Here is a 72,089-nt window from a genome sequence, read left to right as displayed (position 1 = left end):
TTGTTGTTTTGCGATCGAATTGTCATCGATCGTGGTCATTTTCAATCTTGTCATTTTGCAATCTATTTTGTCATCGATTCTTATCCTCTTGTCAATTTTGTCATCTTGCGATTAATTTATCATCGATCATCGTCGTCTTCTCAATCGTGTCAATTTGGATCAATTAGTCATTGTTCCTCATCAATTGGCGCATTTGTCAATCAAATCATTTATCAATTCAAAGTCATGATCAAATTGAATCGACATTAATTATCTTTTTTCAAGACCTAATTGTCGTACTTGCATTTTTTATTCATCTTCTAGGGTTTCATGATTTAATCATTTAACCTTGTTTGTCATTTCTCTCTCTAGGATTAATAAATTATTTATTTATCCTAAGTTTTCTCATCACAATTAAATGTTCATTTAATTGGCTAATTATTCCTCTTTTTGTGAATTAATTAATAAATGACAAATTATTAATTAATTTACCTGATTTTCTTATTTTCCATCATTTCTAATTTTCTAATTTTCTAATTTCCTAATTTTCATCATTTCTAATTCTTAATTTCCACCTATTTTCTAATTTGTCAAATTTAATTTCCACCTAATTAATTTCTCTCTAGTCTTTCCCTATTTTTGTGCTTCGGTGGAAGCATGAATTTCTCATGCATCATACTATTGGCATAGTAAGATGTCATAAGCTTTTAGTTCTCTAACCTTTGGATTGGCAATATGTCATAATTCATGACATAGAAGGTGTCATAACCTTCTTCTTTCCACTCAATTGTGCAATTTTTGAAATCAATTGCCTTTAATATCAATGTCATGCTAAACCTGTCTTTTCTCCAATTTGTCTATAAATTGGATGAATTTATTCAATCCCAACTAATCACATTATCGAACTAATCAGATTATCGAATTTCTAATCACTTTGTAAAATCAATCATGCTTCGAGTACTCTTGCGCCACTATCTTGTCTACTTGCTTTCATCTCATGTGTATGCACTTGAAGGTGAGATCCACAAACAAAGGCTATTTGAAGAAGAAAGAAGGACAATGGAGCCGCATGAAGGAAGCATTTAGATCAACATTTGGTTTGCTTAATTTTTAGTTTTGAATGTTTCGCTTTTCATGTCTTTATTGAGTGTGTTTAGGATAGATCATTGCATTTGAGCTTTTGTGATTGGGCTAGATTAGTCTTGATATGCTTTGATGATTTCCACATTTCCTACATACATTAATTGGTGAACCCGATGTGAACTAACCCTCTAATCATGTCTTGAGTGCCTTTTGAGTTGATTTGCAGGCCAAAAACCCAAAAACAGGGTAATGAAGGCTTTTTGGGGAATTCTGCGCCTATGTGAGACAACCTGCGCCTATGTCAAGCAAACTGCACCTATGTCAAGCAAACTGCACCTATGTTAAAGACATTCTACGCCTGTGTCATGCATTCTGCGCCTATGTTATGCATTCTACGCCTGTGTAAAGTCCAGAAACAGAGGTAAAAAAAAGCAGTGTTTTACTTGAAAATTGTTTGTTTTGCATTATGTTTTCTGCTTTTTGGTTTTTGGTACTGATTCTCTATGCAGCACCTTGGCATACGCATGGCAAAGATAAAAAATGAAACTACTAACACGTTTATGCAGGTTTGATAGCCAAAGACTAAACATATCAAACTTCTGACTTGGGTTTTGCAAGTTGCCTTGGACTACAACTAAACTTTGTGTTTGCAAATAATATTTAGGCACTTAGTATGATTTCTAAATAGGATGGAATGAATTTATGTTTTCTTTGATTGTTGAGTTTGACATTGGAGTAGGAGAGTATGCTCTCATCCTTTTTAGGGTGATCAGAAATCTAGATCTTCGATACCATGCTCATTGTTTTGATTGTGTGTCACCTTTAGAGGGCCTGCCTTCCCGACCATTTGCTTTTGCAAGCAAGTGACAATTGTGAGAAGGGAACGACCCAAAGTGAGTACAGCTAGAATACCTTGGCATTCTAACTCACTATAAAAAAATACCTGATGGGCAAAAGCTTTGAAGGAAGGGTTACATGGGAATTGTAGTTACTTGGGAAGTGATGACCCTTGGACTCTTTCTCATATCAACATCTAAGTAGGGCCTCATGGTCTAAATCATGCTTGCACGACTACATTTGTTTGGTATCTTGGTGGGCTTAATGTCTCAATCACACTTGCGTGACACCAAGGAGTAACGCTTAACAAAAATCCTTACTAAACACCTTGTATTTAGAGGCCAAAAATCCTTCTAGTTGCTTGAGAAGGACAAGTTCAGATACTTGGAAGAGATACTAAGTTCACCATGGGGAGATTTCCATGGGGACTGATGCTTGGCTACCCTGAGAAGTGAGTGCCATGGAGGGGAGCCCGTGGGGTCAAGCATCTATGTATTCTCCTTGAATCCCATAATGAGTCTACCTCTCAAGTACCTAATGTCCTTTCATGGCACTTTGTGAATCAATCTTATTAGTCTCTTATCAAAATCATTATCAATCTTCAGTCTTTTTTTATCTTTTGTCCTATTTTGTTGTCAACCTTAGTTAATTGGCATTAATTTTTCCAATTATTAGCTACTCAATCATCACTATTAGGACCTAATTCATCATTAGTGTTGGTGTGTTAAATTATTCAAATCATTTCCCCTAGGTTGATTAATTAAATAATTATTCAACTGCTTTGTTAATATGTCCCTTTTTGAATGAATAAATTTATATTTATTTATTCATTCTCTTTGTGCATGTCACAATTTGTTAATATGAGGATCCGATTATTACTGAGAGGAGGGGTGAATCAGTAATAACAATAATCAGAAAAACTTCACCAAATATACAAACACTTCTCAAAAACCGGTAACCACTTAAACATATTTAACCATTCATTCACTTTAAGTTTTCATCAACATGCATAATAATAAAAGATCTCAAAACCACACATCAAGAATCAATCACCATATGAACACATAGATTTTTCACATGGAAACCCAAATGGGAAAAACCATGGTGGGAATTAGTACCCACAAAATATTTGCACTCTTTTGGAATGCGCTCTGTTAGAGGCCTAGCCTAGTTAAGAGCCTACAAATGCCCTGTTAAGAGAAGACCTTGTTAGGAGTCACCTGGTCAAGGGATTTACACCTTAGTCTTGTGAGGAGCTCTACCCTATTAAGAGTAATCTTGTTAGAGGATTTTCAACTCAAGTTAATGAACCACCTGGTGAAGGGATTTACAATAGCAGGCCTATTAGGACCTACCCGGTTAAGGGATTTTAACCGCTATAATTGTTAGGGAACAACAGGGTGAATGATCTGGTCTCAACACTTCATTTCTTGCTTGTAAAAATCCTTTTCAGCTCAAATCTGCTTCACACTTGTAGACACTACAAACTAGTTCGACACCACTCTTCTCTTCAACCACCGACACAAAAACCTTACAACAACTAGACCTAAATACACTTTATAATTAGGTCGGTTACCAAACCCTAAGTACATCAAGATTGAATGAATTTATAATTTGAACAACAAGGTAATCCACCAAAATACATTACAAATCATTTGAACAAATTTCAAGATAATATCCATCAATAAATCATCACTTCACATCAATCTGATCAACAATCAAACCCTTATTTAATTATTCAAGGCACTTCATTGTTTCTCGAGAAATCTGATCCTTGTACATGCCAAAAAATAATCTTATCATCACACATGGATTCTGACATATCATCACAAACTTATCAATATGATAAGGTCCACCACCAAATTGAAAATCATCATTGGTCAAAGATTTGTCACCGGTTTACAGTCTTCTTTACTGAAATCATAACTGTCAGATACAAACATGATTTTCAGTTATCCAAACTTGATGCGATCATAAACATAGACCCAAATCAATGCTAGAAACATACAATCCAAACCGTAAAACCCAATTCCAACTGCAACTCAAGATTCACCTTGTCCTTCACTCTTTTGCCAGTTGTGCAACTGGTTAGACTGGTTGACAACATAAACATGTAATAGTCATCTTCCTTCACCCAAACTGATCAAACTAGTTGAAATCAAGCAAGTTGACATAAATGAAAACACATATAACTAATATATCATCTTTACCAATACCGGTCATCATCATCTCATAATCTCCATCAGTTATGCAAACAATATCTCCTTTTGGCATTGATGACAATACCTAAAAATAAAAAATGATCATGCAACTCATCTTGTTGTACTGTACTTGATGGCAACACCAAAAAATCATCATGCTAACAATCTCCAAACTAGTCTTCTGCATTTCTTCTCCTGCTATCACATTTATTCTCCTCCTTGTTGCTATTCTTCTCTCCTGTTATTCTTCTTCTCCCCCTTTTTTTTTAACTTCTTCCCCTTTGAAACCAATGCCAAAGGTGCAAAGTGACAAATTCACCTACTATTGCAACTGGTTTCCTTCATCTCTACTACTTCCCCTGAGGAGTAGCCCTCTTCTCATCAATCTAAAGTGAAAGATATTCAATAAGTCCACTGGATTGATGCATCAACAATATCTTACTTGACCTTGTGTAGGGGTACAACCCCTAGCTTGCTTCTCAGACATTCAAAAGTTGCATTAGGTAATGGTTTAGTAAAAATATCAGCCAACTGCTCTTTACTTGAAACATGATCCATTCTAACCTTCTTTTCCCTCACTCTTTCCCTCAGAAAATGATACTTCAACTCAATGTGTTTTGTTCTTGCATGCAGTACATGGTTCTTAGATATGTTTATAACACTTGTGTTATCACAATATATGACTATCATCTTAGCCATATTCTCTTTAAAACCAACACATGTCTCATCCATATAGCTTGTGTACAATTCATAGATGCAACAATATATTATGCTTCTATTGTGGACTGTTTGTATTATGTTGTCATTGATGTCAACCGATATAGGATGTCTACTGGTATAAGAGATGCATGTGAAGCAGTCATTGATGCATACCAAATGTGATGTCTTTGATATCACCTAGTGTTGTGTCACCGGTAAGGGATAAAATGTCATTCAGTACAAAGACCATTGGAGTCACTGGTACATAAGTTAGTCCTTGGATTGTGTTAAAGATATGGATAGGTTACCATATAGTCCATCACCGGTAAGGAGAGTATGTCAACTGGTAAGTGATGTGTTGACATGGAGAAGATAAATCAACCAAGCAAGTGGTTGTCAACTGGAAAGCTTATGTCCAGTGTACAAGCAAGGTGTGCAAGGTGCTCAGATGTTGTTTGTGATAAAGAGGTGGAATGTTATATAAATCACATCAACACTAGAGGAGAAGGATGTACAGGTCACAGGTATGCTGTGTGGATGCAAAACAACAAGCCTCCCACTAGTAAGAGGAGATTATCTCCTATTATGCATGGAAGACATCATAGTCCATCAAGATAAGAGAGAAGAGTAAAAGGTAGGTGATTGAAGGTTAACACCAGATGAACAATTAAAACACTAAGATGCCTCAGGTACATGAAATCAGGGATGTGTACTAAATCAACTTGGAAGACATGATGAGTTACCAAGAGAGAGGAAGAGTAGAGAAGCGATGATTTTGTCACCTTGACAAACCGATTGAGATATGGTCTAGACTGATGATGGAGAAAGACACTACAATAGCTACAGATAGAGTGTGCAACTAGTATGCAGATGCCTCAGATGGAAATAGATTGAAGGCTAATGACATGGTGTCATCAAGGTGCCTACCGGTAAGTATGAGAACCGGTAAAAGAAAGAAAAGATGATAAGTAATGAGCTCCTATTTGATAAGAATGAGCATGTTATGACTAGGCATGTCTGGTGACAGGTTAAGGTGTTCTACCGGTAGATAAAAAATACATAGACATGATGGTTAACTGGTAAAGTGTGAGATACCAACAGGGTTAGTGAACCGACAGAAAAGAAAGACCAGTTGTGTGTTGATTGTCGGTGACCGAGTCTAGTCGACACAGAAATCTCTGCTGAGGTGGATTTCGATAAAGGATGCCACATGGAGTTGAAGTGACAAATATCGTAGAGGTCAATAAAGTGCCATGTTAGTGAGGTAGCTGGCGGTTGGTCAACATTAAATATTGACTACATTTTTCATGGATCAATTGTAGAGGGTTCATGGCTCGAGGCAGATTGAAGGAGCAGATTGGTGAGTTGATCAAAGAAGGATGATCCGATATTTGTGGTCACTTGTCAAAAGAAACAACTGAGACATGTTTATGGCATTTGTTAGATGTAGGTTGATATACAAGGTTGTGGTTTTTAAAAATAGTAGGCATGTTCTAGATGGCATGACAATGGCAGGATTGATTGATGAGTTATAGTTCATCAATCAAGGAGATGAGATCTTGAGAGATCTAAATGGATTTGGTTTGTCTCTGGGTTGAAGAAGAAACCCTAACTGCTTGAAATTTGATTTGGCTTTTGGAGGGAGAAAAAGTTGATAAATATGCAAGCTAAAATCACTGATGTGGGTCGTCAAATGTGAGACTATTGCTATTGTAGAAGAGTGCAAATCAATCAAGTGCTCATCGATAATTAGAAGAGAGACTGAGTGAGAAAGAGAATTAGGTTGAAAGGTTCAACCGATAGTCTGCAAATGAGACTGTGAGAGAAGTATACCGGTGGTGACTAAACCGTCAGAGTGCAGAGCCTGCAAGAGAGAGAGAGATGACAAAGAAGAAGATGAAGAGATTGAACTAGTGAAGGTGCAATAGAGAGTAAGTTGTATTTGGAGATAGGGGTGCAATGGAGAGGTGAGCAAAGAATCAGTAAAGGGATTTGCAAAAGAGTTACAAAATCCATTTGTCACAAGATTATTACTTTTGTATTTGATTATACTCATTATAGTCCACTGAGTTGGTGCTTGGTGTAGGGGTTGTAGCTCCTTGGTTTGGTGCCCTAAACATTGTAATTAGAGTCATTGTGAGGCTAGATTAGAGCAGTAGTCTCCAACAACATTTCTCACTGAGGTTTTTCCCATCTTGGGTTTTCCTTGTATATGCTGGTGTTATGTGATGTCCCTTTCATGTGTGATTGCATTTGTGTTGGTCTCCCCTCTAACCGGTAAGTTATCTTTCTATTAGATCTGATAACCGGTATACACACATAGGATAGTTAATGTAGAGGAAGTTTGGAAACCACTAATTCACCCCCCTCTCAGTGGTACATTGTGTCAAACAATTGGTATCAGAGTGTAGGTTTCTGGTTGATAAGCTTTCTCCAGCTTGGATAGATTCTGGTATTAGGACACACTAGTATGTTTAGTGTCAATCCCAGCATTGGTATTGATGGCTTAAATTATTCCATTTGGTGTTGTAGAATGGAAGTCTACTTATCCTCTCCAGGGTATGATGTGTGGATGTCTGTTGTAAATGGTTGCCCTAGTAAAGTCAGTCCTCCCACCGACTCACATGCAGAAAGAAGAATCTAGTGTAATAATGAAACAATGAAGGCTATACTCTGTGGGTTATCAAATGATATCTCCTCATAGGTGGACAGATGTAGATTGACAAAAATCGTATGGGACAGATTGAAGAAGCTCTATGGATTTGAGCCCACAACTGCAGAACCGGTTTGTGAAAGCAAGAAGGATAATAGAATAAACACATGTGTTGATGTTGGAGATAGATTGGTTAGCAGCTACAGTAGTGATGATGAGGAAACTCATCTCTTCATGGCATAAGAGTTAAATACTGAGAGATACACATAAGAAGGTGACAAGGTAGACAGATCTCACTAACAAGATGTGTTTGGCAACATTGATGAAAGTGATGGAGAAGATGAACCTGAGGTAGATCTTGAAGCTGAACTAGTAAGTGCACTTGAGGAGCTTAGTAGTTTAAGAAGAGAATACAAAATGTTCAAGAATGTTGCTATTGTGGAATAAAATTGGTTAATCAAAATCCTTGAAGAATCTAAGAAATGTATCTTAGAGTTGAAGACTCAACAAGAAGACACCAAGGACTATCGGTGTAAAGATCTAGCATCTGAGCTAGAAGTAAAAGATAAAGAATATCAGTAATTGGTCGAATAAATGGAGATTCTTCAAAATGGCCTTGAGAAATGTCAAGATAAACTCAACGTGAGAATCCGGTTTGATAGCAGTAGTAATGGGTTGGACAAAATGTTGAAAAAGAAAAAACATGCAAAGGACACTGAAGGATTAGGATGTGGTACTTGTGAATGTTCCAGAAGTAAGGAGACTTCCCACAAAGATATTCAATTTGTCTCCTCATATGGAAGTGGCAAGGATCATACCTTCACGGTTAGAAATTCTCCAAGGAAGAAGGTTGACCTAACTGCAACTGGTGAAGATATGATGCATGAGAAGACCGGTGTTGCAAGGATGAACAATGTAGATCAAAAAGGAAAAGGGAAGTTGAGAGAAGACAACTTAATTGGTAGCAAGAACATGAGAAGATAGGTTAGAATACCTCCAACCAGTAAGAGACAAGGAAATGCTGCTATCCACAAGATAAGACAAGTGTGGAAGAAGAGAGGATTAGATGAAGAACTATAGAGAGTGGACAACCCAGGATCCTTCCCCAGAGAAGAAGAAGTGGAGATGCCAAACCGGTAAGATCTCTTCATGTTTGGCAAAATAAATTTGTAAGTAATAAGTCCTCCTTCTCCTATTACTACTTTTTGTGTAATAGATATGGTCATAGAGCAAAAGATTGTAGAAAGGGATCTAGGAGAAAAAAATTAGGATCCCATAGAAACCATGCACATGAGCATAAAGTTGCAAAGTGTAGAAACATGCATGTCCCCTCTCCCGGTTATACATATAACTGCAATAGATCTAGTCATAGAAGTTATGCATGCAAGAAGAAGAACTCACAGTCCTATGGCAACCAGTGGAACAATCATGCTCAATATAGATGAAGTTATTAAAAATATGAGCACCAAAGACTTGCATGGAAGAAGATGAGAATTGTACCTACACATGCAAGGAATCCATGGAGACCTGTAGCTAGGCATAATGGCTTGATTAGAAAAAGAAGTACAAACTGGTATGCTAAAAGGTTCCCCAATAATGAGATTGGCATGGATACTATGTGGTACTATAGCACTAATTTCAGTTATGATGCAAAATCTAGAAAAACAAGGACCCGTCAGAAGAAGAAGGAAAGACCTATTTCCAAGACTGAAAATGGGAAGAATAATGAGACCAAGAAATGGAAGAAGAAGCAAGAGGATGCTACCATGGGCTGACACTATGCATTCAATGCACAGGTGATATCTCCTAAGGCTTAAAGGAGAAACAAGACCTTAGGGGGAGCAACATATCAATTAGATCATTCACCCCCTCAGTGAAGAAGGACACTTGAAAGAACAAGCTGCTACCGATATGAAAGATTGAAATGAGAAGATAAGTGTGTGTAGTGGTTATTTTGGTTACACACCTATAGATGAGAGATGGATCACCACTGCATGTATCAATGGATGAAAAATTTGCAATCAGGATTAGATGCATAGTGATACAAAATGTTAGGAGTAACAAGAAGGTGGTCTAGTAGTAATGATGGACCTGTACAGGAAACCGGTTTGTGCAGAAAGTTACTGACATGAATGCTAACAGGTACTTGTAGGTTATGTAAGTCAATGATATTCGGGATCATTTCACTAGTCCCGGTAGCATGGGATAAGGAGTTTATATCTTAGGTGGTGTTGATGAAGACCTGAATGACATATGTTGGCCTAATTGTTGTTTCATGAAGGCATGCGGGTTTTTGGGCTAACCGGTTTGATTTATGGCATGATGATGACATTGTATAGCATTGTAAAGATCCAAGATCATGTCATAAGCTATGGTGGATATAATGGAGCTGAAAGATCATCAGATGATCACATATGCACAAATCATCCAGTATATTGAGTTGATTAGAGCCCCAGTGTTGGATCTGACTAACAATATGGACCTGAGATGCATGACTTAGGGGGAGTTGATAGCCATGTTTTTTGATTAAGTATTAGACTTGCTGGACACAAAGGGTGTGCATGTGTCTATGGTTGTACCATTATGTTTGCATTTTTTATGGTATCCAAGATTATGAGATATCTCAATGCCTATTCATTTGAAATCACAAATGGATCACTAGGAAGGTTCCTTGCAAAGAGGAAAAGTTACTTGAACAAGAAAACATATAGTTGGTATTGGATTAGATACAACCGGTATCAGTGTTAGCTTCAATACTTATTAACAAATTGGGGTCAGAATGGCTTTTGCATATCAAGGGGAGATGATGTAGTCTAACTAACAAGTATGTTATATTCATTGACATGTACTTTCAATTGGTCTCAGAATTGTATATGCATTAGGGTTTAAGTTTGCATATACACTTGGTTGCTAAGCAATTGGTGTCAGTCGATAGTTGAGTTCTCCATTTCAAGTACTGATCTTTGAGAAGATGTAATAAGTGGTATCAAAAGAGGAGATTCATTCGATAAAGATAAAGGAAAAAGGGGAGAAAGATTTTTGTCAGTACCTGGTAGAATAAAGGAGGAGTGAAACCCTGAAAGTGCCCTTTTCCATTGTTGTCAAAGGGGCAAAAAGACTATGTAGTATACTGCATACTACATGTGTGAGAAACCATGGATCACACAAAAGGGGGAAAGAGATTATGTAGTATGCTAGATACTACTTGTGTTGACATCAATGCCAAAAGTGGAGATTGTTGGTATTGTGTTGTCATTGATGTCAACCGGTATAGGATGGCTACCAGTATAAGAGATGCATGTGCAACAATCATTGATGCATACCAGATATGATGTCTTTGATATCACCTAGTGTTGTAGGTCACCGGTAAGGGAGAAAATGTCATTCAGTACAAAGACCATTGAAGTCATTAGTACACAAGTTAGTGCTTGGCTTGTGTCAAAGATATGGAAAGATTACCATATAGTTTGTCACCGGTAAAAAGAGTATGTCAACTGGTAAGTGATGTGTTGACATGGAGAAGATAAATCAACCAAGCGAGTGGTTGTCAACCGTCAAGCTTATGTCCAGTGTACAAGAAGGGTGTGCAAGGTGCTTGGATGTTGTTTGTGATGAAGAGGCAAAATGTTATCTAAATCACATCAACACTGGAGGAGAAGGATGTATAGGTCACCGGTATGCTATGTGGATGCAAAACAATAGGACTCCCACCGGTAAGAGGAGATTATCTCCTATTGTGCATGGAAGGCATCATAGTCCATGGAGATAAGAGAGAAGAGTAAAAGGCAGGTGATTGAAGGCTCACACCAGATGAACATCTAAAACACTAAGATGCCTTAGGTACATGAAATCAGGGATGTGTACTGAATCATCCTGGAAGACATGATGAGTTACCGGGATAAAGGAAGAGTAGAGAAGTGATAAGTTTGTCACATTGACAAACTGGTTGAGATATGGTCTGGCTTGATGATGGAGAAAGGCACTACAGTAGCTGCAGAGAGAGTGTGCAACTGATATGCAGGTGCCTTAGATGGAAATAGATTGAAGGCTGATGACATGGTGTCATCAAGGTGCTTGTCGGTAAGTATGTGAATCAGTAAAAGAGAGCAAAGAGGCTAAGTAATGAGCTCCTATCTGATGATAATGAGCATTCTATGAATAGGCATGTCCGATGATCGGTTAAGGTGTTCTATCGGTAGATCAACAATACACAGACATGATGGTTAACCGATAAAGTGTGAGATATCAACAGGGTTAGTGAACTGACATAAAAGAATGACCGGTTGTGTGTTGATTGTCGGTGACTCAGTCTAGCCAACACAAAAATCTCTGCTAAGGTGGATATTGATAAAGGATGCTATGTGGAGTTGAAGTGGAAAATCTTGTAGAGGTCAGTGAAGTGCCGTGTCAGTGAGGTAGCTAGTGGTTGGTTGACATTAAATTTTGAGTACATTTTTCACAGATTAGTTGTAGAGGGTTCGCGGCTCTAGGAAGATTGAAGGAGCAGATTAGTTTGTTAATCAAGGAAGGATCCAATCTTTGTGATTACTTGTCAAAAGAATCAACTGAGACATTTATGGAATTTGTTAGATGTAGGTCAATATATAGGGCCATGGTTGCTAAAAATAGCAGGCTTTTTCTGGATGGCACAACAATGGCGAGATTGATTGATGAGTTACAGTTCATCAATCAAGGAGATCAGATCTTGAGAGATCTGAATGGATTTGGTTTGTCTCTAGGTCAAAGAAGAAACCCTAACTGCCTAAAATTTGATTTGGCTTTTGGTAGGAGAACAAGTTGATAAATATGCAAGCCAAAATCATTGATGTGGGTCATCAAATGAAAGCGTTGCTGCTACAGAAGAGTGCAAATCAGTCAAGTTCTCATTGATAATTAGAAGAGAGACTGAGTGAGAAAGAGAATTAGGTTGAAAGGTTCAACCAACAATAGTGGGACAACAAGTAGTCTGCAAATGAGATTGTGAGAGAAGTATGCTAGTGGTGACTAAACCGATAGAGTGCAGAGCCTACAAGAGAGAGAGTCGACAAAGCAAAAGAAGAGATTGAACTAGTGAAGGTGCAACAAAGAGTAAGTTGCATCTGGAGATAGGAGTGCAATAGAGAGGTTAGCAAAGAAACTGTAAAGGGATTTGAAAAAGAGTTACAAAATCCATTTGTAACAAGATTATTACTTTTGTATTTGAATATACTCATTGTATTCCACTGAGTTAGTGCTCGATGCAAGGGTTGTAGCTTCTTGGGTTGGTGCCCTAAATTAGGGGTTGGTACCCTAAACATTGTAATTAGAGAGTCATTGTGAGGCTGGATTGGAGCAGTAGTCTCCAACAACATTTCTCACTATTGTTTTTCCCATCTTGGGTTTTCCTTGTATATGTTGGTGTTATGTGATGTCCCTTTCATATGTGATTGCATTTGTGTTGGTCTCCCCTCTAACCAGTAAGTTAGCTTTCTGTTAGATCTGATAACTAGTATATACACATAGGATAGTTAAAGTAGAGGAAGTTTGGAAATAGCTAATTCACCCCCCTCTTAGTTGTACATTGTGTCTACCATGGACTAAGAGATACAACCCTATTTCTTACTGGTCCATGATACTAGTATTCCACCAAGAAAGAATGCTCCACCAATTGTGTTTTTCCATTCATCAAGATTTCCTTCCCAATCTGCATCCGTGAATACCTTCAAAGAAAAATTTCCCTTGCATGGATACCATAATCCATAATCAATTGTACCTCAAAGATATCTGAAAATTATTTCCACTGCTGTCATATGTGTCTCTCTAAGACTCTTCTGAAATATTGCAACTATCGCAACTACATGAGAAATATATGGTCTGCTATGAACAACATAATAAATTTTACCAATCATAGATCTATATTCTTTTTCATCATCTAGATTGGAATCATCTTCTTTTGATAATTTGCAACTTGTAATCATAAGGGTTCCAACTGGTTTTGAGTCTTCCATATCAAAGGTCTTTAATACTTCCTTCACATATTTAGACTGGCTGATAAAAATTCCACCTTCCAATTATTGGACTTGTAAGCCAATGAAAAAATTTATCTCACCTATCAGAGACATCTCAAATTCCTTCTTCATCTCATCAACAAAAGCTAAACTCATATCATCATCTCATCCAGAAATGATATCATCAACAAATACTTCTGCAATTAACAATTTGTCTCCATCAGTCTTCAAATAAATATTGTTGTCCTCACTAGTTCTTTGAAATCCTATCTTAATTAGATGTGAATGGAGTCTTTCAAACCATTCCCTTGGTTCTTGCTTCAACCCATATAAAGCTTTATGCGGTTTGCATACCATATCCTTATCTTCAGTCAATGCAAACCCATCCAGTTGTTCAATATAAACTTCTTCTTTGAGAATCCCATTTAGAAATGCAGATTTAACATCCATCTGGTAAACCTTAAATCCTTTGTATGCTACAAAAGAAAGAAGCATCCTAACTCCTTCAAGTTTAGCAACCAGTGCAAAGGTTTCTCCATAGTTTTCTCCTTCTTCTTGTGCATACCCTTTGCAAACAAGTCTTTCTTTGTTCCTCACTACGTCATAATCTTTAGTCCACTTGTTTCTAAACACACACTTAGTACCAATAATATTTTTATCAGCTAGTCTAGGTACAAGTGACCAAGTGTTGTTTTTCTCAATTTTATCTAGCTCCTCCTCCATTGAATTTATCCAACCATCATCCTTAAGACCTTCTTTCATAGTCTTTGGTTCAGCAGTGGAAATTATACACACTTTCTCTGATTTTTCTCTTAGTATGTACTCCAACATTTTGGTCACCAATTATTTGGTCTTCAGAGTGATTCAATATAACATATCTAGGTATAACCAGTTCTCATGTAGTAACCTCTTATTCATCTTCATTTTCTTCTTCTGATTGTTCTCCTTCCATTGGTTGAGCAATATTCTCTGCGCTGTTATGCCCATCATCATTCCGAATCTCCAGTTCAATAATCACCATTGTCTATTCATTATCAGCCTCAGGCTTGCTGGATTCATCAAATTTATCAGGGTATTCATAAATCCTCACATTAATACTCTCTACAATCTTCTTGGTTCTATTATTATAGCACTTAAATACCTTCCTCTTAGTTGCATAACCAAGAAAGATACCTTCATCACTTTTGGGATCAAATTTAATGGTATGGTCATCTCTTTTAATGTAGCACCCTGCCAAAAACTTTGAAATAACATAGATTAGGATTATGGCCATTCCATAATTCATAAGTTGTCTTATCACAACCTTTCTTTACCAATACCTAGTTTAGTGTGTAAACTTTAGTACTGACAACTTGTCTCCAAAACATCTTAGGCACATCTCCTTGTATCAGCATTGTTCTAGCAGTTTCAACAATTGTCTAATTCATTCTTTTACTAATTACATTATGTTGTGGTTTCCTAGGTGCAAACATTTATCTCTTGATGCCATTTTCATCACAGTATTTTACAAATTCATCATATGTGAACTCTCCACCTTGGTAAGATCTCAGACACTTTATAGTCTTATCGATTTCATTTTACACTAAGGCTTTGAAGGCCTTAAACTTGCTAAATGCTTTAGACTTTTCCTTCAAGAAAGTAACCCACAACATCCTAGAATGATCATTAGTAAACAACATGAAATACTTGTCACCTTGAAAACTTCTTGTCCTTATAGGACCACATAAATCAGTGTGCACTAAATCTAAGATATTCTCAGAAATATTTTTTTTCTCTTAAAAGAAGTAGTAGTCATCTTACCCAACTAACATTCTTTACAAATCATATTGTCTAGTTTCACAAGTTGTGGCATTCCTCTAACCATACTTGACTTACTGACCTTAACCAAGTTATCAAAATTCACATGAAAAAACCTTCTATTCCATAACCAACTATCTTCAACCTTAGCAACCAAACAATTGTTTACATTAGTATTTAGATGGAATAAGTTACCTTTAGTTTTCTTTCCGATAGCAATCAATTCTCCTTTATTTCCCAAAATATTGCACACTCCACTTTTAAACTCAAGATGATATCCTTTATCATTCAACTCTCCATCAACAAGTTACATTTTAAACCTTTTACCCAATAGACATCATCAACATTACGTGTACCATTCAAAGAGATAGAACCTTTACCTTTTACCTTACAAGGTGTATCATTACAAAATCTTACAACTCCACCATCAAATTCTTCAAGAGAAATAAATTTGTTCTTGTCACTGGTCATGTGGTGTCCACTATCAATAATCCATTCATCACTGCTATCAATGTGAGACACTAAAGCCTTTTTATCAGAGATATCTTCCTTCATAGCTACAGAAATAATCTCTTCATTATATTCATCTGTTGATTCCTCATTAGTCACTCCTTCATCTACTGCAACATAGCACCATTTCTTTCCTTTTTCTTTATACTTTCTGAATTTCTCCTTTTGATCACTATTAGGACAATGAGCTGCAATATGTCCTATCTTGTGCAAGAAAAACATTTTAGTGGAAGCTTTCCTTTATACTTACCAATTCCTCTAGGAAGTCTTCTAGCTAATAGAGCCTCAATATCTCCTATGTTGTCATCACCATCATGATGACTTGACTTGCATTAATGACTAAGACAAACATCTTTCCCTTTCCTAACTGGTGCATTAGACATAGATGCCTTGAAAGCTGATTCTACCCTAGGTACATTGTTACCAAAACTATTTAACTCAAAAGAAGTAAGTTTACCAATCAAAGAATCAATAGTCACCTTATCCTTACTAACTGATCTCAATTCTTGTATAGTAGAAAATCTAATAGCATAAGTAGGTAACAAAGTTCTCAGCATCTTACTCACCACAATATCTTCAGATATAGTTCTTCTAACACTTTTGATTCCATCGACAACCTCTTCTATCCATATTGGGTGATATTTTCACCTTCCATCATTCTCATATCATCAAAATTCCCTCTAAGTCTTTCTTCCTTAGCCTTTTGAACACATTCATCTCCACCATAGATTAATTTTAACTTTTCCCAAACTTCAAAGCCAGTTTCTAAACCATGGACATCAATATATTTAGAATCAGAAAGTGTACTTACAATGGATTCTAATTCTTGTATGTTCTCCTGCAGCTCTTTAAGTTGATCTACAGTTAGAGTATCGGTAGGAGATATGTACTTGTTAACCACATGCTGCTAGAATTGTGATCCCATTCCTTTGATACAAATCTTCATTCTATCACTCCATATCCTATAGCTGTCCTTTGTAAACTTGGGACCCTCCTTCTTCATCACCTCTGGATCTTTGCCTCAAGCGGTTAAGCTTCTACACAAAGAGGACCTAATGCTCTGATACCAATTGTTAATATGAGGATCTGATTATTAATGAGAGGGGTGTGAATCAGTTATAATAATAATAATAATAAAAACTTCACCAAATCTACAAACACTTCTCAAAAACTAGTACCGGTAACCACCTAAACAAATTTAACCATTCATTAAGTGTTCATCAACATGCATAATAATAAGAGATATAAAAAAACACATATCAAGAATCAATCACCATATGAACACATAGATTTTTCATGTGGAAAACCAAATGGGAAAAACCACAGTGGGAATTAGTACCCACAAAATATTTGCACTCTTTTGGAATGCGCCCTATTAGAGGCCTAGCCTGGTTAAGAGCCTACGAATGCCTGGTTAAGAGAAAACCCTATTAGGAATCACCTGGTCAAGGGATTCTTGTGAGGAGCTTTACCTTGTTAAGAGTAACCTAGTTAGAGGATTTTCAACTCAAGTTAATGAGCCACCCGGTGAAGGGGTTTCCAATATCGAGCCTATTAGGACCTACCCAGTTAATGGATTTTGACTGCTATAATTGTTAGAAAATAACTGGCTGCATGATCTGGTCTCAGAACTTCATTGCTTACTTGTATAGATCCTTTTCAGCTCAAATCTGCTTCACACTTGCAAACACCACAAACTCATTCGGCTACTCTCTTCTCTTCAACCACCGACACAAAAACCTTACAAAAACTAGACCTAAATAAACTTTATAATTAGGTTGGTTACCAAACCCTAAGTATATCAAGATTGAATGGACTTACAATTTGAGTGGCAAGGCAATCTGCCAAAATACATTACAAATCATTTGAATAAATTTCAAGACAATATCCTTTGATAAATCATCACCGCACATCGATCTGATCAATAATCAAACCCTTATTTCATTCTTCAAGGCACTTCACTATTTCTCATGCAATCTGATCTTTGTACACACCAAAAATCAATCTTATCATCACACACAGATTATGACACATTATCATAAACTTATCAACATGATAAGATCCACCACCAAATTGAAAATCATCACCGATCAAAGATTTGTTGGCGGTATACAATCTTCTTTACTGAAATCATAACTGTCAGATACAAACATGCTTTCTGGTCATCCAAACTTGATGCAATCATAAACACAGTCTCAAATCAATGTTATAAACATACAATCCAAACCAAAACACCCAATTCCAACTACAACTCAAGATTCAACTTCTCCTTCACTCTTCTACTAGTTGTACAACAGGTTAGACTGGTTGACAACATAAACATGTACCTGTCATCTTCCTTCACTCAAACTGATCAAATTGGTTGACATCAAGAAAGTTGACAGCAATGACAACACATATAATTGATATGTCATCTTTACCTATACCGGTCATCATCATCTCATTGTCTCCATCAGTTATGTCAACAACAATTAATGTTTTTATATATTAATTGAATAATTTAAGTTATGAGTGGAATTAATAATTTTAAATTATTAATTATGTTGGCAACAACAATGAAGGAAAATTGAGAGGGGGGAGGGGTGAATCAATTTTCACTGGATTAAACAATTCAACCTTAAATACAAATCAAATCTTCTGGAGTAATCACAAAGATAAGCAAAATAACAACACAACATAACAATGAATAGCCAAGTGGTCCACATACTCTTCCTCCTCATGACACAAAACACACCTATTGGGGAGATTAAAACTTGTAATCTTTAGGTTGTCTAGTATCAAAATTTTGTTTTGGAGAATAGTCCAGTAGAAGATATTGATCTTCAGAATAAGACTTGTTCCATTCTTGGAGCTACCATTGGTCTAATCCCTCTTTGAGAACTTTGTGTTAGCTCTCTCTTTCTCACATCCTATGGGGGATTTGGAAAGAAAGGAACAACTGCATCTTCAGGGAAACTTCTCTCCCCTAGGCTGTTATTTTTCAAAAAATTCAAAGGGCTATAGTGGAGAACCTCAGGACCATTGGAGAACCTTGAACTCCTGTCAATTGCTTGGAAGCTCACATCCTCAACTTCTGGAACCTAAAGAGTGCTGTTAGGATTGATACTAAACAAAGTAAGAGTTTTGAAGCTAAGTGGTACTCTCCCCCTCCTAGATGGTTCAAAATCAACTTTGATGGTGCTGCGAAAGGCAATCCTGGACCAGCGGGATGTGGTGCAATTCTCAAAGATGAAAATGGCATTTGTAAGGAAACTATTGCTATTCCCATAGGTTGCCAAACTAACCATATGGCGGAAGCTATAGATTCTCTCCAAGGCATTGTTCTGGCTAAAAGGTGGAAGTGTCGTTACCTTTGGATCGAGGGGGACTCTAATAATATTATTATCTGCCTTAAAGGAATTACCAAGCCCTCATGGACTATCAAGAATATTATTAAGGCTGCTAGGGATCTTATTAAAACCTTTGATAAATGTTTTATCTCTCACATTTATTGGGAAGCAAATGGCTCCACTGATTGGGTAGCTAACGTGGCGGTCACTCATAACAACATGATTACCTGGAAGGGTGAAGAGGAGCTTCTTAATGATGCCAAATTGATCATTTTCATGGATTGATATAACTACACCTCAAAGATTTTAAATGGATTATATAATGATTAATAACATGACTTGGAGGGCTAATGTTAATTATTATTGTGTTAGTACTAATAATGATAAGATGAATGCCACCCTCTCCCATGCTTTCTGGGTTTTTGGGGCCACATCTAGAGATTTCTTTCCATTAGCTGTCTGCAACTCTCACATTTTTGGTTTGAGCTATGAAATCATGGGAGGTAATAGGCGTCGCTATGAGCCTAGTAATTGTAAAGAACGAAAATCAAAGGAGGAAATCTGGAGTATCTTGTAGAAGGGTGGGCTAATGAAATACATGGAAAGAATCCATGGGAGGGATGCTAAAATAAGTAAGTTTTGCACCAAAATCTGGAGGAAGGGCATCCTGAAAATGGGAGATCAAACTATCACCATCGACAAAGACCTCATTGCTCAGGTGATGGGTCTCTGGAGGGAGGGAAGTAATTTCTATAGGGATAGAAAGCTTAACAAGGAGGCCATCAAGTGATACCCTGAAACTACTAAGGAGAAGAAGTGTCTGGTTAAGCTTAGGAAGACCTACTACCCTCCCAGGGACTTTGTAAGCCTTGGAGGGAGGTTCTATTTGCAATCATGTGCTACATCACTCTGGATGACAAATTTACCAGAATCTATGACTACCATTTTGTGTTGCTCAACCACTTCAAGTATGAAGACAAAGTTAACATGCCCTATTTCCTGATTTGCTCGATGAATGCCACTATCAAAGCCCACAAAGAGAACCCTAAGGGAGACATTTCTATGCACCAAGGTCTAATGGTTCTAATCTATGATCATATTAAAGCTAATCAAATCGCCCGCCTCCACCCTTCTATCTATGAATCTTAGGAGGAAGGGTCGGACTTTGAATTTTTAGTGGGTGAGGATTTTGTCGGTGATTCAAAAAGTGAGACTGAGGAGAGCCTGAAGGACTCTGAGGTTGAATTGGGTAAGAAAAGAAAACAAGAGAGCAGTAAGCCATCCTCTTCCAAGGGCAAGAAAAAAAGAAAAGAGAAGGTCTTCCAGATTCACTCTTCCTCCTCCTCGAAGGTCTCCGAGGACTTTGAAAAGGATGACTCTCCGTTCCCTTGGAAGAAGAAACCTAAATCTTCTTTTCAGAGTAGGAAAAAGAAGAAAAGGCAGGGCAATTCTAAGTCAGAGATAGAAGACAAAGAGAAGAGAAAGGATTCGGATGCAGACCAAAAAGTTGAGGAGATTATGGGGGATGGTTTCAGCCAGAGTGTTGGTGGTGATGCCGAATAGAATACTGGTGGTGAAGACCCCAAAACTGATCAGGCCAAGGTTGGTAAAAAACCCCCCCCTTCTAACCCTTCTATTGAGGGTTTGAAGGGGTTTGTTGACACCCTTGATTGGCTCATAAACAGTCACAAGAAAGATGTGGAGGAAAACAAGAACCCGAGTCATAGGATTCATATTCTGGAGACTATTAGCATTAGTGAAGGTAAATCCATGGCTGGGTATGTTGATGATTTGGTAAAGAATATTGTTAGAGATGAAGAGATTAGGGTCGCCTTCAACCCAAGGTTTGAGCAAGAGGAGAAGGCCCTGGAGGAAATAAAAATAATGACACTGTTAGGGACCAGAGAATGGTGGATGCTGAAAAATAGACTTAACAAAATTGATACCTGCCTTGGAAGCATTGCTGAACAAAGTTATAACATTCTGAAGGCCTTGGCTGACAACATCAAAATCCTGATTAGTAAGCTAGAGATTGAGAAGGGATCCCTGGAGCAAGAACCTAACATGGAGGGTGTGGAAGGTGTGCAAGGACCAAGAACAAGGACCTGAGGCAAGAAGAGGGAGAAAAAGCCAAATAAGGAAATCAAAGAGCTCAAAGTTGCTTTGGCGAATTATGACCTATTGGTCATCAAGGTTACTGAACTTCTTAAGCCTCTTTAGGTGTTACTAGCTATCTAGGTCTTTATTTTTGGTTTTTTCTGCTTTGCTGTTCCTAGTTTTTTGTTGTCCATTCAGGTTGCTGGCTATCCTACCAGTCTTTTGTATGTTGTCTTTATGCTAGTCTAGTTGATCTTTGCTAAACTATCTTTTGATCTTTTTGTAAAAGGTTTCAGGTCCTTAAAACCCATTTTTCTAATTAATCAGAACATCACAACAGATAACACCAAGATTTTGATGTGGAAAAACTGGTCAAGGGAAAAACCATGATGGGACCCTACCCACAATAAGATGATACCCTACAATAGTATGTGAAAATGTTACAATGGAGAATGTACATGCATTTGGGCACAATTCCTAGAGCTCATTTCTCAAAATACAATAACTTGGAAGGATACAACCCTCAGAGAAGGTTCACTACCTTACAAGGAAGTCCCACTGACTTACAAAAACATCTGGACAACAATCTAGAATTAGATGAACTGAAAGAATAACATCTACAAATGCCTGATAACAGTTTTGGTTGTACATTTATCTTCTCTACAATACTTCAAACTCTTCTCAAACACAACACTGAAGGATGTAATCATTGTTTGCACCTTTACAACTTTCTAATAATGCAAACACTTCACCACACTTGAAATTACATAAATAACACATCTATTTATACTGATCATCAACCTTGACAAGAAGGTCGGCTCAACTCAATAAAACTTAATTACAAAATCTCATCACACGATACAAAGATCAACCACCAGACCAATATTATGATATAAATGACATAACATGGACCCAAAACAAATGCTCAAACACACAAAACCACTGAAAATATCTCCAAGATCAACCGCAACACACTACACCACCAAATAGGTCTCATATCATGAAGAACACCACTGGATCAAGAAAATCACTAACACCACACACAATAATCAATGCAGACCATCAAATCAAATAAGAAATAATTAGGAAACACCAAGCATGTTATAATCATCTGTAACAACTGCACCAACACCACTTATCAAAACTTCATCAATTAACATCTACAACTCAGAAATACACAAACAACAACTGCCATGAGGAAATATAATTTGTGGAGCACCAAATCATGAACCATTTGACATAAAGATACAAATGAACATCAAAAATAATTTTCCAAAACCACATCTCAAGATCTGATCACACTAGAGCACACCAGAGGACATAACAAACTCTGCAAAACATTGATCAGAAGAACCAAACTACCAACTAGATCATAAGATATGATCATGGAAATATTTCAGATCACTAAAACCAATACATAATGATACATAAATACTAGAAATACTCCATTACTGAAATGTAAAACAAATAACTCAATCCAATCAATCTTTGCAACCACCGGAACGCCAGAACACATGAATATGTTGGCATCAATGACAACAACATATCCTAGCAGCAACAATATCCAACAATCTCTCCCTTTGGTATTGATGGAAACATATGAATGTGAAAAACAATCAATGAAAAGAAAGAAATCATCTCCAACAAACCCCCCCTAAGATCAAGCTCACTAACAATAGATAAGACAATTTTTCACATGCTTCCTCTCCCTGTTTGACGTCAATGACAAGGGTTCTCAAAATAGAAAACCAAACTCACCTAAAATACACAACCAATTCAATTGAACCACATACTGACAACTCCAACACAATAGCAACATCAACTCATCAATCCATACAAAAGAATAAGACTATGGACTCCATCAGATTGATGCAACTCAATGCATCTAGTTCTCATCAGGAGGGGTAGATACCCCAAGATTTTTTCTCAAGTAAACAAATGTATCTGCAGGCATAGGCTTAGTAAAAATATCTACAATTTGATCCTTTGTAGACACATACTCCAACTTCAATTCCTCTTCACTGACCTTTTCCCTTAAGAAATGATACTTGATTGATAAATGTTTTGTCTTTGAATGTTGCACTCAATTCTTGGACATATTAATAGCATTGAAATTATCACAATATATAATAGTAGGCTCATCATAAATAACTCTGATATCTTTCACCATCTACTTCATCCAAACTACTTAAGTACAATTACTAGCAAAAACAATGTATTCAACTTCAACAGTAGATAGGGAAACTGAATCTTGTTTCTTACTTGCCCATGAAACCAATTTCTTACCCAAAAAGAATACATCACCGGAGGTACTCTTCTGGTCATCAACATCACCTGCCCAATCAACATCTATATAAGCACATAACATAAAATTATCATTCTTTGGATACCACAAACCATAATTCACACTCCCCTTCATATCTGAATATCCTCTTCACAACAATTACATGACTCTCTTTCAGATTAGCTTGATATCTAGCAACCATGCACACAAAATGCATAATGTCTAGTCTAGTTTGAGTTAGATATAGAAGTCCACCAACCATGGATCTGTACAAGGTCTAGTTAGCTTTCAAAGATTCATCATTCTTAGACAATTTGCAGCCAGTCACCGTAAGAGTTCCAACTAGTTTGGAGTCATCTAACCTAAAATTCTTTAATAATTCCTTCACATATTTAGCTTGAGATATAAAATACCTTTTCCAGTATGTCAAATCAACAAACCTAAGAAGAATTTCATTTATCCTATCATAGAAATTTCAAATTCTCTCTGCATATCACTGACAAACTTTATACTCAAGTCATCATCTCCTCCAAAAAAAATGTCATAAACAAAAACTTCAACAATCAAAATGTTATCATTCTCAATCTTGAAATATAGATTACTACCAGTACTACCTTTACTAAATCCCAATTTCATCAAATACATATCTAATCTAGCATACCAATCTCTAGGGGCTTGTTTCAATCCATAAAGTGTTTTCTTCAGTTTACATACCATGTCTCCATCATCTGATAATGAAAATCCATCAGGTTGCTCAATGAAGACTTCTTCCTCAAGATCACCATTTAGAAAGGCAAACTTAACATCCATCTGATATAATTTAAAGTCTTTATAAGCAACATATGGAAGTAAAAATCTAATAGCTTCAAGTCTAGCTACTTGAGAAAATGTCTCCTCATAGTCAATTCCTTCCTTTTGTGAATAACCTTTGTATACCAATCTTGCTTTGTTTCTAACAACTTCACCAACTTCATTCAATTTGTTCCTGAATACCCATTTAGTACCAATCACATTCTTATATTTAGGTCTAGGCACAAGTTCCCAAGTGTTATTCTTTTCAATTTGATTCAATTCTTCTTCCATAGCCTTTATCTAATTTTCATCTTTGCAAGCTTCAACAACATATTTAGGTTCAGTTTTAGAAATCAAACATACCTCTTGAGCAACAAGTCTTCTTCTAGTCATGACACCTTTATTATTATCACCAATGATTTGATTTTTAGAATGATTCAATCTTACATACCTCGAAGTCTTATGATTACTTTGATTTTCAAGTTCATGCACTTTTCCACTAGCAGCAACAATATCCAAATTAACTATCTCTACTAGATGATTCTTCTTCAATTCTCCAGTCTCATTTTTCTTTAAAACAACATTCTAATCATCATCTTCAAATCTACATGCTCTGATTTCTTTTCCATAGTTCTCATCAACCTTCACATTTGCACTTTCCATTATCTTTCTCAGTCTCTTATTGTAGCACCAGTAGGCTTTTCTCTTTGTTGAATATCCCAAGAAAATTCCTTCATCACTTCTTGCATTAAAATTTCCTATATGCTCATCTCTCTTGTTATAACACTTACTTCCAAAATTTTTGAAATATCTCATAGTAGGAACATGATCGAACCATAGCTCATAAGGAATCTTACCAGAATCACCTTTTATATGCACCTAGTTAAATGTGTAAACAACAGTGCTAATAATTTTTCTCCAATAGATCTTCAAAACATTCTCTTCAATTAGCATAGTCCTTGCAGTATCCAAGATAGTTCTATTCTTTCTTTCAACAACTCCATTCTGCTGTGGGGTTCTAAGAGTAGATAATTGTCTCCTAATTTCATGCTTCTAATAGAAAGAGTCAAAATCATCAGATGTAAATTCTCCTCCTTTGTCTGATCTCAGACATTTCAGCTTTAATTCTATCTTTGTCTCCACCTTAGCTTTGAATATCTTAAATTTGTCCAATTCTTTTGATTTTTCTCTCAGAAAGGTAACCCACATCATCTTGGAACAATCATCAATCAACAACATGAAATATCAGTCACCCTGCACACTTCTTACTCTTGTAGGTCCACATTGGTCACTATACACAAGATCTATCAATCCATCAGTCGTATACTACTTAATCTTAATATAAATTCTTGTTTACTTTCCCATTCAACATTCCTTACATACTAGATTAGCAGGATTAAATTTTTTAGGAAAATCTCTAACATCTTGAATAGAACTGATCTTAATCATGGAATCAAAGTTAACATGACACATTCTCTTATGCCATAACCAACTTTCATCAATCTGAGCAATCAAGCAACTTTTCTCACCAGCATTCAAATGAAAGATATTACTTGTTGTCTTAGTTCCAGATGCAATCTCTATACATGAGGCATTTAGGATCTTGCATTTTCCATTTTTGAATTGTAAATCATAACCTTTGTCAACCATCTATCGAACACTCAAAAGATTATGCTTCAAACCTTCAACATATAAAACATCATCAGTGTTATGATTACCATTAAAAGAAATAGAACCTCTACTACTGAACACACAAGCTTTGTTATCTCCAAATCTTACTATTCCACCATCATACTTTTCCATATTTACAAATTTTCTTTTATCACTAGTCATGTGATGTGAACAACCGCTGTCAATTACCCATTCATCTTTCTCTTCAACTTTAGCAGCCAAAGCTTCCTCTTCAACAATGCAACTTGTAGATTCAACAGGTACTAGTCCATCTTCCTTAATAGAAATAAACATAATTTTATCTCCAGAATTCTCATTCTCTGATTCTTCATCTGTAACACATTCATCAGTTACATAATAGAAATTCTTCTAATATTTATACTTCCAATTAGTCTTGTAAGGCTTATCATACTTCCCATTCTTCTCACATCTATCATTCTTATCATGAATATAATACTTAGACATTCTCTCAAGGCATCTAGAGGCAAAATGTCCTATCTTATTGCAAGAGAAACATTTCAAAGGCAATTTTCCATCATACTTACAAGCTCCTTTAAGCAATATCTGGGAAATCAATGCTTCAAGTTCATCCAATTTTCTTTCTTTCTCTTCCATCTCTCCTCTCTCTCTTTCATACCTAGATATCCTACATGAACTTTCTCCTAGATCATATCTTTTCTTTCTAGATACAGATTCTCTAAATACAGTTTTAGAATTTCCATGTGATTCACCAAATTCACTCAATTCAAATGCAACAATCTTCCCAACCAACATATGTCTTGTCACAGTAGTCACACCCTGGATCTCATCAATAGAAGCTACCTTACGTTTTTAAGAAGGAAGCAATGATCTCAACACCTTAGCAACAATTTCATTTTCTTCAAGGATTCCAGTGACACATTTGATTCCTAGGACAAGTTCATTCACCTTAGCTGTGAAGGATGTTAGGTTCTCATCTTCTCCCATCTTCAGCATCTCATAATTCCCTTTCAAAATTTTCAACTTAGCAACTTTGACTTGTTTATCTCCTTCATACAAGGTCTCAAGCTTCTCCTATATCTCATGTGCAGTTTGCAGTCCCATCACATTAGTCATTTTAGAATCAGTGAAGGCACTCAACAATTCATCCTTTTCTCTTATGTTGTACTTGGCTTCCTTGATTTCATTAGGAGTAGTTGCATTGTTATGAGGAACATTGTAAAAATTCCTTGTGATCTTCCAATACTCTTCTCCAAGATATTTCAGATGAACTTCCATCTAGTGCTTCCATATAGTGTAATTGCTTCCATCAAATCTCAGACTATCCTTATTAAAGACAACAATTCCAGTTGCCATCCTGGATCTCCTCAAGTGGTCAAGCTTCTTCTGGAGGATCTAGCTCTGATACCTATTGTTAGCAACGACAATGAAGGAAAACTGAGAGGGGGGGTGAATATGTTTTCACTGGATTAAACAATTCAACCTTAAATGCAAATCAGATCTTCTGCAATAATAACAAAGATAAGCAAAATAACAGAAAAACACATAACACCAAGATTTTGACATGGAAAACTCGGTCAAGGGAAAAACAACAGTGGGATCTTACCCATAATAAGATGATACTCTGCAATTGTATGTGAAAATGTTACAATGGGGAATACACATGCATTCAAGCACACTACCTAGATCTCATTGCTCAAAATACAATAACCCAAAAGGATACAACCCTTAGGGAAGGTTCACTACCTTACAAGAAAGTCCCACTGACTTACAAAAAAATTTGAAAAACAATCCAAAATTAGATGATCTAAAAGAATAGCATCTGCAAATGCCTAAAAATAGTTCCGGTTAAGTACATTTGTTTCCTCTGCAACAATTCAAACTCTGGTCAAACACAACACCAAAGGATATAATCATTGGTCACATCTTTATAACTTTTTGATAATGCAGACACTTAACTACACTTGAAATTACATTAATAACACATTTACTTATACTGATCATCAACCTTGACAATAAGGTGGAATCAACTCAATAAAACCTAATTATAAAATCTCACCACACGATACATAAATCAACCATCAAACTAATATTATGATATAAATGACATAACACTGACCCAAAACAAATGCTCAAACACACAACACCATCGAACATATCTCCAAGATCAACCACAACATGCTACACCACCAAATAGGTCTCATATCATGAAGAACACCACCAGATTAGCAAAAAAACCAACACCATGCACAATGATCAATGCAGACCATCAAATCAAATAGGACACAATTAGGGAACACTAGAAAGTACGTTAGAATCATCTGTAATAGTTGTAACAAAATCACTTATCAAAACTTCATCGATCAACATCTGAAACTCAAGAATACTCAAATAGAAACAACTACCATGAGGAAAGATAATTTGCAAAGAACCAAATCATGAACCATTTGACTTGAACATACACATGAACATAAATTTTTTTTTCCCAAAACCATAGATCAAGATCTGATCACACCAGAGCATACAAGAGGAAATACCAAACTCTACAAAACATTGATCAAAAGAACCGAACTACAAATCAGATAATAAGATATGATCATGAAAATCTTTTGGATCACTAAAACTAGTACAATAATGATACAGGGATACTAGAAATACTCCATTACTAAAACACAAACCAAATAGCTCAATCCAATCAATCTTTGCAACTACCGAAACACCATAACACATGAATATGTTGACATCAATGGCAACAACTTATCCTAGCAGCAACAATATCCAACAAATTCCACCTCATTTTCCCCTCTCCCCTTTTCTATCCATTTGTCATAGTTTGTGTCATAGTCTTCTATGCCACACATTCAAGTTTAAAAAGAATATTTGGTGTACAAATAAAAGATTCAATTTTCTTTTTGTACTTAACTTCATTTTCTCATTCACTTCAAAATGCAATTTCCCCTTTAACTGATTCTCTGAATCAATCTTATTCATTGATTTTATTCAATCTTAGCTATCTAGTCAATACTAATTTTTCTATAAATTGAGCTCTCATTGCTCATTTTTAACAACCACATTTTGAGTAACCTTATGTTGCGATTTTCATCCCAAAAATCCACTTGCTTTTCACTTGCATTTGTGTTTGTAGGTGAGATCCACATCCAATTTGAAGGTGAAAGAAAAATAATGGAGAATCATGGAGGAGACATCTCTATTAGTTTGGGCTTAATTTTATTGTCTTGTCTTCATAGCTCTCATTAATTGAATTAGGAGTTTTTATCATTGCAATTTAGTTTTGTGCTTTCCTAGTTATATTACTTTTGATGTTTATTTGAATATTCCCAGTCACATTTTCTAGTGAACCTGACGTGAACATATAAAATCTGATATTTTTGTGTCTTATGTTTGTTGGCAACAATGTAGCAAACTAAGATGGGGGGTGAATCAATTTGCACTAGAAATTCAAAATCTTACTGCAACTTAACCATAACTCAGATATGATAATGAATAGTTAAAGCATAAAACAACACCACATCAATAAAACACATAACACCAACATTTTTGACATGGAAAACTTAGATAAAGAGAAAACCATGGTGGGAACCTACCCAATATGATATAATACCCTATTAAGAGTAAATGAAATATTACAATGGGGAATGCACATGCATTCAGGCACACTACCTAGAGCTCACTGCTCAAAACAAGAAGGGCTACAACCCTGAGGAAGACTCGTTGTCTTCCAAAGATCAAAAAACAATCCGGATTACATGAACTTGAAGAATATCATCTCCTAATGATTGATTACAGTTTTGGTTAAGCACACTGACACATCTACTTTGCAACTCTTCTTCTCACAAATTTGAACGACTTCACACACTTTCCCTGCTGTTGAATGATTGATACAATATTTGTATATAGCATTGTTTTCCTCATAATGATTACAACATGAATTTATACAAGACATCAACCTATGAAATATAGGTTGGCTCATCACATGCTTCAATAATGCATGCAGACCAAAAAATATTGGCTAAGATATAGTTTGGACCTAAACAACCACACAAATATGAAACACCTCCAAGAATTATGCCTCAATCCTCTGCAACATGCTACGACATCGAAATCATCGCTTAACAAAAAAAACATCATTAGATCAAGAAAATCTTCAATAATGCACACAAGGATCAATGTAGACCACCAATATGCATAGCACATAATCTAGAAACATCCACAAGAAACATGAATCACACTACGACAACCACACCATCTCACATCACAAGAATCATCATCATCATTATACCGAACCTCAAAAACTGACTAATAAATTGAAAGATTCACTTGCAGACCTCCAAATCCTGAACCACTCAAACTAAGGACACACATTAACATCCATAACACATCCCACACATTCAACACCAAAGACATTACAATTCTAGAGCACAACATACAAATTCATACCAAAACTGCGAATACTGAACAACTAAATAATCAACCACAATACTAGATCTCACAACTCAATCAAATAAACATGCAAAACTATGAAAATTATGCTAAATAAACTAGAAATAAGCATCTCTAAACCCATTAAACCACATCAGCTCATCTGCAACACATAGGCTCAACCAGCTCAACCAGCTCAACCAATCTGATTGCAATATCGAAACACATATTGACTTCACATATGTTGACATCAATGACAACATACCAGCCAATATCCAACAATCTCCACCTTTGGCATTTATGGCAACATATAAAATGTGAAAAACAATCAATGCAAAGGATCAACTCCCCCTAAGATAAATAACTCAAATCTCTGCACAACCCAAAAAGCTTCAGGATTTTTCACATGCTCTTCTCCCCCTTTTACATCAATGACAAAGGTGAAAAAGGCATAACACACTCTCTCCACACAAATATGAACACCTAAACCAAAACACTGACTACTCTAGCTAAGTAGCAGCCACCACTCATCAATACAAATCACAAGATATCTTTGTGAGGCTCACTGGACTGATGCAATCCATGCATCTTAGTTCTCATCAGGAGGGGCAGTCACCCCTAACTTCTCCTAGAGATACTCAAAAGTATCTTTAGGAAAATGATTCATGAAAATATTGCAATCTATTCCTTTTTATATACATACTCTAGTCCAACTTCATCCTTTTTACCTTGTCCCTTGAGAAATGATACTTGATAGATATATGCTTTGTTTTAGAATGTAGAGATATTGATAACACTTGAATTATCACAATATATAGCAATAGGCTCATCATAGGTAATTCCTATATCCTTCAACATATGTTTCATCCAAGTTACCTAAGTACAATTTCTAGTAGTAGCAATGTATTCAACCTCTATAGTAGATAATGATATAGCACTCTACTTCTTACTTGCCCATGACACCAACTTCTTTCCCAAAAATAATGCGACACCAATAGTAGTCTTTCTGTCATCAACATCACTAGCTTAATCAGCATCTGTAAAAGCACTCAGAGAAAAGTCATCATCCTTAGGATACCACAAACCAAAATCAACTTCTCCTTTAAAATATCTGAATATTCTTTTAGCAGCAGTAACATGGGATTCCTTAGGATCAACTTGAAATCTAGAAACAAGACATACAACATTCATAATATTAGGTCTAGTATGTGTCAAATATAACAACACACCAATCATAGATCTATATCTAGTTTGATTAGCTTTCAGAGAATCATCTTCTTTTGTCAGCTTACATCTAGTCACCACAGGTGTACCAATAGGCTTTGTGTCATCCAAACCAAATTTCTTCAACAATTCCTTCACATGCTTGCTCTAAGATATGAAAATACCTTTATTCAACTAAGTAATTTGCAATCCTAGAAAGAATTTCATTTCACCAATCGTAGACATCTCAAATTCATTCTGCATATCTTTAGCAAATTTCTTACACAAGCAATCATTTCCTCCATAATAAAAATGTTATTCTGATCAATCTTGAAATATAAATTACTATCAATGGTACCTTTATTGAATTTAAGCTTCATTAAATACTTATCCAATCTGGCATACCAGGCTCTAGGGGCTTGTTTTAGTCCATACAATGCTTTCTTCAATTTGCAAACCATATCATTTTAATCTGTCAACTGAAATCCATCTAGTTGTTCAATCTAGACTTCTTCTTCCAACTCACCATTAAGAAAGGCACACTTGACATCCATCTGATAAACTTTAAAATCTTTATGAGCAACATATGCAAGAAATAATCTGATAGCTTTAATTCTTTCAACCAGAGAAAAAGTCTCCTCAAAATCAATACCTTCTTCTTGAGAACATCCTTTACACACAAGTCTAGCTTTGTTTCTGACAACTTCACCCTACTCATTCAGCTTATTTTGAAAAACCCTTTTAGTACCAATCACATTTATATCCTTAGGTCTAGGAACAAGCTCCCATGTCTCATTCTTTTCAATCTGATTAAGTTCTTCTTCCATAGCTTTAATCCAATTTTCATTTTTACATGCTTCATCAATATTTTTAGGCCCAGTCTTGGATATCAAACAAATTTCTTCTGCAAGTCTTTTCCTAGTCATCACACCTCTATTCTTGTCACCAATAATCTGATTCTCTGAATGATTTAATCTCACATACCTTGGTGTCTTAGGATTAGCTTGATTTTTAGGCTCTTGAACATTTGCAACTTCTCTTTGATTCTCAATCTTTTTCGGATCAATCTAAACTTGATTCTACTTTTTCATTTGCTTCCCTTTATTTGCACTGACGTCCTCATCATCTGAATAATTATTAGAGTTTGCTGGGTATTGTTGCTGCTAGGATATGTTGTTGTCATTGATGTCAACATATTCCCATGTTTTGGTGATTACAAAAAGTTGAGTTGTTTTGGCTGGTTCATTAGATTTTTGGTTCAGTAATGAAGTATCTTTGGTATCTCCACTTCATTCCTTATCGATTTCAGTTATCCAGAAGCTTGCATGATCATATCATATGATCCGATTAGTGGTTTGGTTCTTCTATTTTGTGGTTGGCAGAATTCGGTATTTGATTCGATTTTCTCCAATGTGAATAGATCTTGAGTTGTACATTTGAGATTATGTTTGGCATGTTCATGTGTATCTTCCACTCAGATCGTTTTTTGATTTGGTGCTCCACAAGTTATCTTTCCACATGGCAGTTGATTTTGTTAAGTATTCTTGAGTATTAGATATTGATCGATGAAGATTTGTCTAAGTGGTGTTGGTGCAGCTGTTGCAGATGATTCTAAAGTGTTTGTTGGTGTTTCATGATTGTTTCCTATTTATTTTGATAGTCCACATTGATCATTATGCACCATATTGGTGATTTTTTTTGATCTGGTACTGTTGTTCATACGGTGTGACCTATTTTGTGGTGTAGCATGTGGTGTTGCACATTTGGGCATTTGATTTGGGTCCATGCTATGTCATCCATGACATAATATTGGTCAAGTGATTGGTTATTGTAGTGTATGATGGTTTTTGTAATTAAGTCTTATTGGGTTGAGTCAACCTTGTTGTCAAGGTTGACGATCAATATAAATAGGTGTTATATTAATGTAATTTGGGATGCATGATTGTGTCTGCACTATCAGAGAGTGGTGTATGTGTGAACAAATGAATTTATATTTCGATATAGTAAATCAAAAAAGATTGGAGTGTTGTTAAGCAGATAAATGTGCTTAACTAGAACTGGTATCTCGAATTTGGAGATGTTATCTCTTCAGTTCATGTAATCCAGATTGTTGTTTGAATGTTCTTTTAGGGTAGTGAAACTTCCCTAAGGTTGTAGCCTTCCAAGTTATTGTATTTTGACCAGTGAGCTCTAGGTAGTGTGTCTAAATGCATGTGCATCCCCCATTGTAACATTTTCACATACTAATGTAGAGTATCATCTTATTGTGGGTAGGTTCCCATCGTGGTTTTTCCCTTAGCTAGGTTTTCCACATCAAAATCTTGGTGTTATGTATTATGGGGTTGTTATGTTCATCTTTGTTGTTGATGCAATTGATTAGATTTGAGTTTGAGCTTAATTTCCTTAATCTGGTGAAAACTGATTCACTCCTTCCCCTCAATTTTCCTTCATTGTTGTTGCCAACAATTGGTATTAGAGCTAGATCCTCTAGAAGAAGCTTGACCGCTTGAGGAGATCTGAGATGGCAACTGGAGCTATTATTTTCAAGAAGGATAGTCTAAGATTTGATGAAAGCTACTACACTATATGGAAGGACTAGATGGAAGTACACTTGAAATGTCTTGGAGAAGATTACTGGAAGATTACAAAGAATGCCTATCTTGTTAATTAGAATGGACCTGTTACTGCTATTGAGATCAAGGATGTTGAACATAACATTAGAGCTAAGAAAGCATTGTTGAGTGCCCTAACAAATTCAGAGATGACTAATGTGATAGGACTTCAAACTACATATGAGATCTGGGAGAAGCTAGAGACCTTGTATGAAGGAGATAAATAGGTGAAAGTTGCTTAATTGTATAGCTTAAAAGGAAAACATGAGACATTGAAGGTGGGAGAAGATGAGAACATAACATCCTTTATGGATAAGGTAAATGAGTTTTTTCTAGGTATCTGATGTGCTGGTGGAACACTTGATGAAGATGAAATTGTTGCTAAGATGCTGGGATCATTGCCTCCTACTTATAAACATAAGGTAGCTACTATTGATGAGATCCAGAGTGTAACCATTGTGACAAGAGACATGCTAGTTGGTAAGATTTTTGCATTTGAGCTGAGTGAATTTGGAGAATCACATGGAAAGTCTGAGATTGCATTGAGAGCATCTATATCTAGGAAGCATAAGTATGATCTGGGAGAAAGTTCATGTAGAATTTTCCAGATATGAAAGAGAAAGAAGAGAGATGGAAGAGCAAGAAAGAGAATTAGAAGAGCTTGAAGCTCTGATTGCTTGAGGATTGCCTAAGGGAGCTAGTAAGTATGATGGAAAATTGCCTTTGAAATGTTTTTCTTTTAATAAGATAAGACATTTTGCTTCAAGGTGCCTTGAGAGAATGTTTAAGTATGATAAGTATGACAAGTTTGACAAGCATGATAAGTATGATAGATATGAGAAGCATGAAAAGTATGATAAGCCTTACAAGCCTAACCAAAAATATAAATATCAGAAGAAATATTATTATGCTGCTGATGAAAGTGTGATAGATGAAGAATCTGAGAATGGGAATTCTGAGGATGAAATAGTATTCATTTCTATCAAAGAAGATAAACTGGTATCCACTGATTCTATAACTGATTCTATAAGCTGTATTGTTGAGGAGAAAGCTTCGGCTACTAAGATTGAAGAAAAAGATGAATGGGTAATTGATAGCGATTGTTCACATCATATGCAAGGTGATAAAATAAAATTTATGAATATGGATAGGTATAATGATGGTATTGTAAAATTTGGAGATGATAAAGCCTATGCAATCTATGGTAGAGGTTCTATTTAGTTTGATGGTAAGCATAATACTGATGATGTCTTGTATTTTGAAGGTTTGAAGAATAATATTTTAAGTGTTGGATAGATGGTTGACAATGGATATGATTTACAATTAAAGAATAGAAAATGCAAGATCTTAAATGCCTCTAGTATAGAGATTGCATCTAGAACTAAGACAAAAGGTAATATCTTTCATTTCAATGCTAGTGAGAAAAGTTGCTTGATTCCTCAAATTGATGAGAGTTGCTTGTGGCACTAGAGAATGTGTCATGTTAACTTTGATTCCATAATTAAGTTTAGTTCTCTTCAAGCTATTAGAGATTTTCCTAAGATTGTGAAGCCTGTTAATCTGGTATGTAAAGAATATCAAATGGAAAAGAAAACAAGAATTTCATTTAAGAGTAAGTAATATACATCTAATAGATTGTTAAATCTTGTGCATACTGACTTGTGTGGACCTACAAGAGTGAGAAGTGTGCAGGGTGATAGATATTTCATGTTGCTGATTGATGAATTTTCTAGCATGATGTGGGTTGCCTTTCTAAGAGAGAAATCAAAACCATTGGAGAAATTTGAGATATTCAAAGCTAAAGTAGAGATAGAGACAAGATTGAAAATGAAGTATATGATATTTGACAAAGGAAGAGATTTCACATTAGGAGAGTTTGATTCATTCTATGAGAAGCGTGGAATTAGAAGACAATTATCTGCTCCTATAACCCCACAATAGAATGGAGTTGTTGAAAGGAAAAAATAGAACTATCTTGGATGCTGCAAGGACTATGCTGATTGAAGAAAATATTTCGAAGATCTATTGGAGAGAAGTTGTTAGCATTGTTATTTACATATTCAACTGGGTGCATATAAAAGGTGATTCGAGTAAGACTTCTTATGAGCTATGGTTTGGCCATGTTCCTACTGTGAGATATTTTAGAGTATTTGGAAGCAAATGTTATATGTAGTGTCCACCCTCGGTTTGACTTATTTTGGTTAGAGTTGACTTTTACATTATGCTTGATAGACTTATCTAGACTATATTTTGATGATTTGGATGATGATTACTCATGTTGCTTCAGTAAATTATTATTTGATGTTAGACACTATTGGAATTATGCTATTTTGATTATCTATATGGATGTTGGTGTGTGTGTGAAAAGTGGTATGAGAATCTGTATCTGCAAGACACAACACTTCAATTAAGTCATTACATGCATGGTTAATCAGATATAATCAATGAATAAATAAACCATAACAAATCGACCCATTGCCTTCTAAAAGATGCGAGTATAAGATTGCTCTCAGATTATAAGCAATACCAGTGACTAGACAACGTCAAGACGAAGGATTTTATCTATATGAACATGATGAATGCTAGATGGATGCAATATTAATCTAACAACATTTTTGCAATATTAAAATAAATGATTTAATTAATATGAAATAATTAATATGCAATATATCAATGAAATCCTAGAGCAAAAATAGTATAATAACAATATATTCTCCAGCCTCCCTTTGAATGAGAGATGAGCCTGAATTTATAGAAAATTCAGAAAGAAACCAATGGTTGAGATCAAATGATGATGAGTGGTCAAGATTTTCCAAGAGGAAGCACAATCCAGGTGAATTGATGTGATTGGATGCTTTTCTCAGTTTTAAAGGAAATTGAACTAAAAATAAGATTAAATCAAGAAAAAACTGATTTAAAGGAAATTGAACTAAAATTAAGATTAAAATTAGGAAAAAACTGATTTATTCTCTATTTCATTCAATTTTAATATTTAATTGTTTTAATTCTTTTCTTTGAGATTATCTATCAATTTTTAATTTGTTTTTTTCAAGATTATCTCCAATTGATTTCTTTTCTCAAATTTTAATTCTTTTTTGTCAATTAATTCCTTTTTTGATTTATTTCCATTTTTGAAGATTTGTTCTCAATTGATTTATTTAATTGAATTAATTCCTCTTTCTTGATTTGTTTCCTTTTTTGAAGATTTATGGCAATTTGATTTATTTAATTAAATATGCGAAGATATTTAATTAAAATAAATAAGATAATTGTTTAAAATGATTTACTTGGAATGATTTAATTAATTAAATAAATAATTAATTAATATTGATTGATTGATTTGCCATGTGACATTTGATGATTTTAGGAATTAATTGTGTGCTCAAGATTGATTTAATTGCCTTTGGTTAGGACCTTGGTGACGTTGTCGAGATTAGGGGCCCATGGTTTAGATGACCATTTTTAGGGTATTACATTTGCCCCTCTTTGAATTAATGTGCGAGCAGCACGTTGGTTCAAAGAAAATTTGATGTCTAGGAGATGTCAGTTCTGAACTTGATTGATCACGAACTACATAAAAAAATGAGGTGTTTAGTTTGATTCGAAGTGACAAAGCTGAATAAAGTCTGATTAACGTGATACCATTCTGGAACTTGATTGAACTTGGGAACAATAGAAAACAAAAGATACTGAACTTGAACTTGATTGATCAAGAAGCGGATCTTATTGATCTAGAACTTGATTGAACTTAGATACAGTGAGTGATGATAAAAATCAATCTTGAACTTGATTGATCAAGATACGATGAAGATAAATTGTTTAGCTTGATCAAGAAATGAATAAAACGTAACACCTATTTAGATTTAGCATGATAGAAGATACTCTTTAAACCCTTGATTGAGTTTAAATGAAAAATCAGCTTGATGAAAAGCGATGGAACTGATTAACGTAAAGAGTTTGATTCAGATAAAAGACAAATATCAGCTTGATATGAAGCGATGAAACTGATATGCCCCTAGAGATTGATTTGGATGAGATGATCGAGAAATCTCAACTTGATATAAAGCGATGAAGTTGAGATGCCCCTAGCGATGAGGTCTTATTTGATTTTCTTTAGTTGAAAAGATTTTTGCTCGACTTTCGATGAAGATTTAAAAATTTTCTCGACATTGAAGAATGTGAGGTCATAAGGTCATGAGTATGCCCCCTCGGGAGCGAAATCGAAAGATAGCAAGGGTTCATGATGATTATAGGCAATTTTGAGCGATGATAAGTTGTTTTGAGCACAAATGATTCAGAGGAATTTTTGAAATTTTAGCGAGAAATTGAGCGCAAAGTTGATTTGTAGAAATTAAATTGAGATTCAACGTTGATTGATGAGAAATTGAGCGCAATTAGAAGAGAGAATGAACTTTTGATGAAAAGCATTAAGTGGTCCAAATTTTGAAATTGACTAGCAAAATGATCTCAATTTTCGATTTTGATCCCGAAAATGGACTCAGGACAACCGATTTACAAGCTCGTGATTTGATTTCATCGTACTTGTGTTGATGGATTATGAGATGTTGTTCTATATGCTTTATTCTATATGTATGCATTTCTTTTCAGCATGAATGTATGCAATGCAAATGATCATGGATGTCTATTTTTGTTTCTTTTCATATGCAAATAAATGATAATGCAAATGAGTAAGGAGAATGAGTAATGCAAATTTTTTCATCTTTCTATGCAATAAGATGAATGCAAATGAATGATAATGAATGATGCAATGTTTTCATTTTCCTATGCAATAAGATGGATGTAAATGAATGATAATGAATGCATGAATTTATATGAAATGCTCATGTATGCAGCTAACATCTCAAAACACAAGTACTCGATCAGAGAAATGATGAAAAGAGACCACTTAGCGAAGAAATGAGGATGCTCCAACTCTCATTCAGCAGACAAAGAGGAAGCATTGTTACTATACCGAAATCACTCCAAATTCACAAAATGCAGAATGAAATGCAAGATGAGATGCAAAATGAGATGCAACCTAAACCTAGTCACTGGACTTAGAAAAGCTTAATTGTCATCATTGAATGTTTTACAATTATAGCAAGCAGAATAGAGTTCATTTCTTTTCATGTGCAATATTAATTATCTTGTCCACAATGACCCTTTTTTCATTCATATCCTTGGACAAATTACGCATGGACCCAGATTGCACAATGAAGAAATTCCCTCAAAATGAACAAAGGAATGAGGGGAACCTCCCTGTAGCATTCAAATAAGTGGAGTCGAGGTATGTGAGGCGATTTCACCTTGATGTGAAGACTCTTATCACAGACACCCAGCTAATTTAGATGTTTCCAGATCATTGGGATCATTCCTTCAAGCAGCAAACAAGAAAATATTATGCCCCCAATCCTTGCTCCTCTTAGTCAAGATAGACTTCCTTGAGTTACTCAGAGGGATAATAATCGAAAACCAATATAAAAGACAACACACAAATACAATTTTCATGCATAGCTCAAATAGTTTAGTGATTGTTTTCTGTTATGTTGTTTTGCTTGTTAATTCAGTGATAAAACTCTTTAGTAGTCAGGAGATAGGTAACTGACTCAGAGTGGACGACCAGGTTTCATTGACGTAAGGTTGACTTGGTTGATACTGCTTAGGACATATAATATGCTTTGTGGATTACCTAAGACTAGGACATTGATCGATTTCAAGCCATGAGGGTTCCAATGAACCAGGATGTCACAAAAGTGACTGAAATATGTACAAGCGAAAGAAAATATGCAGGAAAGCAAGAATGCCAATGTTGCGTTGATAGATGGAGCGCTTGAGTACAAGAGGCGCATGTTTACCAGGTTTTCACCTGCTTGGCAGAGATTCTTTTTTTTTTTTTTTACCAAGGTGCCTATTTACCAGGTTTTCACCAGGGCATTTTCTCTCTTTTTTCCTTTTTTTTTTTTTTTTTTTTTTTTCTGTTTTTCTTTTTCTTTTTTTTTGAATTTCTTCAGGACTTTTTCTAATTTTTAGGATTTCTTCAAGACATTTTTGTATTTTTAGGATTTCTTCAGGACATTTTTTTGATTTTTATGATTTCTTCAGGACATTTTTTGATATTTAGGATTTCTTCAGGACATTTTCCGATTTTTAGGATTTCTTCAAGACATTTTCCGCTGTAAAAGCTGCTGGAACAAAGAATATCTAGGTGAAGAATTTCTTCAGATGGATGGTGTTAATCGGTTCACGGAGCTATTCTCCTTCTGATGTTGAGAGTTGATAGGCACCAGAGCTGAAAGCTGCAGTGATGATATAGGGACCCAGCCAGTTGGGTTCAAACTTCCCTTTATTATCTCGAAACTGTTGATTTTTAGGATTCTCTCTGAGAACTAAGTCACCAACCTGAAATTCTCGGTATCGAACTTTCTTGTTATATCCTCTGGACATTCTCTTTTGATACACTCTGAGATGATCAAATGCCACTTGCCGACGCTCATCCAACAATTCAAGCTCTTGCAATCTAGATATTCTATAGTCTTCATCAGTAACAAGACCTTGCAAGGAAAATCTTAGAGATGGTATTTCTACTTCAATGGGTAATACTGCTTCGGACCCATACACCAAAGAAAAAGGTGTAGCCCTAGTAGGTGTTCTAATACTTGTTCTATAAGCCCACAGTGTAGGATTGAGCTGCAGATGCCAATCCTTCCCAGATTTGTTCACTGTTCTGTACAAGATAGTCAGTAGGTTTTTGTTAGATGCCTCTGCTTGTCCATTACCTTGAGGGTAATATATTGAGGACCAGTGTTGTTTGATTTTAAACTTCTCACAAAGTTCATCTAGATCTTTGTTCTTAAACTGTCCTCCATTGTCTGTTATAATTGATGAAGGTATACCATACTTGCAGATGATATAGTTAAGAATAAATAGAGCTACTTGTTTTCCTGTTGCCTTGATGAGTGGAACTACTTCTACCCACTTAGTGAAGTACTCAGTGGCAGTGATAATAAATTTATGTCCATTAGATGATGCAAGATATATTTGGCCTATTAGATCGAACGCCCACTGTTGGAAGGGCTAGTGCGTTACAAATGGTATAAGATCCCTTGCAGGAGCGTGGATAAGGTGCCCATGTAATTGACACTTTTCACAGGTTTTAGCAAATTTTATGGCTTCCTTCTCCATGTCTGGCCAGTAGTATCCAACCCTTAGTAGTTTTCATGCTAAATTTAGACCGTTTGAATGAGATCCACAAACACCTTCATGAACTTCGGATAATGCGCGTTGGGACTCCTCAGTTTCTAGACATCTAAGCAAAGTATTATCTAAACCTCGCCTGAATAAGTTGTTAGCAATGATGACATACCGGGATACATTTCGGATTAGGTTTCTTTTTTCATTTCGGGAAAGATTGGTAGGGACAACTTGGTCACGTAGGTAAGAGTAAATGTGACTATAATGAGATGAGTCATGTCCAATAATAGAGCATACTACCTGGGACTCGGGAGAATCATAGGCAGGGTAATGTAACTCTTCCACTAGGAATTCAAAGCGAAAATTAGACTCTTGTAGCTGTGGTATAGATGCCAAAGTCGCCATTGCATCTGCCGCTCTATTTGCTGTTCTGGGTATCTGCTGAAATGATATGGAAGTGAAATATTTCTTGAGGTCATCCACCATCCTCTTGTAAGGCATCAGTTTCTCATCTTTCATCTGATATAGGTCATTAATCTGGTTGATAATGAGTTGAGAATCTCCATAGATGTGTAATTCCATGATCTTCCACTTGATGGCTAGCTTGATCCCATTTACCAAAGCTTCATACTCTGCAATATTGTTTGTGCAAGGGAAGAGAAGTTTGTAAGCTTTTGGAATTGAGTATTTCTGGGGAGTAACAAATGGTATCCCAGCACCAGAGCCATGTTGAGTAAAAGACCCATCAAAGAACATCTTCCATGATTGTTCAGTAAGGTGCATGATTGATTCATTTGGGAATTCTATATGTAGGGGTTGATCATCTTCAAGTGGAGCTTCAGCAAGTTGGTCTGCGATAACCTGTCCTTTGATAGCTATACGTTCTACATATTCAATGTCAAATTCTGTAAGGACCATGACCCATTTGGCCAGTCTTTCTATAAGCGTTGCTTTACTAAGAAGGTACTTAAATGGATCAATCTTGGCTACCAGCTTAATAGAATGTGCCAACATATAGTGCCTTAATTTTTGTGATGCAAAGACTAATGCTAAGCATGCTTTTTCTATTATAGTGTAATTCATTTCATATGACACCAATGTTCGGCTGATGTAATAGATAGCTTGTTCCTTTTTATTGTCATCTTGCTATGTTAGAAGTGCCCCCAGTGAAGTATCTATAGCTGATATGTACAGGATCAGTGGCTTACCTTGAATCGGTGGCATTAATATGGGTGGATTAGAAAGATATTCTTTGATTTGTGGTAAATTTAGTTCATAATCTTTATCCCAGTTGTATTGAATCCCTTTCCTTAATACCTTAGTGAAGGGTTGAGCCTTGTCAGCTAGCTGAGATATAAAACGCCTTATGGACTGAAGACGACCTTGTAGACTTCTCATCTGACTAATATTCTTGGGTGGAGGCATGTCCATTATAGCTTTGACCTTTTCAAGATCAACCTCAATTCCCTTTTTTGAAATTATGTAACCAAGTAATTTTCCTAATGTGACTCCAAATGCACACTTTTTTGGATTTAAGCGGAGCTTGAATCTTTCCATTTGATCTAATATGAGGCCTAGCTCTTGAATGTGTGTAGATCTCTTCATAGTTTTTACCAGGGTGTCATCTACATAATCTTCCATGTTTTTATGCATCATATCATGGAAAATAGTGGTTACTGCTCTTTGGTAGGTTGCTCCTGCATTCTTTAGACCAAACAGCATAACATTCCAGCAGAAGGTTCCCCACGCACATGTGAAGGCTGTCTTCTCTTGATCTTCAGGTGCTATCTTGATCTGATTGTAACTAGAGAATCCATCCATTAATGAATACATCTCATATCCAGTAGTCATATCTACTATCATGTCAATGTTGGGCAATGGAAAATCATCTTTTGGACATGCCTTGTTGAGATCCCTGAAATCTGTGCAAACTCTAATAGATTTGTCTGCTTTTGATACAGGTACTATGTTGGATATCCATTCTGCGTAGTCTATAGCTCTGATAAATCTAGCTTTTAGCAATTTCTCTAGTTCAGCCTTGACTAGTAGTGCCACATGAGGATGCATTTTTCGGAGTTTTTGTTTGACTAGTTTAACTCCTGGTATAATAGAGAGATGATGCATGATGAGATCAGGATCTAGTCTTGGCATATCTGAGTATGTCCATGCAAAGTTAATCTTCTTTTCTAAAAATAGATTGGTGAAATCTTTTAACTCTTCTGCTGACAGTGATTGGGCTAAATGAATGACATGCGGTATCTCTTGACTCCCAATGTTCACTGGTTGAGTTGGTTCGATCAATATGGAAGATCTCTCCTGGAAGTGGCTTGGCAGTATATCAAGTACCTCACCTTTAGGTGCCTCATAGAGGTTTTCACCTTTGGGTACATCCTTTATTTTCTCTTTTTTAGAGTCTGACATCGCCACAATGTGGTTTTCGCTATCAGATCTTTTATTCTTATTTTTCTTATTTTTGCGACTAAGATACTTGATATTCGCTTCAGTCATGTTTTCATTTTGTTCGCTGGTGGAAGAGTACATGGGTTCAACTGCATGGAGATAGTAGGCTAGTGTATAGTCATTGGCAAAAATAGGCACATTCAAGGGTTGGTTATAAAGAGTATTATCAATCAGTTCTGGATGTATTAAGGATAAGGTTGGTACAGGCTCAAGGGAGTTCACGGTACTATCATCATTGTTTCGAACTGACCAATCGAGTTCCAGAATACTACCTTGCGTATGTGTCTCGAGACCAGGAAGAGTTATGACATGATTATCATCATTCATGTTAGTATTTATTGGACCTAACTCAATCGACCTACTTCTATCATCATCGTGTACTTCATACTGGGCTACATACCATGGTATAACAGTAGACAATATTTCATTATTCATGATAGAGTAGTCATAATGTGTTGTTGAATAGTTGTTGTCATAGATAGAGCTCCTGTGTGAGCCATCAGAGTCATAGTATGGAGTTGCTGACTCATCTTCGAGTGGTTTAGTGAAGGTATATATAGTATCAACACCCACATCCTTGATGTTGCAAGTTCCTTCTTGATTTGGTTCAGTGATTGCTTGCATTTGACACACTTGTGGATATGACTTTGACGATTCTGTTAACCCCTGTCGTCTGTTCCATTCAACTTCTTTTGGACTGATGACTGGTTCTCTTGCTCTAACTTCTAGTTCTTCTTGTGTGATTCCGTACTTGATTTGTCCTGTCTCATTAGGACAATTGGTAAGTGAAGGACTTGCTTGTGTCCTTTCTTTCTTCAGTTGTCGGTCATAGTCTTCTTGTCGTTTTAATCTGATTTCTTCTATTTCCTTTTGCATTCTTAGGCATATCATCTATTGTGCGTCATCTACGGTATCCCTGAGTTCTTCAAGTGTTTCTGTAGTAGATGTATCTGAGATGTGATCTAGACCCCATTCATACTCATTTGAATCAGTTTCTGAGTCATCTACCTATTGTCTGCCAGTATATGTGACCAGAATGTTCAGTGGTGCAAACAATTCTCTGATTCTGTATATTTCATCTCTCATATTCTCTAGAGCATCTACTTCATGTGGTATCATAGCTGATACAACTGGAACTTGATTACCATCTATTTCCTTTCCCTGGGTGGGTAATTCTTTTTGTTCACCATCACATTCCTCCTGAGTTTGTTGAGTATTAATTTCTTGTGTTGTTAGAGGTAGTACATTTTTCTTCCACTTATGTTGATGGCAAGGTGTGTGCTTCTGATCTGATGACTTTCTTGGATCATATCCCAGTCCAACTTTATCATTGGTTGACTTAGTTTGTAGCTGAATAGGTTCAACAATACCTTTTTGACATTTTCCAAGAGGACCAGTACCTGAATATCCCATGCGTTGAAGCATCTTATAGCCTGGACCATATTGCATTGGAGAAATCTCACAATGTCATATTTCTTTATCTGCACTATCTTCTTTGAAGAGTGATTTAAGGACATCATCCCCTTCTATTTCATCTGTAAGAGAAGTAGAGGACTGTATAAAGCTGCCATCATAAATGACTTTTGGAGTTGAAGTTTGTGGCCTCATGCCCTCTGATGGTTTTCCTGACTATCTTGGTGATGGAGGAAGAGACATGAGTGAGAGTATAGGCTCTATCTTGTAACCATCCATGCCAGTGTTTGTGATTTTTAGTTTCTTTTCCAAATCTTTTAGGAGAGATTCTAAACTTTCAGCTGCAGAAGCTGCTCTATTATTAGGAACAAAAGCATCAGCACCTTACGTTAATGCATTGCAGGCATAGCTTGTATCGGCAAGAATACTGACCTCTAGTCCATTATAAGGAAACTTCAGACATTGATGGTACGTAGATGGTACTGCTTTCATTTCATGAATCCATGGCCTACCCAGTAAGATGTTGTATGAAAGATGAAGATCCAGGACTTGAAAAATGATATCTCTCTCCATAGGTCCTACTCTTATTGGTAATGATACCAGTCCCTTAGAAGTTCTTTCTTCTTCATCATAAGCCTTGATTGTTATCTTCTTTGTTGGATCAATAACATTTTCAGAGAATCCCAGCTGTGTTAATAGATTGTAAGAACAAATATTCAACCCAGCACCTCCATCTATCAAAACATGTTTAACGCGGTGTTTATGGATCATGGCTTCAATGTGTAATGGCTGGTTATGTGGATGACTCAGTGAGTTGTCATCTTCTTCAGAAAATGTGAGGTAATGAGGGGAGATCAAGTGACCTACCATAGATTGAAACTGATCTACGTCTAAATCTTTCAGAACACTGGTGGTAAGTAGAGCCTTGTCTAGGACTTCTTTATGAGCAGAAGAGATCTTAAGCAGTTCTAGAATGGAGATCTGAGCATTGGTTCTCTTTAATTGTTCAACAATACTATAGCCAGGAGAAGACGATGGAACTAGTTGCTTTGATTTGGCCATGATTGTGTCTGTTTGTTTATTTGGCAGTTTTGATGTTGTTTGATCAAAAGTGGAGAAACTATCTCCTGGGAGAGAAATCTTCCTTTGAGCACGAGTCACGACATTAGCAGCTTGTGCTTGATTTTGATGATCCTGGACTATGATCACATTGCAATATTCAAGTTGAACAGATTCAATCATGTTGATCACATTATCATTGTTAGTGTAAGTATAATTGACTCTAGCTCCTCCCTTGGATTTTGAGGAATCTCCTTGTTCATAAGTGGGTAAGGGATCTTTAAAGGCCTTATGATCAGCATTAGTTGCGTGATTTCCCACAATGATCTTGCCTACATCAATGAGATCTTGTATTTCATGTCGGAGTTTCATGCAGTGGTTTATGTTATGTCCCTTGTTCCGATGGTAGTCACAGTACTCATTTTCTCTCCACCATTTGGGTCTAACTTTTGGGTCATAGGGTCGGGAATTGTCTGGCAGTGTTATCAGATTATTTGCCAATAAAGTTTTAAAAGCTGATTCATATGACTCATCTAGAGGAGTAAACTCACGCTTAGGCTTTGAGACCCAAGGTTTGTCTTTAAACTACTCTCTTGTTTTCTTTGGGGGATTCTCTGTTGTAGTTTCAGCTGCCTTGAGTGCTTGTGTGCCACTGGCTAAGTTAAATATTGTGGATTTTGTTTTTGCTTGAATAGTATCTACCACTCCATCGCTAACAACGTTCTTGTTGTTGTCTTTGCTATATTTCCAGTATTTACTCTTTTCTTTAGAGCTAGAACCTTGCAATGTTTCTTTCCAAAGTGATATATCTCCCTTTTTTATAAGTACATCTTCCATTCTAAGGGCGTTATCTACCATTTTGTTGAATGGAGGGTGCACTTGCATCTGGACACTGTATTTCAATTTAGGGACTAAGTTGTTGATGAAGATGTCCATTTTCTCAAGATCTGGGATAGTCCGTGAATATCAAGAGAACATCTTTCTCCATCGTTGGAGGAAAGTGAGAAAGGGTTCTCCTGTCTTTTGTCTGGTATTTCAAAGCTCTATCATAGTGACTGGATGACGAATGTTGTATGAGTATTATTGTAAAAATAGTTGGATTAGTTCTTCAAACGTTTTTATCCCTTTGGATAGACTTGCGAACCATTCCATTGCTTGACCTCCTAAACTCCTTGGGAAAAGGCGCATGAGGTACGTTTGATCATGCATGAACTCCTTACAAGCGGCACAGAACTCTCTGACATGGTCTTGAGGATCTGAGGTACCATCATACTTGTCAAATTTTGGTATCTCAACTCGTGAAGGAAATGGAAACATGTAAAGGTTTTTGTCAAATGGGAATGGGCATATTGTGTCCAAAGAATATTGTTTTGGTGTTTTATCTTTGTTTTCTATTCTTGTGACTGCAGTTTGTAATGCTTGCATTTGTTTGCTCATTTTCCCCCATGGTGTCTCTTCCTCTTTAGCAATGAGGGCCTCCACATTATAACCAGTAGGGAGTTTGGCACCTTGTTTTGCTAATTCTAGGAAATAGTCTTCTTTTTCCCTAGCCATGATGACCTTCATCATTTTTCGAAATTTTTTATTATTCTGACATCTATGTACTTCGTCTTTAGGAGGTTCAAAAAGCTCAGACTCAGTTGATGAATCACTGTTAGTGGCATGATTGCTGAAGTCATCGTGAGTGTTTTGTTTATTATCTTCTCTTTCTTGTCTTTCCCCAGACATGGTGGGAGATAGGGGCTGATCGAAGATTGGTATATCATAAACTGGTATCTGTGATGAGGACGGTATCTATGACGAGGATAGTTTATTGTAAAAGGGGTTTTCTTTGAAGAATGGATTATCTTTGGTCGAAAAGGGGGTTTCTTTTTCTTTGTCCTTTTTATTGTGAGAACTTTTGGTTTGAACAGGCATTTCCAACCGACAGGACCGAGAGTGAGATGTGTTGCAGAAGTCAAGATCAAATTGTAGCTAGTAGTTCATTTAATGTAGTAATTAAGAGAAGTAACTTAAGATCTGGTCTGGTTTCAGGAATGATCTATCCTATGTAAGACGTTATCTAAGTTGACTTAGGTTTGATAAAATGTTCGTTTGAACTAGCTTAAAGATGATCGACAAAATCGTGCAACGCAACGACAGAGGTACACTATCAAGGTTGTTTATGCTCAAGAGGATGATAACCAATTTTAGGCTTGCTGTAGACTGATCTAGGAAACTTTGACTATTTTGACTGACAGGATTAGGAATTCATATGACAGGATTGGACAGAGATGAGATTCTGACAGACAGAGTTTTAATGACTGACGACTACTAGTTTTTGATAAGGATTGATGTTTCAATGACTAACAAAGACTAGTTTGGACACAGATAGAGTTTATCACTGACTTTGTTTGTTGTTTTCTCTAGTTTTGGTATTCCAGTTTTAGTTTATGGGATGAAAACATAGAAAACACACAAGATATATAATAATTCAATCACAGCACGCTAACCCTATGGAAGTTGGCTTAGAGAAGAAAACCTGTGCTTGCTGACTTAGGTACACACCCAATAGCTAATCAGAATATGGCCACTGAGTCTCACGCAATGGATTCTCAATGCCGTATTAGCCGACTCCAAACACTAATGGGGGCACGATATGGCAAGTGTCTTGGGAGAGTTACTATCTCTCTTGCACAAAGATTATCAACCTTTCGGAGGTGAATCAAGTAGTTTCTATCTTATGGTTCTTAGTCAGGAATTCCGTTTGAAATTACCCCTTGATGTCATGCAAGCATGATTGAGGCCTATAGCCCAACAAGGTACTGAAACAAGATGTAGTCACATAAACGTGATTGAGACTGCGAGGCCCTACAAAATGCTCGATATGAGAGATCTCAAAGAGAAAACTCAAATAATCCCATCCTCTGAGACTTTAATCACCAGAGGCCTATTTATTATAGTGAGTTGGAATGCTTAGGTCCAGCTGTACTCACTTGGGTCATTCTCACAGGGTGATTACTTTTTCCCACTGTGACAGGCCCGCTAAAGGTACACAAATCTCAAAACTTAGAAAAAAACTTCGAGGGTCTAGATTTCTGATTGTCTATAAAAGACAAGAGCATACTCTCCTACCTCTTAGATTTTTTTGAAAACATGAAAGATAGATTTGTTCTTTAACCAGATAGCAATTTAAGTGCCTAAGAAAATACTAAATGAATACACAATGTTTAGTCGATTCTCCTTAGGCAACCTGCAAAACCAATATGTCAGTAGTCATTTTCTTCTTGATTCTTTGGCATGCGTATGTTTGATTGATAGATTCTTTGACAAGCATCCTGAAAACATTAAAATCTCAAAATTAGTTTCCAAGATAACATAAAAAAAATCATCAAAAGAAAATTCTATCATGTAAACTTTAAATTAAACTAATCTAACAAGAATTTCCATTTTATGACTATCCTAGTTATGACAATTTTTGATAGTACTGCACTCTGTCGCTTATAACTTTTGAACCAGAAATAATTTGGAAAATATATATGGTAGAAATATGGAAAACTTGGTTTTACAAAACATATTAAAATTTGGGTTAGATCCAACGGTTCAAAAAAAAAGTTATGCCCTCCGAACCGAGACCATTTTTGACTGCTACAGAAGAATAGGTAAAATGACAGTCCTGCACTCTGTCAATCATAACTTTCAAACACAAAATATTTTGTCAAACCCGTTCAGTGAACCTGTAGAAAACTTCAGTTTGAACAACATATCAAAAATTTGTTGAGATCCAACAGTTCAATAAAAACTTATGCTCTTCCAACCGAGACCATTTTTGACTGTCATAGAAGAATGAGTAAAATGATAGTCCTGCACTCTGTCAATAATAACTTTCAAATCCAAAATATTTAGGAAAATCCCTTCAGTGATCCTGTAGAAAACTTGATTTTACAAAACATATCACAAATTAGTTAAGATCCAATGGTTCAATAAAAATTTATACTCTCCAAACTGAGACCATTGTTTACTGTCATAGAAAAACAATAAAAAAGAAAGATTTTTATTTGCAAATTTAACACATGTTTATTAGTTATAAAAATCAAACATTAAATTTGTTCAAGAAACATTATAAATCTTGTAGTTGTGGGTTTGAGCCCCACGGTGGGCGCCAGAAATGTGTGTGTGAAAAGTGGTATGAGAATCTGTATCTGCAAGACACAACACTTCAATTAAGTCATTACATGCATGGTTAATCAGATATAATCAATGAATAAATAAACCATAACAAATCGACCCATTGCCTTCTAAAAGATGCGAGTATAAGATTGCTCTCAGATTATAAGCAATACCAGTGACTAGACAACATCAAGACAAAGGATTTTATCTATATGAACATGATGAATGCTAGATGGATGCAATATTAATCTAACAACATTTTTGCAATATTAAACTAAATGATTTAATTAATATGAAATAATTAATATGCAATATATCAATGAAATCCTAGAGCAAAGATAGTATAATAACAATATATTCTCCAGCCTCCCTTTGAATGAGAGATGAGCCTGAATTTATAGAAAATTCAGAAAGAAACCAATGGTTGAGATCAAATGATGATGAACGGTCAAGATTTTCCAAGAGGAAGCACAATCCAGGTGAATTGATGTGATTGGATGCTTTTCTTAGTTTTAAAGGAAATTGAACTAAAAATAAGATTAAATCAAGAAAAAACTGATTTAAAGGAAATTGAACTAAAAATAAGATTAAATCAAGAAAAAACTGATTTAAAGGAAATTGAACTAAAATTAAGATTAAAATCAGGAAAAAACTGATTTATTCTCTATTTCATTCAATTTTAATATTTAATTGTTTTAATTCTTTTCTTTGAGATTATCTATCAATTTTTAATTTGTTTTTTTCAAGATTATCTCCAATTGATTTCTTTTCTCAAATTTTAATTCTTTTTTGTCAATTAATTCCTTTTTTGATTTATTTCCATTTTTGAAGATTTGTGCTCAATTGATTTATTTAATTGAATTAATTCCTCTTTCTTGATTTGTTTCCTTTTTTGAAGATTTATGGCAATTTGATTTATTTAATTAAATATGCTAAGATATTTAATTAAAATAAATAAGATAATTGTTTAAAATGATTTACTTGGAATGATTTAATTAATTAAATAAATATTTAATTAATATTGATTGATTGATTTGCCATGTGACATTTGATGATTTTAGGAATTAATTGTGTGCTCAAGATTGATTTAATTGCCTTTGGTTAGGACCTTGGTGACGTTATCGAGATTAGGGGCCCATGGTTTAGATGACCATTTTTAGGGTATTATAGTTGGTACTATCATGATTGATCATGTGATTTAATGAGATATGTACTCAATGGGTTTTATATGCTCACTATGTGATGGATTATTGATAGATTAGATTTATCATGGTTTCGATGATGATTATGATTACACTAACCCTACTTCATGATTACATATGATGAGATGTTTATGATATGTGTTTGACTATTGTTTGACTATCTTCGTGATAGAGATGATTCCACATCACTCATTGTGAGCGGGATGTGTCGTCGCGATTCTCTATCACTTGCTTGTTCTATATATATATATATTGTATTGTCGTTTTGTGGTTGTCGAATTTTACAGGTACCAGACATCGACTCCATCTAACTTGACAGGTCTGAGCGTGTCTTTAGTTCCAATGGCTTATGTGGTTTGGAGATGGCATGAGTTCCCCCTCACATACTCTAGGTCTAAGTTGTTCACTGTGAGTAGTCAGTGTCTTGACATAATTTGCCATGTCAGTTAGTAAGCTTGGTCTTTTGGTCGTGAGTTTAGTTTATGCCTGTTGATTTACTTGATTATGTTAGAGTAATTATGTGGCTCTTGATGTGTAGTTTTATATTTGGTAATGTTTATTTTAAAATATTTAATTTATGAGTTTTGAATATTTAATTACCTGGTATTTACATTTATTTGATAATTAATGTTTATTGATTTTATGATTATTAAATAATTGATGAGCTTCATTGTTGTTTAATATTTATTTAATAATTATGATTTAATCTTTAATGGTATTTGATTATTTAATTATCTATTTGACTTTATTTGGTTTGATATTTAATTGATATCTTACATTTATTTAGTTCTTTAATTTATTTTATGAGCTTTTGGTTTATTTGATTTTAATCCCCTTTTTGGACTATTTATTTACAACTTATATTTATTCCATAGTTTGACTTTTATTCCTAAGTGGGGTGTATGAACACATTAAATTAAATAAAGAAATAAAAACAATCCCACATAACTAAATAAGAATATTTTATTTACTTTACCTACCCTTCACTCTCATTGGTTAAATTCAAAATGGGTGAATAAATTATATTATATGGTGGGTTGGTAAAATATACTCCAAAATGGAATATTTTGATTGGCGGAAATTGAGGCTAGGGTTTTGGATTATTGTTGCTTTTTTATTTTCTTTCCCATGAAGTTTTTTGGGTTGGTTTTTGTTCTTCTCTATAAATTTTTCTAGCAAGCTTGTTTCTTGGCTTTGGATTTCTTCTCTCTTGGATTTGGTTGGACCTTGGATTGGACTTGGTTGGCTTGTGGGAGCTCTTCTTCAACTTCATTTTCCATTAATTCAAGTTGCAGGTTTGATTTCTTTTCCTTTGCATTTGTTTTTCAATGGCTTCTCCGTGTATGCTTGTGTCTGCTTTGTTTTGGGTATTGGGTTGAGATACTATTTATTCTATAGTTTTAATATTGTTGAAAGGAAATATTTGGGAAGGAAACTTTAGTTTTATATAGTTGTTGGGAGATTAATTGGTTTTTCCTGTGTATGGTGTTTCACAGCTCTATGAATTTGCTGTGGAAACCTTGGGTTGATTAATCCTCTCCTGTATGAGATGAGATTGGTCTTCCTTTGTGAGTCCTTCAATTATGGTTATTTGGGACTGACTTCATTTGTAGCTATGTGAGTTTTGTAGTGGTTCGACTCATTTTAGGCTGTGTAGTTATTTGATTTAATCTTGATCTATAGTTGGAAATATTTTATTATGTTTATACCCAAGTAATACTTATTTCTGGGCATCTCTTTCCATATGTTTTTTGAGCATTTTTGTTAAGTCCGTGATTTGTTATTTTACCCGAAAGTTCTCTGAGTTTCCGTAAGTTTTATGCAAAAGCATTGTTTCTACAAAAGTGTTGTTCTGGATTGCATTTGCACTCCCGTGCATTGCATAAGCGCTGTCCTAGGATTCATAAGCACAAATCTTGAAACATAAGCACTGTTTCAGAATGCATGTGCGTGATTCTAGAATGCATAAGCGCTGTCCTGTGTTGCATATGCGTTGTTCTGTGTGGCATAAGCACTGTCCTACGGGGCAAAAGTGCTAACCTAATTATGTTTTGTATTTTCCCAGTTTTAGTCATTTTTAAATTATTTTCCCGAATTGATTTTTGTACCAGAGGCTTTGTTCGAGGTCTGTTAGCACTTTCCAGATTTAGCTTTTATCAGTCTTGATGTATTTTGATAGTTTATGCATATTTACTCTCTATACCATTGTGGGTACTTTAGACTCTTTTCCATGTGGTTAGGCCATGGATGATTGAGATGATTTTTATGCTATTTTGGACCAGCAAGTGAGTAGGCCTTGCTGCGATGTTATTCTTTATTTGATGGCAACATTTGATGGCTTGTTATGCCTTTGTTTATTATTAGCCAAGAGGATCATTTTGTTACATTGATGTTGTTGTAGCCTTGTTTATGTTGTAAGAATATGTGTGGAAGTTATTGGCTGCTTTGAGTATTGTTTTCATGTATTTATGTGGTAGAGCCTCTTGTGATTTATTGTTGGGCCATGTTAGGAGGAGTGGGCTTCCTTGTGATGACCGGGGTCACGAGAGATAGGATTGCATGAGGTTCCTTGTAAGGATGCATGAAGTCTAGACCGCTAGGGCACATTGGAGATTTCTATGATTTGTAAATAAGTGATAACCTAACAACTGATGGGTTGGGTAGTTAGATTAATTAATAAGATGATAAATTGATTTGTGCCTCATGACTTAGTCCTAGGGAGGATGTTTTAGGATATGCATGAGAAGGCTATGAAGACGGTATGTTAATCTCCCTTAGTCTCTCATAGGTTGAGATGGCTCCACATGTCCATCAGGCTAGTGCCTTTTATTATTATGTTATTATGTTATGAGGATGGCATGTGATAACACTCCACTCCTACATGTGTTTTACCTTATTGATTTATGATTATGCTTATTGGATGCATTTATGTCTTGATGAGTTTTACACCTCTAGGAGTCATTTTTGTTGTATTGTGTGAGTTCTTGCTTGAGAGTCCTTGTGTGGTTAGTCTCCTTGGTTATAGGTGTCAACTTAGGTTTAGAGTCTGTGTTGGGACCTTGTGTCATCTCCTAGCATGGGGGGTGGTTCCTTTGGTTCCACATGGTCAGGAGGTTGGTGCTTTTAGCCATTGGGATGTTCTCTTGGATTCTTCTTGCGTGGATGTGGATTCTTTTTCATGATGTACTATGGATTTACCTTGTAGCAGATTTATGTAATGTAATATCTTTGGTATATCATAGATGGAATCTTGTAAGCAGAAAGAGCTATGCTCATGATGTATTTAAAGTATTTGTATTGTAAGATGAATTGTAGTTGGAATTTAGAGACATTATAATTGTACTATTGTAGAGATGTGGTTTATGAATCATGGGAATAAGAGGATTATAGTTGGAATAGAATGGAAATTGCTTTATGGATTAGTTGTAGTATTTCATGGAATTTTTAGAGGCTAATTAGAATGCTAAATAATCTTGAAAGAGTAATATTCATAGATTAGAAAGTGAATATGTTAGAAGATGTTAATTGAATGTAATAAATGGGAATGATTTCACATAGATGCGTTGGTAGAAAGAAAATTATGCATACCATGAGGAATAAGTAATGTTGTAGATTGCATATCTCGTGGTTAGAGAATTAGAATATGATGCATTAATGAAGGTGAAATATACATATCGAGTGTGTAGTATGTTATTGTGGAAATGAATTAAGTAATGATGTTAAAGTACCCTAGAGAAAGGTTATTGATGTTGTGTTATTTCCATTTGCGTTATTTGATGAATGAGCAATGAAGTATGTTCATATTGGTTAATTGGTTAATGAATATAAATAGATGGAGATGTTATGTGTTACATTAGTTGTTATTAGAAGTTAATTAAGAAATTTTTTATCTCCATTTGTATATTATTGTTTAGTTTCTTTAGGGTATTTTGGCGGGCATTACAACTTGGTATCATAGCCCATGTTCAACACTGGGTACTCTGGTTTAGATTGAGCCCATTGTGCATTTTAACATTTGGCATAGGGTAGCGCAACGGTTTTATCTCTACTATTTATTTTCTTGTTATAGTTTCCTTAGATGTTTAGCTTATAGTCTCTTTTGCATTTTTCTTAGATGAGATGCCTTTTAGGGGTAGAGATCATCATCGTGCCAGTCACATGGGTACTTGTAGGAACCCTCGCCCTGAGGTTTCTTAAGAGTCACACCAGGAGGAATAGGAGTGGGAGCAGCCTAGGGATGATTGGATTCCACAATTGGTGAACATGCTTCAGGAGGTTATTGGTCACCTAGGACCGAGACAAGAGGAGAACTACCAGGAGGGATCTTGTCATTCAGAGCATCGGGAGAGAGAGTGTTCACATTCTCCTAGGAGGAGAATTGAGGTGGATCAAGAGGCACTTGCAGCTAGTCATATCAGAGATCTGAATAAGACTCATCCTCCTACTTTTGATGGCTTAGGCTATGGCATGGAGGCAGAGACATGGTTATTGGACTTAGGTAGGTGTTTTTCTATGCACCAGTGTAGCAGTAACACCAAGGCGAGATGTGCAATTTTGCATCTTCATGATTTTGTGATGACATGGTGGCACATGGAGGAACAAAAGCGACATTTGGACATAGTGATGATATCATGGGAGTTATTCTTGGAGCGGTTTCATGCTAGATTTCTTTCAAACCATTGGAGGAAGAGGAAGGCCGATGAGTTCCACGATTTGAGACAACAGAGGATGACTGTGGAGTAGTATGAGCATAGATTCTTCGAGCTTAGAAAGTATGCAGGATATGCAGATGGTGAGCCGATGTTGATTCAACACTTTGTGAGAGGTCTTAATGGTCGTATTGGTGGAGAGGTTCGGATGCACGGACCTAAGACCTTGGAGGCAGCTGTGGAGAAGGCGAGACTGGCAGAGGATAATCTTTCATTAGCATCAGGAGGAGCGATTGTAGTATAGACAATTAGTGTACCTGTTGTAGGATCTATGGCGAGAGGATCACAATAGCAGTCTACAGGATATGCTAGGAGCCATCCTTCTTCTTTTGGTAGTGGTCAACGGTTTAAGAAGAGGTTTTCTCAGGGACAAAGCTTTGCTCAAGGTGCTAGATTTTAGGTCGATAGGAGTCACAATCGTCAGCATGATAGGAGACCTACTCCTTCTTAGCCAGCATAGAGTTCACAACCAGCTTCGAGTAGAGGCAGCATCCAGTAGTCAAGTACAACACTGAGCAGTAGAGTGTTCGTCAGGAGAGATTGCTTCACATGTGGGCAGCCAGGTCACATTGCCATTCATTGTCCTCAACATACTTCTCATGTTTCAGGGCAGCAGAAGCTAGCTAATTCCGAGCCTACAGTTGGAGATGCAGGAAAGTCTCATCGCATTTTTGCAGCGGTTGATAACCGTCAGGCTAAGCATCAGACCACCGTTGTTGAGACATCAGGTGTGATAGGTGGTATCTCTTGTTCAGTATTATTTGATTTTGGAGTGTCAGACTCTTTTATTTCTCCTTTTCTAGTAGAGCGATGTGGGCTTGCTATGACAAAGAAGGATGATAGGTGGCAGGTAGAGTTAGCTACGAGGTCCAAAGTGGTAGTGGATTCCCTTGTGCTCAATTGTCCTTTAGTTATAGGAGATTGCCAGACTTCTGTGGATCTTCATGTTATGTCTTTGGCATCTTATGATGTGGTTCTTGGTATGGATTGGCTTGGATCTCACCAAGCACAGATAGATTGTAGAGGTAAGAGAGTGCAGTGGAAGGATGATAGTGGGAAGAGTGTGAAGATTGTAGGTATTCAAAGACCTATCTCTCTTCACATGATTTTTTGCTAAGCAGATGAAAAGGTGTGTGCGTAAGGGTTTCTAGTTGTTCGTAGTTAGAGTGAAGGATGTGGATGGGGAAGTTAGCTCAGAGGATTTATTGTAGAAACATCCCATTCTTTTGAAGTTTGTAGATGTTTTTCCTTGTGAGATTTCAGGTATGCCCCCTCGACAAGATATAGATTTCAGGATTGATTTGGTGCCAGGAACTGAGCCTATTTTTAAAGCTCCCTATCAGATGACCATGTAGGAGTTGGAGGAGCTGTTGGTGAAGGGATTTATTCATCCTAGTGTGTCCCCTTGGGGTACACTGGTGTTATTTGTGAAGAAGAAGGATGAATCTCTTTGATTATGCATTGATTACAGATAACTTAATAAGGTGATGGTGAAGAACCGATATCCCTTACCTCGGATAGATGATTTATTTGACCAGATTACGGATGCAAAAATCTTCTCTAAGATTGACCTTAAGTCCAGGTATCACCAGTTGAGGATTCATGAGGCGGACATTCATCGCACAACTTTTCATACTAGATATGGTCATTGTGAGTTTACAATGGTACCTATTGGTCTCATGAATGCATCTTTGGTTTCATGAGCTTGATGAATGGTGTATTTGGACAGATTTGTATTAGTATTTCTGGATGATATTTTGATTTACTCAAGATTAGTTGAGGAGCATGAGGATCATGTGAGGTAGGTTTTGTAATGTCTTAGGGAGAATCAGCTATACGCCAATTTGGAAAAATGTGATTTCTTCTAGATAGAGGTGAGGTATCTTGGTCATGTGATTTCTGGAGAGAGTACCGCAATTGATCCTTTGAAGATTCTGGTGATTGTTGATTGGCCAACACCCACTAATGTGGGAGAGGTGTGTAGTTTCATGGGTTTAGTAGGTTATTATTGTAGATATGTTCTGGATTTCTCTAGGATAGCTCATCCTATCACTTCTCTTCAGAGAAAAGGGAAGAAGTTTGTTTGGATAGAGCAATGTGAGATAGCATTTCAGATCCTTAAGGAGCATTTGACAAGTGCACCTATTTTAGTAGTACCAGATCCTTTGGGAAATTTTGTGGTGTGCACAGATGCTTCTTTGGAAGGTCTAGGAGGAGTGTTGATGGAGGATGGTCGTGTGATTGCATATGGGTCACGTAAACTTAAGAATCATGAGTAGAATTATCCCACCCATGATCTTGAGTTAGCAGCAGTGGTTCATGCTTTGGTAAGGTGGAGGCATTTCCTTCTTGGACATAGATTTGAGTTGCATAGTGATCACCATAGTTTGCATTACATCTTCATGTAGCCAAATTTGAAAGCTAGGAAGAGATGTTGGATGGATTTCTTATACGAGTACGACTTTGAGGTGAGATATATTTAGGGTAAGGAGAATGTGGTAGCAGATGCATTAAGTCGCAGGAGGCATGCGATTTCAGCAATGTCTCTTAGTGTGGATTTAAGGAGCTGTATTCTTAGTGCCCTTCCTTTAGATGTATGGTATCAGGAGATTATTGCAAAGGTTGCCATAGATAGAGCTCTTGAGGGCATATATGCAGGTTAATCAGTAGAATCAGATGGACTTCTTAGGCATTTGGGATGTATTTATGTTCCACCATTAGATGGTCTTCGAGTTCTGATCATGTCAGAGGCACATCATGCACCTTACTCAGCACATCCAGGTGTCAAGAAGATGCACACGGACTTGAGACAAATATATCATTAGTCTAGTATGAGGAGAGATATTGCAGATTTTGTGGCATGTTGCCTAGAGTGTCAGCGAGTGAAGGCAGAGCATCAACATCTCATAGGATTGTTACAGTCACATTTGATTCCAGGATGGAAATGGGACATTATATCTATGGATTTTATAGTTGGATTGCCCATGTCTTCATGCCATCATGATGCTATTATGGTCATTGTAGAAATATTGACCAAAGTAGCACACTTTTCTCCGATCAGGTCTTCTTATACAATAGCGACAGTAGCCTGAGTTTTCTTGGAAGGAGTTGTGAGGTTGCATGGTATTCCTCGGTGGATCATATCAGATCATGATCTAGTGTTCACATCAGCTTTTTGGACAACTCTTTAGCATGATTTGGGTGTGCAATTGAACTTTAGTTCAGCTTATCACCCCGAGACAGATGGATAGACAGAGAGGGTGAACCTGGTATTGGAGGATATGTTGAGGATGTACATGATGGATCAGTAGTCTCTTTGGGAGGATTGCCTCTATTTGGTTGAGTTTGTGTATAATAATGGTTACCATAGCTCTATAGGTATGTCTCCTTATCAGGCGTTATATGGTAGACCATGTCACATGCCCTTGAGTTGGGATTGTTTAGAGGATAGAGTGCATATTGGATCAAAGATGTTGTAGGATATGGAGGAGCAGGTGGTTAGCATTAGAGAGCATTTTTTGGCCGCTCAGGATAGATAGAAGAAATATGTGGATGCTCATCGAGTGGACAGGAAGTTTTCAATTAGTGACAGGGTATTTCTGAGAGTTCGCCTGTGAAAGAGTCCAATTAGTTACGGAAAAGGCTCTAAGTTAGCACCTCAGTTTGTTGGACCTTTCAAGATTTTGGAGCAGATTGGTCCTGTGGCTTATCGCCTTGCCTTCCCGCCTAGCTTGTCTCGCATCCATGATGTCTTTCATGTTTTAGTTTTGAGGTTATATCATCCTGATATTTCACATGTCTTGGATTGGAATGCTTTGCAGGTCAAGGACGGGAAAATTTCTATGGAGCTCGTGCGCATTCTTCAGCACAAAGAGATGTCACTTAGAGGTCGAAGCATTGAGAAGCTAAGGGTCCGGTGGGATCCGATTGATGATTCTTCAACTACATGGGAGAACGCAGTGCAGATGAGAGAGCTATATCCCTATTTGTTCTCAGGCTTCGAAGAGTAAGCTAAGGCAAAGCGGGGGAGAATGTAGTGTCCACCCTTGATTTGACTTATCTTGGTTAGAGTTGACTTTTACATTATGCTTGATAGACTTATCTAGACTATATATTGATGATTTGGATGATGATTACTCATGTTGCTTCAGTGAATTATTATTTGATGTTAGACACTATTGGACATATGCTATTTTGATTATCTATATGGATGTTGGTACTATCATGATTGATCATGTGATTTGATGAGATATGTACTCGATGGATTTTATATGCTCACTATGTGATGGATTATTGATAGATTATATTTATCATGGTTTTGATGATGATTATGATTATGCTAACCCTACTTCATGATTACATATGATGAGATGTTTATGATATGTGTTTGACTATTGTTTGATTGTCTTCATGATAGAGATGATTCCACATCACTCATTGCGAGCAGGCTATGTCGTTGCGATTCTCTATCACTTTCTTGTTCTATATATATATTGTATTGTCATTTTATGGTTGCAAGATTTTGCAGGTACCAGACATCGACTCCACCTGGCTTCACAGGTCTGAGTGTGTCTTTAGTTCCAATGGCTTATATGGTTCAGAGATGGCATGAGTTCCCCCTCACATACTCTAGGTCTAAGTTGTTCACCGTGAGTAGTCAACATCTTGGCATAATTCACCATGTCAGTTAGTAAGCTTGGTCTTTTGGTTGTGAGTTCAGTTTATGCCTGTTGATTTACTTGATTATGTTACAGTAATTATGTGGCTCTTGATGTGTAGTTTTATATTTGATAATGTTTATTTTAAAGTATTTAATTTATAAGTTCTGAACATTTAATTAGCTGGTATTTACATTTATTGATTTTATGATTATTTAATAATTGACGAGCTTCATTATTGTTTAATATTTATTTAATAATTGTGATTTAATCTTTAATGGTATTTGATTATTTAATTATTTATTTGACTTTCTTTGGCTTGATATTTAATTGAAATCTTACATTTATTTGGTTCTTTAATTTATTTTATTAGCTTTTGGTTTATTTGATTTTAACCCCTTTTTGGATTATTTATTTACAGCTTACATTTATTCCATAGTTTGACTTTTATTCCTAAGTGGGGTGTATGAACACATTAAATTAAATAAAGAAATAAAAACAATCCCACTTAGCTAAATAAGAATATTTTATTTACTTTACCTACCCTTCACTCTCATTGGTTAAATTCAAAATGGGTGAATAAATTATATTATATGGTGGGTTGGTAAAATATACTCCAAAATGGAATATTTTGATAGGCCAAAATTGAGGCTAGGGTTTTGGATTATTGTTGCTTTTTTATTTTCTTTCTCGTGAAGTTTTTCATCTTGGTTTTGGCTCTTCTTTGGAAATTTTTCTAGCAAGCTTCTTTCTTGGCTTTGGATTTCTTCTCTCTTAGATTTGGCTAGAGCTTGGATTGGAATTGGTTGGCTTGTGGGAGCTCTTCTTCAGCTTCATTTTCCATTACTTCAAGTTGCAGGTTGGAGTTCTTTTCCTTTGCATTTGTTTTTCAATGGCTTCTCCATGTATGCTTGTGTCTGCTTTGTTTGGGTATTGGGTTGAGATACTATTTATTCTATAGTTTTAATATTGTTGAAAGGAAATATTTGGGAAGGAAACTTTAGTTTTATATAGTTGCTGGGAGATTTATTGGTTTTTCCTGTGTATGGCATTTCACGGCTTTGTGAATTTGCTATGGAAACCTTGGGTTGATTAATCCTCTCCTATATGAGATGAGATTGGTCTTCCTTTGTGAGTCCTTCAGTTATGGTTATTTGGGGTTGTCTTCATTTGTTGCTCTATGAGTTTTGCAGTGGTTCGACTCATTTTAGGCTGTGTAGTTATTTGATTTAATCTTGATCTATAGTTGGAAATATTTTATTATGTTTATACCCAAGTAATCCTTGTTTCTAGGCATCTCTTTCCATATGTTTTTTGAGAATTTTTGTTAACTCTGTGATTTGTTATTTTACTCAAAAGTTTTCTGAGTTTCTGTAAGTTTTATGCAAAAGCGCTGTTCTGGATTGCATTTGCACTATTTTGGGATGCATTTGCGCTGCTCTGTGTTGCATAAGCGTTGTCCTAGGATGCATAAGCACGAATCTAGAAACATAAGCACTGTTTCAGAATGCATATGCATGATTCTGGAATGCATAGGTGCTGTCATGTGTTGCATATGCGTTGTTCTGTGTGGCATAAGTGCTGTCCTGCAGGGCAAAAGCACTAACCTGACTGTGTTTTGTATTTTCCTAGTTTTGGTCCTTTTTGAAGTATTTTCCCGAATTGATTTTTTCACCAGAGGCTTTGTTCGAGGTCTGTTAGCACTTTCCAGATTTGGCTTTTATCAGTCTTGATGTATTTTGATGGTTTATGTATATTTACTCTCTATACCACTGTGGGTACTTTAGACTCTCTTCCATGTGGATAGGCGATGGATGATTGAGATGATTTTTATGCTGTTTTGGACCAACAAGTGAGTAGGCCTTGCTGTGATGTTATTCTTTATTTGATGGCAGCATTTGATGGCTTGTTATGCCTTTGTTTATTGTTAGCCAAGAGGATCATTTTGTTATATTGATGTTGTTGTAGCCTTGTTTATGTTGTAAGAATATGTGTGGAAGTTGTTGGCTGCTTTGAGTATTGTTTTCATGTATTTATGTGGTAGAGCCTCTTGTGATTTATTGTTGGGCCATGTTAGGAGGAGTGGGCTTCCTTGTGATGACCGGGGTCATGGGAGATAGGCTTGCATGATGTCTAGACTGCCAGGGCACATTGGAGTTTTTCGTGATTTGTAAATAAGTGATAACCTAACTACTAATGGGTTGGGTAGTTAGATTAATTAATAAGATGATAAATTGATTTGTGCCTCATGAATTAGTCCTAGGGAGGATGTTTTTGGATAAGCATGAGAAGGCTATGAAGACAGTAAGCTAATGCCTTGTATTTGTGCCTCATGCCTTAGTGTCTCATAGGTTGAGATGGCTCCACATGTCCATCAGGCTAGTGCCTTGTATTATTATCTTAATATGTAATGAGGATGGTATGTGATGACACTCCACTTCTACATGTGTTTTCCCTTATTGATTTATGATTATGCTTATTGGATGCATTTATGTCTTGATTAGTTTTACACCTCTAGGAGTCATTCTTGTTGTATTTTGTGAGTTCTTGCTTGAGAGTCCTTGTGTGGTTAGTCTCCTTAGTTATAGGTGTTAGCTTAGGTTTAGAGTGTGTGTTGGGACCTTGTGTCATCTCCTAGCACGGGGGGTGGTTCCTTTGGTTCCACATGGTTGGGAGGTTGGTTCTTTTAGCCATTGGGATGTTCTCTTGGATTCTTCTTGCATGGATGTGGATTCTTCTTCATGATGTACTATGGATGTACCTTGTAGTAGATTTATGTAATGTAATATCTTTGGTATATCATAGATGGAATCTTGTAAGCAGAAAGAGCTATGCTCATGATGTATTTAAAGTATTTGTATTGTAAGATGAATTGTAGTTGGAATTTAGAGACAATATAATTGTACTATTGTAGAGATGTGGTTTATGAATTATGGGAATAAGAGGATTATAGTTGGAATAGAATGGAAATTGCTTTATGGATTAGTTGTATTATTTCATGGAATGTTTAGAGGCTAATTAGAATGTTAAATAATCTTGAAAGAGTAATATTCATAGATTAGAGAGTGAATATGTTAGAAGATGTTAATTGAATGTAATAAATGGGAATGATTTCACATAGATGCGTTGGTAGAAAGAAAACTATGCATATCATGAGGAATAAATAATGTTGTAGATTGCATATCTCATGGTTAGAGAATTAGAATATGATGTATTAATGAAGGTGAAATATACATATCGAGTGTGTAGTATGTTATTGTGGAAATGAATTAAGTAATGATGTTAAAGTACCCTAGAGAAAGGTTATTGGTGTTGTTTTATCTCCATTTGCGTTATTTGATGAATGAGAAATGAAGTATGTTCATATTGGTTAATTGGTTAATGAATATAAATAGATGGAGATGTTATGTGTTGCATTAGTTGTTATTAGAAGTTAATTAAGAAAAAAATTATCTCCATTTGTATATTATTGTTTAGTTTCTTTAGGGTATTTTGGTAGGCATTACATTATATCAAGAGAGATGAAGACATAAGATAGTTTGATGCAAGATGTGATGAAGGAATCTTCTTGGGATATTCTGCAAAGAGCAAAGCATACCAATGTTACAACAAGAGACTGAGAAAGATAGTGAAAAGTGCAAATGTGAAGGTTTATGAGAATCATAGGAAGGAAGTCAGAGCATGCAGATATGGAGATGATGATGAGGATATCATTTCATAGAAAAATCAGACTTAAGTTTTGAAGTAGAAAGATCTGGTAGAGACAAATCATCAGGATATTGCTGCTACCAATGAAGAAGTACAAGAACCTAAAAAATAAAAGTAATCATAAGACTTCGAGGTATGTAAGATTGAATCATTATGAGAATCAGATCATTGGTGATAAGAAAAAAGGTGTAATGACTAGGAGAAGACTTGTTGTAGAAGAGGTATGTTTAATTTCTAAGATTGAACCTAAAGATGCTGTTGATGCTTGTTAAGATAAAAATATGATTAATGTTATGGAGGAAGAGTTGAATCAGATTGAAAAAAACAATACATGGGAACTTGTGCCTAGACCTAAAGACAAGAATGTGATTGGTACTAAATGGGCATTCAGAAACAAATTGAATGAAGCTAGTGAAGTTGTTAGAAACAAAGCCAGATTGGTATGCAAAGGGTGTTCACAAATGGAAGGAATTGACTATGAGGAGATTTTTTCTCTATTATCTAGACTTGAAGCTGTTAGATTGTTTCTTGCATATGCTTTTTATAAAGATTTTATGGTATATCAAATGGATGTTAAGTCATCCTTTTTGAATGGAGATCTTGAGGAGGAAGTTTACATTGAGAAACCTAATGGATTCTCTTTATCAGATGAAGGAGACATAGTATGGAGATTGAAGAAAGTATTGTATGGACTGAAACAAGCCCCTAGAGCCTAGTATGCTAGATTGGATAAGTACTTGATGAAATTGGGATTTAGTAAAGGTACCACTGATAGTAATTTGTACTTCAAGATTGAAAAAGATAACATTTTGATTGTTGAAGTTTTTGTTGATGACCAAATTTGTGGAGGAGATGATAATTTGAGTATGAAGTTTTCTATGACATGAAGAAGGAATTTGAGATGTCTATGATAGGAGAGATGAATTTTTTTTTATGTTTGCAAATTACATAGACTGGTAAAGGTATTTTCATATCTCAAGCTAAGTATGTAAAGGAACTATTGAAGAAGTTTGGGTTAGATGACTCTAAACCGGTTGGAAATTATGCAAATTATCTAAGAATGATGAATCTGTGGCATATGCACACTCCAATGAGACATTGTATGTGATTGAAGGTTTTGTCATTGATGGCAACCTTGCAATCCTATGACACCAGCAAAGGCATTATACCGACATCAGCAGATCACACTCTACACCGACACTCAGGACGCCGGCACAGGAGCCGACGGGATTTTGTTATATTATATTTTGTTTATTATTGTAAAAACTTTGTAAGCCGACTTGGAAAATTCTAAAATGACTCTTATATATAAAAGAGATCATTGTAGACATTTAAAGAGGAGAGTGAGGAAGCATTAAGGAAAAATATTTGGTAGACCTATTATGCGAAATATAGGCTAAGGGTTTATGTAAGAAGCAGAGAAGCAACCGGTACTGGATCAGGCATTATAGATGCTGTTGTAAAGTAGTACAAGATATTGGATTTATATAATCCCTATTGTAAGTCAGTGAGACATCCCATTGAGCAGTGAGCTCTAGGCAGTTGGCCTTCCTGCATGTGCAAGCCCCTATTATAAGTAATATTCTCTTATTGGCTAGTGAGTGAATATTGTGGGTCACAAATCCCACCGAGGTTTTTCCTACACTAGGTTTCCTCATTAAATCCTTGTGTTATGGTGTGCTTTTCATGTGGATGTTCTTAATTCTATTTATTGCATTATTTCTTGCATACTGATACACTGTTATAATATGTTCTGCATGTTTTAATTTAAGGAATTTTAATTACCGGTTAGATACTGATTCACCCACCCTCTCAGTATCTGTGGGATTCCTAACAATTGGTATCAGATCTTGGTCCTCTATTTTCAGAAGCCTAACAGCTTGAGGAAGATCTTGACACTGGTAAAGATGGAGAATCTAATGAAGCAACTTGAAGGAGCTCTTTCAGACTATGATGCAGAGAAATTGAAAAATATCAAACTAGAAGATGATTTAAGGGCAGCTCAGGATATCATTCAGGCACTTCAAGAAAATTTTACTATTGCAAGAAATAAGAGAAGAGAACTTTGTGAAAAATTGCAAAATGAGAATGATGAAAAGGAATCACTTAATGATATGATAAGCAAGTTGAAACAAGAGAACATGACAACAAAGAATGAGATGCAGGATATGACTATGAGATTTTGCAAAGAGATTGAGGATATGAAGAAGAATGAAGAAGAATTGACCAGAAGACTAAGTGATGCAGCAAATGAGAACACAAGACTTAGCTATGAAAATGACATGTTGAAGACAAATCTGATGAGACAAAAACAAGTCTTAGAAAAAGAACTAGAAACTGCAAATCAACATAAAGAAAAATTCAAGAAAAGCTCAGAGGAACTTGGCACCTTGCTGAAGAATCAAAAACCTAAAGGTGACACTTCTGGAACTGGCTTTGAAGTTGGTGAAAGCTCCGGTACTGCAAATACTCAGGATCATAGCAAACCGGTAAAACAACCTAATGCTTATAAATTCAATGGAAAATGCTTTAACTGTAACAAGTATGGTCATAGAGAAAATGAATGTAGATCTAGAAATTATCAGAATATCAACACACCCATCGATCAATGTTCTAAATGCAATAAAGTTGGTCACAACTCTGAAAATTATAGAATGAATGTGAGATGTTATGTTTGTGGAAGATTTGGACATTTATCTAATCAATGCAGAACACAAACTGGCATAGGTTATGGGAAAGCTATTCAGAAGAATAATGTAACTTGTTATGCATTTAACAAGATTGGGCATATTGAAAAATTCTGTAGAAGTAAAGGAACACCGGTAGACAACAAAATTTCTAGCTTGAAAGGTAAAGGAAAAGTTGAAGAGGTTAAACAAGAATTCTCAAAATAATGGATTAGAAAAGCTGATCTAAATATTGGGAATACTCCTCCACCGGTAGAACAAATCAATGCTTCACCGGAAGGACAGAGCAGTGCTCCACTGGCAGGAAGTTCTTCATCAAATTGAAGAAAGTTTCCTTGAGGGTTTGGCAATCTAATGACACATGTGCTATTATTCCCTCGGTTAGAGATAAGAAGTTGGAAATTACTTTCTACCGACAGACAATGTTAAGTGAATACTTAACCGACATGCAATTAATGTGGTAGATGGCAAAAAGACACTATAAAATTGAGGTTTTGGCTCCATTTCATTTCATTGATATTTCAAACCTGTGAAGAGCGTGAAGATTCTGAGCTAAGGAATTTTGAGCAAGAGGCAAGAACACTCCAAGCAATCATCCATCCTAAAGGCAGTAACAGGTATTTAATCATGGCATCCACCTCTGCAATTGAATATATAGCAAACCCTACTGTTGTCGAAGTGATAAAAAGACCTAGGCTCATATTTTAGTTAGTTCCCAAGGTAGCAAAGAAAGATGATACCTTAGGTGCTTTTTCTCAAATTCCCAAGGGATTTGTCTATGCTGAAGACCCTAGAATTTACATCCCCTACAACATTGAGGAACTAGGAGATGAAGAGATTAAAACCATGTTTAAAATTGTGACATGTGATAAAACTAGCAATATAAAAGAAGAACACAAGATCATTGAAACCTTAGGATTTACAGAGGTCCTTAGCATTCCTGAATTCCCCAAGGATGTGATTAGGATAGTCTTAAGTAGGGTACATGGTGATTTTTTCTGGTTAGATGCAATCCACAAAATCACTAATGAAGCTGTGAAAGCTGTCACAGGGTTACCGACCACTGGTAAAAGGCCAGATAAAACCAAGAAGGTATCCAATGACCTAGTTACAAAACTAACTGGTGCAACATTCAACAAAAGGTCCCTAAGAGTTAATGATGTAACAGACATTAATGTGAGATTTATCAGTATGATATTAGGGTATAAAGCTACTCATGCAAATAGATTCAATTCAGTTTCAAGCTTATGTATTAAGAGTGCTTATGATATGGTCATAGATAATGCAAAGATTGATATATGTGAGTGATTAAAGGATGAATTAATTGACAACCTTGGAAAGATTAAGAAGGACAAGAAAGGAACTTTCAGGTTTGGAAATCTATTAGTATGTCTGATGCTACATATAACAAAATAGGTTCCTGGTATAGGCTACAAAGAACTTGGATATGATATACCGGTAGGTAAACAGTTAACACAACTATTCAATAACATGGGAGAAAACAAAGAAAATAATATTCATGACTTCTTTCAAACATTAAAGGCCAAAATGAAGAAAAGAATCAGGTTATCACAAAAGATTGTCGACAAATACAAAGATAAAATATGCTTTGTAATCAAGAAGGATGAAATTTGGATGAAAGCCATCATCCCTAGGACAGTTTGGGTAACTGAGATGGGATATGAAACAGATGATCATATAATTGAAACATATGCTAAAGCACTTCTAGAAGCCCCTAGAGAACCTAAGGAAGAAATATTTGGTAGTGCAAAAACTATTGAAAGCCAAATACAATCAAAGAAAAGAGTGAAAAAGGTTGAGGCAGTCGTAAGGAAAGGTTCCAGACAAGCAAAGGCCATCAAAGAAGATGTGTTGAAGAAAACCGGTATAACAAAGGATGAGTTAGCAACTCCACAACTTGAAACTCACCTATCACCAGTAGGTACTTCTTCGGGGAGTGACATGCCTACAACTTTCAAAAGAGTTGTAAGGAAAAGAGATCCCTCACCGGCAACCTCACCCTCACCCAGGAGGACAAGACATAAACAACAAGCAGTGAGATCTCTAGTAAGAAAGGCTACACCAAAGAAGAAGAAACTGACACCCAAAAAGAAGAAGAGGACAAACAAAGACTTGGCCCCTCTTGATATACTACTGAATGAAATTATAGAGGAAGGTAAATTGAAAAATATAGAGAAAATATATGACACTTTAATAGCTGATGAAAAGGAACAAGTTGAAAATAGTGTTATATTGCATATGGACACGTATAAGAAGTTTTTGATGGAAGTAGTAAATGAAATTCCAGATGAACTATTTAATAGACTGGAAGCAAGAAGACAAGCTGTAATAGAACTAGACAAGAAAATAAAGATTGAAAAGCTACTTGTTGTTTATCCGATAAATACACCCAAAGAAATTGATGACCTAATTGCTCAAGCCAACCAGTCAGTATTTTCTATTGCACACCGACACATTGCTTTAATGGCTGGAAGAGTTAATGAGGTGACCGAGGAAACAAAAAATGGATGGGATATATTCCTAGTTGAAAAAGAAAAAAAAGAAGAATACAGGAACCCCAAACCCATAAAAGTTTATCAAAAAGATAGAGACAAGGGTAAAGGTAAAGTTGGTGGACCACCTAGTATCAAGGTTCGAGACAATTTACCCACACCTCCTTTGATTACTCCACCGGTAAAAACAACAGCTACAGAAGATCAACCGGTAGCTGAGAGTACAGATGTAGAGGATGGTAATCCTAATCCTAAAGTCTTATATACTGTGGATGTTGATACTCAAAAGATCAACATAGTGGTAGACAAAGATACAACTGATAAGACTAACATGGCTAGTGAGCCTTCGGTTGCAAAGCAAACTGAAAACTCACAGGAGAAACCAACAAAAGACAAAGAGCAAAAGGTAGAGACTCAGACTCAGACTGAGACAATGTAACAAATAGAGCAAAAGACTCCAGAATAGGAACAACAACAATAGGTACATAAGGAAACAGTGCCACCAACAACTGGAAAAATAGAAAAACCTTTGCTTAAAGAAATGCAAACACAAACAGACCTACCAGAGGTCAATACAAGCTTGGTTACTTCCACTAATGATACTCAGAATGTTCGTTCATCATCAAGCTACAAATCAACTAATGTGACTGAGGTACTATTAGATTCAATCAAAAAGATAACAGACTGCAGGTCACAAGCTTACAAGGCAATTGATGATACCATACCAATTTTGAAGGTAATTGCTCCTAACTGTAATATAGACAATAAAGATTCTTTAAAACAGCTTGATACACTGTGTAAATATATCACATAAAATATTGAGAAAATAAAGGAAGAGTCATTGAAGGATAAAGTAGAAATTGAAAAATAGAAATTCTTTGATGAGCAAATAAAGAAGTGTAACAGAGATTTTGACACACTTCTACTAGAATTGTGTAATTTATTGAAAGAGTACAAAACTCTATACAAAGACACCTGTAAGACAAACTTTTTGACTATAGATATAGATAAAAAGATGAGCAAGGTATAAGATGAGATCAATAAACTTGTAGATAATTTTGTTAACTCACCTGATACACTATCAGTTTTTGAGGAGAAGATAACAAATTTTGAAGAAGAGTTACTTAAATTGGAAAGAGAGAGAGAAAGAATAGTGAATAAGGAAAAACATTTGAGAATAAAACTAAGTCCAAGATTGGACTATCTAGAATCACTACAGAAGGAAGTATCTGAGGCACTAATACAAGGACAGAAAACACCGGCAGAGCTTTTGCAGCATCTCACTGGTACAGTGAAGAGAATAGAGACAACAATAAAGGATAGCAAGAAGTTTATGGATAGTATAAACTTGATTTTGGGAGATCTTTTTCAAATTGTAACTACCTAGTTACAAGGTTGAAACTATAAACTCTACTAACATCTTGACAACCTTTGTCATTGATGCCAAAGGGGGAGTAGTGGGATGAGAAATTTCAATATCACAGGGATCATATGCTCAGGGGGGGCACACACATTTTTGGTAACATTTTTGGACTTCACATTTTGTGATACATTTTTGAAATTTCTCATGAGTGTTGCCATCAATGCCAAAGGGGGAGATTGTTGGCATATGCACACTCTAATGAGACATTGTATGTGATTGAAGGTTTTGTCATTGATGGCAACCTTGCAATCCTATGACACTGGCAAAGGCATTATATCAGCATCAACAGATCACACTCTACATCGGCACTCAGGACACTGACACTGACATAGAAGAAAAGAAGTATACCAACACAGAGGCCGACAAGATTTTGTTATATTATATTTTGTTTATTATTGTAAAAAATTTGTAAGCCAACTTGGCAAATTGTAAAATGACTCTTATATATAAAAGAGATCATTGTAGACATTTAAAGAGGAGAGTGAGGAAGCATTAAGGAAAAATATTTGGTAGACCTATTATGCGAAATATAGGCTAAGGGTTTATGTAAGAAGTAGAGCAGCAACCGGTACTGGATCAGGCATTATAGATGCTATTGTAAAGCAATATAAGATATTGGATTTATATAATCCCCATTGTAAGTCAGTGAGACTTCCCTTTGAGTAGTGAGCTCTAGGCAGTTGGCCTTCCTGTATGTGCAGGCCCCTATTGTAAGTAATATTCTCTTATTAGCTAGTGAGTGAATATTGTGGGTCACAAATCCC

This window comes from Cryptomeria japonica, chromosome 3 (assembly GCF_030272615.1).
Source record: "Cryptomeria japonica chromosome 3, Sugi_1.0, whole genome shotgun sequence".
NCBI classification, from domain to species: Eukaryota; Viridiplantae; Streptophyta; class Pinopsida; order Cupressales; family Cupressaceae; genus Cryptomeria; species Cryptomeria japonica.
The sequence above is the reverse complement of the archived record's forward strand: the minus strand, read 5'-3'. Positions refer to the sequence as shown.